Genomic DNA, 72,089 nt, shown 5'->3' on the forward strand with positions numbered 1-72,089 from the left:
TCTGTGATGCAGGTCTGACAGATCTGGGTCAGGTCACACAGTGCCCAGGCAGGATTGGTGGCAGAAACCACTGAGGCACACCCCTCTCTCTCCTCACAGGATGTACAAAGCAGACAACGAGAAACACTGATGAGGTTTGCATTCATGCTGTGCTGTCACAGAGTACTGCAGGCTGCACTTACCCATTCCCAGCTAGCTAGACCTAGCCCCCATACTCTTCCTGTTGCTACAGCACTGGGTATGAGATGCACAGACAGCCCTGCCTCTGAACCCAACCATTCAGGCATTCTTCACTAATGGACTGCCAACCTGTTAGTAATGGCGACTTCATAGTTTTTCCTGCATCCCTGGTATTTCTCCAGCTAACGAGGATGAGATTCCAGGTGAAAAAAGCTGTAACACATTTAGCTGCATTTACAACTGCCTTTTTCAAGTGCAACGCAGATATCTGCCTCTTTGTCCTGTGGCTCATGGGTTGCAAAGACAGGTCTATGGGTAGCAGCGGGGGAGCCACGGGTAGCATCTGCTACCCCTAGCAACCCCAAATGACGTCCGTGTACAGGGCCATACATCAGGGAAGAGCTACCGAGTCTTGGAGACACTCCAGGAATGAGAGGTTTGATTGGAGGCTGCATGTGCTCCTGAACGTCGCTGTTAATTGGAAACTCATAAGTGTGGCACAAGGACAAAGCCCTCAGCTCCAGCCATAAACAAATTGAAATCCTCTGATTAAAGAGGGGAAACCTCTCACGCCCTTAAGTCCTGTAGAAGGACAAAGGTGTGTGGCCCATAGGCACAGGTGGCGGCGTTCTCCTATATATAGGGCAACTGTGCTGGCCTTTGAGACTTGGTGGATGAATAAATAAAAGCGTATTCTGCTCTGTACCGCCTATTTATCTATAGTGGAGCGCAATGTAGAACCTTGCTGGAAGTGTGGGGAGTGCTGAAGGAGGCAACCCATCTCCTGTAAGCGCAGCAGTAGGCGCAGCATGTGTTGAAGGAGAACAGTATAACAGATGGCCTGAATGACTCGCAGTGTCTTACTCTCATTTCAAGGGTTTTTATTAAAGCACACAGTAGAAGTATGGTGCTATTCATCTGAAAAGGGGGTCTGGGAAGTGGAGCTAAGGCTGTCCTTCTCTCTCTCATCCCCATCTGTGAATCCCACACTAGCCCAGGCGGCCGTAACCCCCAGTTAATTTCTAGGGCACGGTAATCCCCACTGTCTGTTCACTACCTTGTTCTAAGTGGGAGCCACTGAGATGCTGAGTGTCTTTCTCCCTCAGGGACTTCCTGCCTGACCTTACACTACCAATGATCTTAGTATTATATGGTTGCATGTGTGTGCCTCCTGAGCTTATCGCACCCTACCTTTTCACTACTCTGCTCCTTCTTCTACCGTCCTCCGCCCAACCAACTACACCAACCTTCTGTCCTCCACACATCTCTCTTTGATCTTAATATCTTTCTCCCTACCACTCTCTCCTCTTCTCTCTTTCTTCTACACACTTTCTGCTCAAATACTCCCTACACTACTACCTACCACTCTCTACTTCTACTGTCTCTACTGCTACTCTCTCTCTACTACTCTCTACTAGTTCTTGGTGCCACCCTTTGATGTCACTACGCTGTCTATCCTACCACTATCACTCCTTCTCTGCTACTACTACTATCACCCTTCCTCTACTACTACTGCTCTCCACAGCCTCAACTACTACTACCGCTCTCCCTGTGGTAGTACTACAACTCCACCAAACTCAGGGATATGGTGCCGCGCTCACCCACGCTCACTACTCTTGCCCCCTGCCGATGTCTTTCTTACACCCCTTCACCACACATCCCACTTCTGCACCCCGACCCCAGGCTCTTGCCTCACACTGATGACTACTATCACACTCTCCTACTCCTACCACACTATCTCTATCTCTCCCCATCACACCTTCAATACAGCTGTTCCCCAATTCCTCCATCACATTATACACCACTGATAACACTCTCTGTCAAGTACCTCACCTTTTTGAAATTTTGCCACCAACTCCCCAGCCCTCTGCTCTGCTGTCCTTCCTCCACCTGGTCTCTCGGCCCCTTCCAGCTCCTCCTGCGACCTCACCCATGCAAACCACATACTGCCTGTCTTTCCGTCACCTTTTATATGATAATGCTGGTGGTTCTGTGTGTCTTCTCAATCCCATTGGCTGCGGCGCTCACCTGACATCTTATATTGTTGCCGAGCCCCCAACCTGCCTTGAGTAAAAAATGTTTTGCCGGATCCCCTCAGATGCCAATCTGCTTATATTGTCTATTAAAAGCAGTCACCATACTCCCTTCTTGGAGAGCCTTGTGCTCCCATGGCATATTTTGGGCTAGCTAGTCCCACAGTTTGAAGACCAGTGCCTTAAACTAACCAGTGCCTGCCTTTCCCCCAGGGTCTGTGCTAAAAGGCTGAGAGGCTTAAAAAACCCCACCAAGCCCTTCCACCATTCCAGCACGGTTTTCGCAACAGGCTCTGCTGGTTTTCCTGTTGTTTTTCTGTCATGCTATGGATCTGAAACTTCGTTTTCCTCAAGTTGGGTTGAGTTGTGTGTGATGCCGAGGTGATGGTTGCTGTTGGAATGTAGTGAAGTCTCATGGTTTACCTGGGTAGGCATTTTTCTCTTTTCACCCTCATTTGGATCCCCTCTGGGTTTTCAAGGCTGCTTACTATTGCCTTGTGGGAGTTTCAGTCCTAAAAAACGAGAATGAGAAACGAGAGCGGTGGCCAGCAGCGGATTTGAAAGGTACTGTGAGAAAACAAGTGGTATCATGGTTTATGTGTTGGGCAAAGGGGAGGATTGTCTGGGGACTGGTGTTATGGAGCAAATAAGGACATGAGCCCTTTAAGAGAAAACGAAAGGCAAAGCGGGAGAGGGGCGCGGCGGGAGGAGGAGGGAAAGCAGGAAAGCTACGGGCGGCAGTTACTGTGAAATAAAGATAGAGTTGAGACGTACAATTGTGGTCCGCGTATCATTTAGGGGTAAGCACCCCATAACTACTGCCGACGAGCCCAGACGGACCCCGTGCCTGAGAGAGCAGCCAGAGTCATGGAGGAACCCAGCGCCAACATCAGCGCATGAGGACCCAGCGACGAGAGCAGGCAGCAGCGCCAATGCCGGAGGCAAGGAGGAGCCCCAGCAGGCCACGGCGGAAAGCACAGAGGACACGCGCCAACGCCGGAGGAAAGGAGGGGCCCCAGCAGACCGCATAGGAAAGGACAGAGGACACGCTCCTACGCCGGAGGCAAGGAGGAGCCCCAGCAGGCCGTGGAGGAAAGGACAGAGGACACGCGCCAATGCCGTAGGCAAGGAGGAGCCCCAGCAGGCCGCGGAGGAAAGCACAGAGGACGTACACCAACACCGGAGGCAAGGAGGACCCCCCAGCGGGGGCCAGGCAACGCTCCCCCTGGAGAACTGGAAGTGCCGTGTGCACACGCAGGTACAGAATGAAGGAAGGGGAAAACAAGCATCCACACCTCATACGCTCCAGGGGAGGGAGATAAAGGCACACCAGAGTCTAATATAAGCCACTTGAAAGTGAGGAACTATAGGCACACGCCAGTGCCAGCCATAAACCACTTGAAAGCAAGGAGCCATAGGCACATGCCAGTGCCAGCCACAAGCCACTTGAAAGCGAGGAGTCACAGGCACAAACCTGTGCCAGGCCACTTGAAAGCGAGGAGTCACAGGCACTCACCAGTGCCAGGCCACTTGAAAGCAAGGAGTCATATGGGCATGCCTGTGCCAAGCCACTTGAAAGCGAGGAATCACACGCACACACTACAACAAAACACAAAATACTTGGAAGTGAACTGTCACAAGCGCTCACCAGTGCCAAACCACTTGAAAGTGAGGAATCACATGCGCACACCAGTGTCATCCCACACGCAAGCGAGGCATCACAGGAACAAGTTAACGCCACCTACAAGCAACGTGAAAATGAGCATCAGTGATCATGTCACAGTCTGGGAGCGCAGCAGTAGACACCACAGCGCCCGCCATTCCTGGTGTTATGCCCACCAACCCAGTCTCCTTCCTACGATGCCCGAACCCGTTCTCACTAGAACCTCAAGAAAACCAGGGACAGAGATGGCAAGAGTGGATGGACGAGTTTGAAGAATTCATGAGGGCGGTAGGAAACCAAGATGCCCCCAACAAACTGGACATATTCACAAATCTGGTGGGGAAAGACATAAAAAGTGTCATCAAGACCATCCCAACAGCAGAAAAAAATACGTACCCAAAACTCATCGAAGCCATCAACAGTTGCCTAGTAGTCGTCCCAAACAGAGACTATGAGCGCTACATCTTCAATCAGTGCACCCAACTTCCCCAGGAAACAGTCAGCCAGTTCATATTACGCCTGCAAAGAAAGATCACATATTGCGATTTCGCTAACTTTAACAACGACGAAGCCATCCGCCTGAGAGTCATAGAAGGATGCCTGTCATCAATATACCGCAAACACTTACTGAAGAAACCATTACGTTTGAAAGAGATAGCTGAACTGGCCAGAGCATACGAAAGAGTGGACGTCCAAGCCGCCCACATAGAAAATCCGAAGAAGATAGACTCCGTTGCGGCCATCACCACCAGCCAAACAAGCCGCCAATACAACAACACATACAGACAAGACCAGTGGAACAACACAAGACGCCTGCCACCTTAAAGACAATGCTACCGGTGCGGGTTTGAGTTCCCACACAAGGGCCAATGCCCTGCAATAGGGCAAATGTGCATGAGGTGTGGCCAAGAGAACCACTTTCAGAGCATGTGCCAGGAGAAGACACCCCTACTACCAGCATACCGACCACCCAACCAACAAGCAACCGCAAGGAGATTCAAAGCGCCGAGACCCTTCAACCCAAGACCATACTCGGAAAGAGAGTACACCAAACCCGCCACCAACCCCAGGCCTGCAAACAATGCCGGGTTCATCAGAGCAGTAGAGAACCTACAGGTGGACAGGGCAGAAAAGACGTACGCCAACCAAGAACAAGTGTACCACATGCAAGCATATCCGGAAGAAGAAACCAAATGGGAGGGCGGCATCAAAGACCCCTACGAAAACCCACCAATCGAAGAAGATCCAACGGAACAGGCACAATATGCAGAATACGACCGATACAGTAGAGAATATGTTCGACTCATCTCAGAAGCCTCGGACGATAGCACGGCACCCAGGGTGACGGTACACCTAGGAGGAAGAGTCACACCATTCCTGCTAGACACGAACACCACAGTCAATGTCATGAGCTACTTGACATATGAACACCTAGCGGAGAAGTTTCCTCTGCAACCGTCACACGCCCAAATATTCCAATGGGGCGCAAAACTACTGTTGATGTCAAAAGGACAATTTACGTGTGACCTCATCCATAGGGGCAAAAGAATGCAGACAACGATACACGTCATCCACAGCCCGGCAACGGGAATATGCCTTCTTAGCCACAAGACCGCTCTCGCCCTAGGTCTCATCGACATCCATTACGATGAGACAGAAGTGATTCAAGGAATACCGCCTGACTCCCAACTCATACAGCCCATCCACCACGAAGCCCTAACCATCAAAGTCCTAAAATCCATCTATCCAACCCTGTTCGAAGGAGTGGGCATGCTAAAGAACAAGGTCATCAATCTACACATTGACCCGAAGATACAGCCAGTACCACAACACCCCAGGCGAGTAGGGTTTCACCTGCAAGCGAAAGTAACCCACGAACTACAGACATTACTGGACAACGATATTATAGAAAGAGCGACTGGACCCACACCATGGGTGTCCCCGCTCGTAGACGGACGCCTCCGCCTCTGCGTGGACATGAGGATCCCTAATACAGCCATCCAACGGGAGAGACACCCTGGCCCTAACATCGAGGACGTGTTGATAAGACTCAACCAAGCCACCAAATTCTCAAAACATTATCTCAACCAGGGATACCACCAACTTGTCATCGACACTGCATCAAGACCCATCACCACATTCACCACCCAGGAGGGTCTATTCTGCTACAAGCGACTTCATTTCGGTATCTCGTCTGCTGCTGAAATCTTCCAGGAGACAATCACAGACTAATCGGCCCAGTCACCAACGTTTTCAATTACAGTGACGACATCCTTATATTCGGAGTCACCCAAGACCAACACGACACAGCCCTACACCAGGTCTGCCGCATCCTCCAAGACGCCGGACTCACACTCAACAGCCAGAAGTGTGAAGTCAACACGCACACCCTATGCTTCTTTGACCACATTTTTTTGGACCAAGGCATCAAGGCTGATCGAGGCAAGATCCGCGCCATAACAAACTTGCCTTGCCCAAAGGACGTATCTGAACTCCGCTCATTCCTGGGCATGGCAGGTTACTGCGCTCACTACCTCTCACAATACGCCTCACTCACATGCCCACTACGACACCTATTGAAAAAAGACCACCCATTCCTGTGGACGGACCAATGCCAACAAGCATTCTCCACCATAAAGCAGGAACTGGTGGCCACTCGACAACTGGCGTACTTCAATCCGCAATGGCAGACCGAAATCACTGTAGACGCCAGTCCTGTGGGGCTGGGTGCAATTCTATCCCAAACCAATCCATAAGACAACGCAAAAACCCACATTGTAGCATATGCCAGCCGTGCGCTCAATACCACTAAACAAGCATACTCGCAGGCAGAGCGTGAGAGCCTGGCTGCCATATGGGCGTGCGAGAAATTCCACCATTTTGTCATTGGACAAACCTTCACCCTCATAACAGCCCACCAGGCCCTGTTGGCCCTCTTTGGCAATCCAATAATCAAAATGCCTCCGCGCATTGAACGATGGGGCATCCGCCTCCAGGAATATGACTATACCATCATCCACAAACCTGGGGGCGATGCGAACCCTGCTGACTATCTGTCACAACACCTGGATGGAGCATCCGACGGCACAATGCAGGGAGAAGCCGACGGATACATTGCATATCTGTCACAGAACGCCCTTCCCCCAGGCAACACAGCTAAACTGTTTGCGGAAAGGAGCAGGGCTGACCCCACTATCAGGGCAGCAGTTCACCTCACCAACACGAACTAGTGGCGACAGGCGGTCGACGAACACTTTGAGCCGGGAGAGGAGTGGGGAAGTCGACAGAAGAGATCTAGCCATAATGGAGAGAATACACAATGAACTGGCCACGACAAGCCAAGGCACGCTACTTAGAGGGAACCGCCTGGTAGCACCCAAAAGCCTAAGGAAGCCACTAGTCATGATTGCACACGAAGGCCATCGAGGCGTGGCCAACACAAAAAAGATATTGCGGAACCAAGTGTGGTTTCCCCATATGGACACCATTGTGGACGACATACTAAGACACTGCAACCCGTGCCAAGTAAATGCAGCCAGCTCACCACCCTGCCCCCTGCACATAGTCCCACTTCCCGATGGACCTGATCAGCGCGTAGCACTCGACTTCTACGGACCACTGGAAGAAGGAGGCCACCTGCTAGTGGCCATAGACGAGTATTCCCGATTCCCATTAGTGAAGCACATACAGTCCACTGCCTTCCACCAGGTGGTAGGCACAATAGACGAGCTATTCAGCGAGTGGGGCATCCCCAATGTAGTGAAAACATACAATGGAACCCCATTTCAAGGACAAGAATTCAAGAAATCTGCAGCACACCTTGGATTTCACCATCAAAAGATCACACCACTATAGCCTCAGGCCAATGGGATGGTGGAACGATTCATGGCGAATATCAAGCACACGCGCCAGAAAGCGGCGACAGACCAAGCCTCAATGCCACAAGCCATCTCACAAATGCTACAAAGTTATCGGCATACCCCACATGAGGCGGCTGGCCAGGCCCCAGCCGACCTCATGATCAAGTACAAGCCACGGTCCCGACTTCCTCGGCTCGAGGACTACACGCCAGAAGAGGACAACGAGATACGGCAGCGAGAAGCAGAGAAAAGACAAAAGGCCAAAGAATGGGCCGACAGGAAGCGGAAAGCCAAGGAACCCCTGATCCCAGTAGGAGAAGCTGTGCTGGTCAGGCAGACCCAACACCACAAAACAGACTCGAGGCATTGTGCCGAGCCTATGATAGTGACGGAAGTAAAAGGACCTATGGTCACGTGTTAGGGGACCAAGGTGAAATAACCCGAAACGCGTCGTACTTCAGGCGAATGTTCCAAGAAGACGAGACCGAGGACATGCCTCTACAGGAAGAAGATCCCATGGACCCAGAGACTCCCCCAGACCCGCCTGAGGCGCCCTTGCCGACAAGCCATGACGACAGGGACGAGCAAGTCGGACGTAACCATAGGTTGGCCAGGAGGCCCACTGTAACGCTCACCTGGTATCCATGGGGACGTCACTCAGCCTGTTCTGACCTCTTACGACCCCGAACCCTTCCCTGGAGGCTATTCGACTGGAGACTGGGCCTGAAACACATGATTGGTAGAGTTTAACTCCCAATTGTCTCTGTGTGCTTTAACTCCTTCTTCCCCGGGGTCCAAACCTTCCCTTTGATCCACAGCTCACCTTGTTTTCTTGGATAGTGTGCATTCTGTCCTGCTTTCAGCGCAGGTGCGCGTTGATTGATGCAGGCTTGTTGCTGCCTAGTTAATTCACTGGCAAGAGTCAGACTGGTAAGTATAATGAGTCTTTTGAACAGTTCTCTAACTTTGTTCCTTTCCTTCCTTAGACGATGGCCGGCGTCCGGGGATGGCGGTGTGCTGCTGACATGAGTAGTGCTGAAGGTGAGTGAGAGCGCGATGCGCGATGCACCCCTTTCGTATTTGCATTGAACTGAGTTCTTTTTCTGTGTCTTTTAGGCGCTGCAACGTTTTCAGCGTGGATGCCAGTTATGAAGAACAAATGCGCTGGGTAAGCGCGGTATGCAGCGCCTCTAGATGTTTCCACACTAACCTGGAGTGTCTTTTCCCTCTTGCAGATGGATGAGAAGTTCCGGAGACAGAGTTCCCCCAGAGCGGCTGGGATTCAGGTAAGCATTTGAAGCTCGTACAGTATTTAAAAATAAACGAAGATTTGCAGAATGCTTACTAATGCCTTTTTTCTGTTCTTTTCCTTTGGCAGTGGTGTGCCGCGATGGGAATGACACCGGCGAAGATGCCCGCAGAACAGAAGGAGCGATGAATGATGGGCAGAAGTGCCGCAAGGTAAGGTGTTCTTGTTCTTGCAAGAGCTGAGCGTAGAAGAAAGATGCAGGCATACTGGAGACCGATCCGAACACGGTGAGTGTCACGCTGCAGGTGCAGAAAACGCAAAACATGTTTCTCAGCCTGGGTGTGGCTTAAATAGTCTCTGGGTATCCCAGGTGTCTCTGGGCTGAACCACACCAAAAAGACTAGACCGCAAATGCAGTTCTGGGAAACGAAATATGTGAGGGCATCCATCTTGTCCCCATCAATGCACTACAAGTCAAATCCCCAATGTTATCCTATGGGAGTGAGTGAGTCTGGTGCCACAAGCGCCAAGTATGACTCCAAGTGGGTCTTTGAAGGGATGGAGAGGCCCTTGAAGGCCATGTAGGTGATTGTGGCCTGGCTCCAGCCTGACATCCTGGAGGGCTGGGGACATGAGGGGCAAGAATCATGACAGCACTCCCCCCCAAGGCCCCTCTCAAGGTGGCTCTTCTGTCTGGTCCTGGTTTGGTTGGATGGTTTTGATGAAATCGTCTAAGCAAGCGAGGTGCATGGATGTACTCACAAGGCTCCCATGTCCTGTCTTGTGGACCATGCCCCTTCCAGTCTACTAAGTAGTATAAATTGGATCTGACGTACTTTGAATCTAGGATGTCCTTGACTTCGAATTCTGGCTCCCCGGCGACTACTACTGGCTGCGGTGGCGTTGCTACCCGGGTCCCAGGTTGAACAGGTTTAAGGAGAGACACGTGGAACACAGGATGAATCTGCATGTTTGGCTGCAAAGCTAGGCTGACCGCCACAGGATTTATCATGGAGGTGACGGTGAATTGACCCAGGTATCTTGGACGTAAAGTTCGGGCTCCTTTAATGGACACGTGTTTAGACGCCAGACAGACTTTGTCTCCCACTTGGTAGTTGGGGGCCTTTGCTCGGTGTTGATCAGCAAACTTCTTTTGGAGATTCTTAGCTTGAAGTAGGTGTTCAGCTGCCCTTTAAAAGGTTTGAGAAATGGTCGTGTGCAAGGTTTTGACTGCTAGCATTTCCAGGGTTTTAGGAACGTCCAACTCAGAAGTACGTGGGTGCCTGCCATACATGGTATGAAAGGGTGTCTGCCCAGTGCTGGTGTATAGGGAATTATTGTAAGCATATTCAGCTATCCATAATAGGTCGAACCAGCTTCCTTCAGCTTGGTGTAACATGCAACGCAGATACTGCTCGAGCGTCTGATTTATCCTATCAGTTTGACCATCCGTTTGGGGATGGTGACTGGTGGATAGCCGGATGTCGATCTGGGCCATAGAGCAGCATTTTCTCCAGAAGTTAGATACGAATTGAGTACCCCGGTCTGAGAACAAAACTGAAGGAAATGCATGGAGCCGCACAATGCCTTCAAGAAATACCTTTGCCAGAGTGGAAGCATTTGGGAGCCCCTTAAGAGGAATGAAATGTGCCATTTTTAAAAATAGGTCCACGACCACAAGAATAGTGTTAAACCCTTGACTGGGTGGTAAGTCAGTAATAAAATCGAGGGACAATGTGTGCCAGGGTGCTGGTGGGAGTTCCAATGGATGTAATAGCCGAGCCGGTTTCTGCTTGGATGACTTGTTTTGAGCACACACTCCACAAGATAGGATGAATTGGATAATGTCTTTATGCCACGTGGGCCACCAATAATTTCGTTTTACATTGGCTAGGGTTTTAGCGATTCCGGGGTGGCCCTCAATCAGGGAATCATGATAACCGGACATGACTTGTTCTCGTAGTTCTTGGTTTGGTAAGAATAAACGATTCCTGAAGTAGGGCAACTGATCTTTTATCATGTAATGTTCTCCTTGTGCACTCCACGCTTGTAATTGCTCCGGACTCTTCAGGTTTTGGATTTCTTCATGTAATTCTTTCTGAGTTATGGTTGCTGTGATTCCTAGGAGCTTGTCACTCGGGATGATTGCTATTGGGTCAGGGGTCTGATACCCTTGCTCTTCCACCCCCATACGGGAAAGTGCATCGGCCTTCCCGTTTTTCACCCCTGGTTGAAATGTAATCACGTAGTCATATTGAGCAAAAAAAGAGCCCAACGTAGTTGTCGTGAGGATTGGGCCTTTGCCGTTTTAAGGTACTGGAGGTTCCGGTGGTCAGTTATTACGGTGATTGTGTGTCTGGCGCCCAAGAGGTAGTGCCGCCATGCCTTAAAGGCTGACTTAATGGCCAAGAGTTCTTTGTCTGTGATAGCGTAATTGAGTTCAGGGAGTGTGAATTTATGCGACCAGAAGGCAACAGGGTGTAACTGGCCCGTTTCGGGGTCCTTTTGTGAGAGGACGGCTCCCGTAGCCATGCTTGAGGCGTCCGTTTCTACCAGGTATGGGAGATCAGGGTGAGGGTGGCGTAAGATTGGGGCAGATGTGAATCTTGCTTTGAGTTCCTGGAAAGCCTCCTCGGCTTCTGTTGTCCAATGGAACTTTTAGTTGCTTTTCCTTAGAAATGACGTGATGGGATGCACTATTTGTGAAAATCCTGGGATGAACCGGTGGTAGAAGTTTGCAAAACCCAGCATACTTTGAACCCCCTTGAATGAATTTGGGGATGGCCAGTTCAGGATAGCATCTACCTTGTGTACATCCATTCGGATTCCATTCGGGCTGAGAATAAAGCCCAGGAATTCCACCTCGGAGACGTGGAATGAGCACTTTTCAAGCTTGGCATAGAGCTGGTGTTGACAGAGTTTCTCCAATACGGATCGGACGTGTTTAACATGGTCCTGCTTTGATGCGGAATATACTAGGATATCGTTGATGAGCACTAGAGCACAGACATCAATCAATTCCCGTAGGACATCGTTCATGAAGTATTGAAATGCAGCAGGCGCGTTGCAAAGGCCAAAGAGCATTACTTGATATTCGTACAAGACAAGCCGTATTTGGTGCGAAAAGCGGTTTCCCATTCGTCCCCTTGTTTTACGCGAACACGGTGATATGCCCCGCTCAGGTCTAGTTTTGTGTAGATTTGGGCATCTTTGACTTGATCAAGCAATTCAGGGATCAGTGGCAGGGTGTAGCGATTTTTTACGGTAATCTGGTTCAGTGCGTGATAGTCGATGCACATTCTCAAGTCCCCCTCCTTTTTCGGTACGAAGAATAGAGGACTGGCTGCTGGAAACTTCGAGGCACGGATGAACCCGTTGGCCAGGTATTGGTCAAGATAGGCCTTCAGGTGCTGGTTTTCTGGTTCCATGAGTGCGTAAATTCGCCCACAAGGGATTTGTGCGCCGGGTATCAGGTCGATTTGGCAATCGTATGGTCTATGCGGTGGCAGGGTATTAGCCTGTTCTTTCTGAAAGACATCGTGAAAGTCCTGGTATTCACTTGGTAGGGTGCCGATTGCCACAGTCGCAAGCGTGGAGGTTCTGGTGTCTATTGGTTGTTTCTCTTGGTGATAACATGTGTGGGCGCAAGTCTCGGGAAAGGCCAATTCTTTTGCTTGCCAATCGATTTGAGGATTGTGAGCTACCAACCATGGCATTCCCAAAATCAACCGGAACTGTGGTGCCTTAATGAGGTCGAAAACAATAGATTCTTGGTGTCCATCCTGGCACAGGAGGGTTAAAGCTGCAGTGCATTGGGATACTGAACCAGAAGCTATTTCCGTGCCGTCGACAGTGGTAACAGTGTCGGTGGTTGATTTAGGGTGTAACGGAAGCCCCATCTTTGCCGCAAGATCCTGGTCGATGTAATTCCCAACGGCTCCACTGTCTATGTATGCTCTAACTTACTGCGTGCATCCGAGATGGTTGTTGGTGATTGATCAAGACCACAGATGGGAGGTCTGTAGTTCACTTTCTTCGTTCTACAAGTGGAGCCCTACATTTGCCGGGCTGGGGAGATTTCCGATTCCTTGATGGTATCTTCCTTGTCCGTGGCTCCTATCGTCCTCCTCGGTGGCTTCGCAGGGCACTCATTAAGGAAATGACCTGACCTTCCACAGTACAGACATAACTACTGCTGTCTCCTTTTATCCCTTTCTGCTTTTGTCAGGGGGGATCTGACCCCCCCGATTTACATTGGTTCTCCTGAACCTTCCGTTGTTCGGGCAGTATTGTCCTTTGAACGCACATACATAGGGCAAGGGTCCAGCAGACAGTAGCGCCAATGCCGCAGGCAAGGAGGAGCCCCAGCAGGCTGCGGAGGAAAGGACAGAGGACACGCGCCAACGCCGGAGGCAAGGAGGAGCCCCAGCAGACCGCGGAGGAAAGGACAGAGGACACGCGCCTACGCCGCAGGGAAGGAGGAGCCCCAGCAGGCCATGGAGGAAAGGACAGAGGATATGCGCCAACGCCGGAGGCAAGGAGGAGCCCCAGCAGGCCGCGGAGGAAAGGACAGAGGATGCGCACCAACACCAGAGGCAAGGAGGAGTGCCCGCTGGGCGCCGAGCAATGCCCCCCCCAGGAGAACTTGAAGTGCCGCGTGCACACGCAGGTACAGAACGAAGGAAGGGGAAAACAATCACCCACACCTCATACGCTCCAGGGGAGGGAGATAAAGGCACGCCAGAGTCTAATATAAGCCACTTGAAAGCGAGGAACTATAGGCACACGCCAGTGCCAGCCATAAGCCACTTGAATGCGAGGAGTCATAGGTACATGCCAGTGCCAGCCACAAGCCACTTAAAAGTGAGGAGTGACAGGCACAAACCAGTGCCAGGCCACTTGAAAGCGAGGAGTCACAGGCACTCACCAGTGCCAGGCCACTTGAAAGCAAGGAGTCATATGTGCACGCCCGTGCCAAGCCACTTGAAAGCGAAGAATTCACATGCACACACTACAACAAAACACAAAATACTTGGAAGTGAACTGTCACAAGCGCTCACCAGTGCCAAACCACTTGAAAGCGAGGAATCACATGTGACACCAGCGCCATCCTACACGCAAGCGAGGCATCACAGGAACAAGTTAACGCCACCTACAAGCAACGTGAAAAAGAGCATCAGTGATCATGTCACAGTCTCGGAGCGCAGCAGTAGACACCACAGCTTCCGCCATTCCTGGTGTGACGCCCACCAACCCAGTCTCCTTCCTACGACGCCCGGACCCGTTCTCACTAGAACCTCAAGAAAACCAGGGACAGAGATGGCAAGAGTGGATGGACGAGTTCGAAGAATTCATGAGGGCGGTAGGAAACCAAGATGCCCCAAACAAACTGGACATATTCACAAATCTGGTGGGGAAAGACATAAAGAGTGTCATCAAGACCATCCCAACAGCAGAAAGAAATACGTACCCAAAACTCATCAAAGCCATCAACAGTTGCCTAGTAGTCGTCCCAAACAGAGACTATGAGCGCTACATCTTAAATCAGTGCACCCAACTTACCCAGGAAACAGTCGGCCAGTTCATATTATGCCTGCAAAGAAAGATCATATATTGCGACTTCGCTAACTTTAATGACGACGAAGCCATCCACCTGAGATTCATAGAAGGATACCTGTTGTCATATTCCGCAAACACTTACTGAAGAAACCATTACCTTTGAAAGAGATAGCTGAACTGGCCAGAGTGTATGAAAGAGTGGACGTCCAAGCCGCACACATAGAAAATCCGAAGAAGATAGACTCCGTTGCGGCCATCACCACCAGCCAAACAAGCCGCCAATACAACAACACATACAGACAAGACCAGTGGAACAACACAAGACGCCCGCCACCTGAAAGACAATGCTACTGGTGTGGGTTTGAATTCCCACACAAGGGCCAATGCCCTGCAATAGGGCAAATGTGCATGAGGTGTGGCCAAGAGAACCACTTTCAGAGCATGTGCCGGGAGAAGACACCCCTACTACCAGCATACCGACCACCCAACCAACAAGCAACCGCAAGGAGATTCAAAGCGCCGAGACCCTTCAACCCAAGACCATACTCGGAAAGAGAGTACACCAAACCCGCCACCAACCCCAGGCCTGCAAACAATGCCGGGTTCATCAGAGCAGTAGAGAACCTACAGGTGGACAGGGCAGAAGAGACGTACGCCAACCAAGAACAAGTGTACCACATGCAAGCATATCCGGAAGAAGAAACCCAATGGGAGGGCGGCAACAGAGACCCCTACGAAAACCCACCAATCGAAGAACATCCAACAGAACAGGAACAATACGCAGAATACGACCGATACAGTATGGAATATGTTTGACTTATCTCAGAAGTCTCAGACAATAGCACAGCACCCAGGGTGACGGTACACCTAGGAGGAAGAGTCACACCATTCCTGCTAGACACATTCGCCACAGTCAATGTCATGAGCCACCTGACATATGAACACCTAGCAGACAAGCTTCCTCTGCAACCGTCACACACCCAAATATTCCAATGGGGTGCAAAATTGCTGTTGATGTCAAAAGAACAATTTGCGTGTGACCTCATCCATAGGGGCAAAAGAATGCAGACAACGATACATGTCATCCACAGCCCGGCAACGGGAAGATGCCTTCTTAGCCACAAGACCGCTCTCGCCCTAGGTCTCATCCACATCCATTACGACAAGACAGAAGTGATTCAAGGAATACCGCCTGACTCCCAACTCATACAGGCCATCCACCACGAAGCCCTAAACATCAAAGTCCTAAAATCCATCTATCCAACCCTGTTTGAAGGAGTGGGCATGCTAAAGAACAACGTCATCAAGCTACATATTGACCCGAAGATACAGCCAGTACACAACACCCCAGGTGAGTAGGGTTTCACCTGCAAGCGAAAGTAACCCACAAACTACAGACATCACTGGACAACGATATCATAGAAAGAGGGACTGGACCCACACCATGGGTGTCCCCGCTCGTAGTTGTCCCCAAAACAAACGGACGCCTCCGCCTCTGCGTGGACATGAGGATCCCTAATATAGCCATCCAACGGGAGAGACACCCAGGCCCTAACATCGAAGACATATTGATAAGACTCAACCAAGCCACCAAATTCTCAAAACTTGATCTCAACCAGGGATCCCACCAACTTGTCATCGACCCCGCATCAAGACCCATTACCACATTCACCACCCACGAGGGTCTATTCCGCTACAAGCGACTTAATTTCGGTATCTCGTCTGCTGCTGAAATCTTCCAGGAGACCATCCACAGACTAATCAGCCCAGTCACCAACACATTCAATTACAGTGACGACATCCTTATATTCAGAGTCACTCAAAACCAACACGACACAGCCCTACACCAGGTCTGCCGCATCCTCCAAGACGCCGGACTCACACTCAACAGCCAGAAGTGTGAAGTCAACACGCACACCCTATGCTTCTTTGGCCACATTTTTTCGGACCAAGGCATCAAGGCTGATCCGGACAAGATCTGCGCCATATCAAACTTGCCTTGCCCAAAGGACGTATCTGAACTCCGCTCATTCCTGGGCATGGCAGGTTACTGCGCTCGCTACCTCCCACAATACGCCTCACTCACATGCCCACTACGTCACCTATTGAAAAAAGACCAACCATTCCTGTGGACCGACCAATGCCAACAAGCATTCTCCACCATGTAGCAGGAACTGGTGGCCAATCGACAACTGGCGTACTTCAATCCGCAATGGCAGACCGAAATCACTGTAGACGCCAGTCCTGTGGGGCTGGGTGCAATTCTATCCCAAACCGATCCATAAGACAACGCCATAACCCACAATGTAGCATACACAAGCCGTGCGCTCAATACCACTGAACAAGCATACTCGCAGGCAGAGCGCGAGAGCCTGGCTGCCGTAGAAATTCCACCATTTTGTCATTGGACAAACCTTCACCCTCATAACAGACCACCAGGCCCTGCTGGCCCTCTTTGGCAATCCAAGAATCAGAATTCCTCTGCGCATTGAACGATGGGGCATCTGCCTCGAGGAATATGACTATAGCATCATCCACAAATCTGGGGGCGATGCGAACCCTGCTGACTATATGTCACGACACCCGGATGGAGCGCCCAACGCCACAATGCAGGGAGAAGCCGACAGATACATTGCATATCTGTCACAGAACGCCCTTCCCCCAGCCATCACGGCTCAACTGTTTGCGGAAAGGAGCAGGGCTGACCCCACCATCAGGGCAGCAGTTCACCTCACCAACATGAACAAGTGGCGACAGGCGGCCGACGAACACTTTGAGCCGGCGAAAGAGGGGGAAGTCGACAGAAGAGATCTAGCCAGAATGGACAGAATACACAATGAACTGGCCACGACAAGCCAAAGCATGCTACGTAGAGGGAACCGCCTGGTAGCACCCAAAAGCCTAAGGAAGCCACTGATTGCACACGAAGGCCATCGAGACGTGGCCAACACAAAAAAGATATTGCGGAACCAAGTGTGGTTTCCCCATATGGACACCATTGTGGACGACATACTAAGACACTGCAACCCGTGCCAAGTAAATGCAGCCAGCTCACCACCCTGCCCCCTGCACATAGTCCCACTTCCCGATGGACCTTGTCAGCGCGTAGCACTCGACTTCTACGGACCACTGGAAGAAGGAGGCCACCTGCTAGTGGCCATAGACGAGTATTCCCGATTCCCATTAGTGAAGCACATACAGTCCACTGCCTTCCACCAGGTGGTAGGCACAATAGACGAGCTATTCAGCGAGTGGGGCATCCCCAATGTAGAGAAAACATACAATGGAACCCCATTTCAAGGACAAGAATTCAAGAAATCCGCAGCACACCTTGGATTTCACCATCGAAAGATCACACCACTATAGCCTCAGGCCAATGGGATGGTGGAACGATTCATGGCGAATATCAAGCACACGCGCCAGAAAGCGGCGACAGACCAAGCCTCAATGCCACAAGCCATCTCACAAATGCTACAAAGTTATCGGCATACCCCACATGAGGCGACTGGCCATGCCCCAACCAACCTCATGATTAAGTACAAGCCACGGTCCCGACTTCCACGGCTTGAGGACTACATGCCAAAAGAGGACAACGAGATACGGTAGCGAGAAGCGGAGAAAAGACAAAAGGCCAAAGAATGGGCCGACAGGAAGCGGAAAGCCAAGGAACCCGTGATCCCAGTAGGAGAAGCCGTGCTGGTCAGGCAGACCCAATGCAGGAAAACAGACTCGAGGCATCGGGCCGAGCCTATGATAGTGACAGAAGTAAAAGGACCCATGGTCACCGTGTTAGGGGACCAAGGTGAAATAACCCGAAACGCGTCGTACTTCAGGCGAATGTTCCAAGAAGACGAGATCGAGGACATGCCTCTACAGGAAGAAGATCCCATGGACCCAGAGACTCCCCCAGACCCGCCTGAGGCGCCCTTGCCGACAGGCCATGACGAAGACAGGGACGAGCAAGTCGGACGTCCCCATATGTTGGCCAGGAGGCCCACTCTAACGCTCACCTGGTATCCACGGGGATGTCACTCAGCCTGTTCTGACCTCTTATGACCTGGAACCCTTCCCTGGAGGCTATTCGACTGGAGACTGAGCTTGAAACACAGGATTGGTAGAGTTTAACTCCCTATTGTCTCTGTGTGTTTGAACCCCTTCTTCCCCGGGGTCCAACCCTTCCCTTTGATCCACAGCTCACCTTGTTTTCTTGGATAGTGTGCTCTCCATCCTGCTTTCAGCGCAGGGGCGCGTTGATTGATGTGGGCTTGTTGCTGCCTAGTTACTTTTGAACAATTCTCTAACTTCGTTCCTTTCCTTCCTTAGACGATGGCCGACGTCCGGGGATGGCGGCGTGTTGCTGAGATGAGTAGCGCTGAAGGTGAGTGAGAGCGCAATGCGCGATCGCGATGCAACCCTTTCGTATTTGCATTGATCTGAGTTCTTTTCTGTGTCTTTAGGCACTGCGTCGTTTTCAGCGTGGATGTCGGTTATGAAGAACAAATGCGGTGAGTAAGCGCGGTATGCGGCGCATCTAGATGTTTGCACGCTAACCTGGAGTGTCTTTTCCCTCTTGCCGATGGATGAGAAGTTCCGGAGACAGAGTTCCCCCAGAGCGGCTGGGATTCAGGTAAGCGTTTGAAGCTTGTACAGTATTTAAAAATAAGCAAAGATTTGCAGAATGCTTACTAATGCCTTTTTTCTGTTCTTTTCCCTTTTCCTTTGGAAGCGGCGTGCCGCAATGGGAATGACACCGCCGAAGATGCCAGCAGAACAGAAGGAGCGATGAATGATGGGCAGAAGCGCCGCAAGGTAAGGCTGTTCCTAACAGTGTTCTTGTTCTTGCAGGAGCTGAGCGCCGAAGAAAGATGCAGGCCTACTGGAGACCGATATGAACATGGTGAGTTTCACGCTGCAGGTGCAGAAAACGCAAAGCATGTTTCTCAGCCTGGCTGTGGCTTAAATAGTCTCTGGGTATCCAAGGTGTCTCTGGGCTGAACCACACCCAAAAGACTAGACCGCAGATGCAGTTCTGGGAACCGAAATATGTGGGGGCATCCATCTTGTCCCCATCAATGCACTACAAGTCCAATCCCCAATGTTATCCTATGGGGGTGAGTGAGTCTGGTGCCACAAGCCCAAGTCTGACTCCAAGTGGGTCTTTAGAGGGATGGAGAGGCCCTTGAGGGCCATGAAGGTGATCGTGGCCTGGCTCCAGCCTGACATCTTGGAGGGCTGGGGACATGAGGGGCAGGAATCATGACAGCACTCCCCCCCAAGGCCCCTCTCAAGGTGGCTCTTCTGTCTGGTCCTGGTTTGGTTGGATGGTTTTGATGAAATCGTCTAAGCAAGCGAGGTGCATGGATGTACTCACAAGGCTCCCATGTCCTGTCTTGTGGACCATGCCCCTTCCAGTCTACTAAGTAGTATATTTTGGATCTGACGTACTTTGAACCTAGGATGTCCTTGACTTCGAATTCTGACTCCTTGGAGACTACTACTGGCTGCGGTGGCGTTGCTACCCAGGTCCCAGGTTGAACAGGTTTAAGGAGAGGCACGTGGAACACAGGATGAATCTGCATGTTTGACGGCAAAGCTAGCCTGACCGCCATAGGATTTATCACAGAGGTGACGTTGAATTGACCCAGGTATCTTGGACGGAAAGTTCGGGCTCCTTTAATGGACACGTGTTTAGACGCCAGCCAGACTTTGTCTCCCACTTGGTAGTTGGGGGCCTTTGCTCGGTGTTGATCAGCAAACTTCTTTTGGCGATTCTTAGCTTGAAGTAGGTGTTCAGCTGCCCTTTTAAAGGTTTGAGAAATGGTCGTGTGCAAGATTTTGACTGCTGGCATTTCCAGGGTTGTAGGAACGTCCAACTCAGAAGTACATGGGTGCCTGCCTACATGGTATAAAAGGGTGTCTACTCAGTGCTGGTCTGTAGGGAATTATTATAAGCATATTCAGCTAACCATAATAGGTCGAACCAGCTTCCTTCAGCTTGGTGTAACATGCAACGCAGATACTGCTCGAGCGTCTGATTTGTCCTCTCAGTTTGACCATCCGTTTGGGGGTAGTGACTGGTGGATAGCCGGATGTCGATCTGGGCCATAGAGCAGCATTTTCTCCAGAAGTTAGATACGAATTGAGTACCTTGGTCTGAGAACAAAACTGAAGGAAACCCATGGAGCCGTACAATGCCTTCAAGAAATACCTTTGCCAGAGTGGAAGCATTTAGGAGCCCCTTAAGAGGAATGAAATGTGCCATTTTTGAAAATAGGTCCACGACCACAAGAATAGCGTTAAACCCTTGACTGGATGGTAAGTCAGTAATAGAATCAAGGGACAATGTGTGCCAGGGTGCTGGTGGGATTTCCAATGGTTGAAATAGCCCAGCCGGTTTCTGCTTAGATGACTTGTTTTGAGCACACACTCCACAAGATAGGATGAACTGGATAATGTCTTTACACCACGTGGGCCACCAATAATTTCGTTTTACCTTGGCTAGGGTTTTAGCAATTCCGGGGTGGCCCTCGATCAAGGAATCATGATAACCGGACATGACTTGTTCTCGTAGTTCTTGGTTTGGTAAGAATAAACGATTCCTGAAGTAGGGCAACTTATCTTTTATCATGTAATGTTCTCCTTGTGCACTCCACGCTTGTAATTGCTCCGGACTCATCAGGTTTTGGATTTCTTCATGTAATTCTTTCTGAGTTATGGTTGCTGTGATTCCTAGGAGCTTGTCACTCGGGATGATTGCTATTGGGTCAGGGGTCTGATACCCTTGCCCTTCCACCCCCATATGGGAAAGGGCATCGGCCTTCCCGTTTTTCACCCCTGGTCGAAATGTAATCACGTAGTCATATTCAGCAAAAAAAGAGCCCAACGTAGTTGTCGTGAGGATTGGGCCTTTGCCGTTTTTAGGTATTGGAGGTTCCGGTGGTCAGTTATTACAGTGATTGTGATTGTGTATCTAGCGCCCAAGAGGTAGTGCCGCCATGCCTTAAAGGCTGACTTAATGGCCAGGAGTTCTTTGTCTGTGTTAGCGTACTTGAGTTCAGGGGGTGTGAATTTACGTGACCAGAAGGCAATAGGGTGTAACTGGCCCCTTTCGGGGTCCTTTTGTGAGAGGGCGGCTTCCATAGCCATGCTTGAGGTGTCCGTTTCCACCAGGTAGGGGAGATCAGGGCGCGGGTGGCGTAAGATTGGGGCAGATGTGAATCTTGCTTTGAGTTCCTGGAAAGCCTCCTCGGCTTCTGTTGTCCACTGGAACTTTTTGTTGCTTTTCCTTAGTAATGACATGATGGGATGCACGATTTGCGAAAATCCTGGGATGAACCGGCGGTAGAAGTTTGCAAAACCCAGCATACTTTGAACCCCCTTGAATGAATTTGGGGATGGCCAGTTCAGGATAGCATCTACCTTGTGTACATCCATTCGGATTCCATTTGGGCTGAGAATAAAGCCCAGGAATTCCACCTTGAAGACGTGGAATGAGCACTTTCTGAGCTTGGCGTAGAGCTGCTGTTGACAGAGTGTCTCCAATACGGATCGTACGTGTTTAACATGCTCCTGCTTTGATGCGGAATATACTAGGATATCGTCGATGTACACTAGAGCACAGACATTAATCAATTCCCGTAGGACATTGTTAATGAAGTATTGAAATGCAGCAGGCGCGTTGCAAAGGCCAAATTGCATTACTTGATATTCATACAAGACAAGCCGTATTTGGTGCGAAAAGCGGTTTTCCATTCGTCCCCTGTTTTACGCAAACAAGGTGATATGCCCCCTTCAGGTCTAGTTTTGTGTAGATTTGGGCATCTTTGACTTGATCAAGCAATTCAGGGATCAGTGGCAAGGGGTAGTGATTTTTTACGGTAATCTGGTTCAGTGCGCGATAGTCGATGCACATTCTCAAGTCCCCCTCCTTTTCGGTACGAAGAATAGAGGACTGGCTGCTGGAGACTTCGAGGGACGGATGAACCCGTTGGCCAGGTATTGGTCAAGATAGGCCTTCAGGTGCTGGTTTTCTGGTCCCGTGAGTGCGTAAATTCGCCTACAAGGGATTTGTGCGCCGGGTATCAGGTCGATTTGGTAATCGTATGGTCTATGCGGTGGCAGGGTATTAGCCTGTTATTTCTGAAAGACATCTTGAAAGTCCTGGTATTCACTTGGTAGGGTGCCGATTGCCACAGTCGCAAGCGTGGAGGTTCTGGTGTCTATTGGTTGTTTCTCTTGGCGATAACATGTGTGGGCGCAAGTCTCGGGAAAGGCCAATTCTTTTGCTAGCCAATCGATTCGAGGATTGTGAGCTACCAACCATGGCTTTCCCAAAATCAACCGGAACTGTGGTGCCTTAATGAGGTCGAAAAAAATAGATTCTTGGCGTCCATCCTGGCACAGAGGGGTTAAAGCTGCAGTGCATTGGGATACTAAACCAGAAGCTATTTCCGTGCCGTCGACAGTGGTAACAGTGTCGTGGTTGATTTAGGGCTTAACGGAAGCCCCATCTTTGCCGCAAGATCCTGGTCGATGTAATTCCCAACGGCTCCACTGTCTATTTACGCTCTTACTGCGTGCATTTGAGATGGTTGTTGATTGATCAAGACCACAGATAGTGCAAAATGGGAGGTCTGTAGTTCATGTTTTTCGCTCGACAAGTGGACCCCTACACTTGCCGGGCTGGGGAGTTTTCCGATTCTTTGATGGTATCTTCCTTGTCCATGGCCCCCACCGTCCTCCTCGGTGGCTTCACAGGGCACTCTTTAAGGAAATGACCTGACCTTCCACAGTACAGACATAACTGCTGCTGTCTCCTTTTATCCCTTTCCGCTTTAGTCAAGGGGGATCTGACGCCCCCGATTTGCATTGGTTCTCCTGAACCTTCCGTTGTTCGGGCAGTATTGTCCTTTGAACGCACATACATAGGGCGAGGGTCCTGTCTGGTTCGATCTGCTCTTCGGTCCTGCAACCTATTATCCAGTTGAACAACAAGGTCAATGAATTCTGAGCAGTCTTTCGGGGGGTTCATTACTTGTGCGAGAACATCCTTGAGCTCCCCCCGCAACCCCTGATGAAATAACGTGGTTCTCTTCTCCACTGACCAGTCTGCTTCAACTACGAGTCTATTGAACGTGGTTATGTATGTTAATAGGTCTTGATTCCCTTGGCGTAGGGACAGAAGTTCGTTGTCTAATGCCTGCCCATGAGTACGACGGGCGAACAGCTTTTCCATCTCCTGCTGAAAGCCCCTGAAGTCATGCAGCAAAGGATCGTCTTGGGTCACAAAGGGTACAAACCAGTCCGCGGTGCTACCACTCAGGTAGGATGGCACAAAAGCGACCCGTGATTGGTCTTTTGGAAAGGCCCCTGGCCTACAAAGGAAGTGCAGGCGGCACTGGTTCATGAATGTTGCAAACCTCTTGGGATCCCTCGTAAATCGTTTGGGCGGGGCCAAAGGAACTGCCCCAGGAAGGGTTATCTGAACGGGATTGGCTGAAGGCACTGGCATCGAGGGCACGCTTCCCGGCAATGGTGCATGCCCTGCTTGTGACTGGAGAAGTTGCCGGCTTAAATCATCGGTGCATTCTTTGGCTACTATCAGCTCTCTCCTTAGGGTGTTGGTCTCCTGCTTGGCTGCATGTACTTCGGAACGTAGCTGGCCCAACATGTGGGCTAACTGGTCGGTTTCTGATGTTTCCATGACGCCCAGGTGGATTTTGATGTGAGGCTTTGCGTTCTGTAACGCTCACCTGGTATCCACGGGGACGTCACTCGGCCTGTTCTGACCTCTTACGACCTCGAACCCTTCCCTGGAGGCTATTCGACTGGAGACTGGGCCTGAAACACAGGATTGGTAGAGTTTAACTCCCTGTTGTCGCTGTGTGGTTGAACCCCTTCTTCCCCGGGGTCCAACCCTTCCCTTTGATCCACAGCTCACCTTGTTTTCTTGGATAGTGTGCTCTTCTTCCTGCTTTCAGCGCAGGGGCGCGTTGATTGATGCGGGCTCGTTGCTGCCTAGTTACTTCACTGGCAAGAGTCCGACAGGTAAGTATAATGAGTCTTTTGAACAGTTCTCTAACTTCGTTCCTTTCCTTCCTTAGACGATGGCCAGTGTCCAGGGATGGCGGCGTGCTGCTGAGATGAGTAGCGCTGAAGGTGAGTGAGAGCGCGATGCGCGATGCACCCCTTTCGTATTTGCATTGAACTGAGTTCTTTTTCTGTGTTTTTTAGGCGCTGCGACGTTTTCAGCGTGGATGCCAGTTATGAAGAACAAATGCGCTGGGTAAGCGCGGTATGCAGCGCCTCTAGATGTTTCCACGCTAACCTGGAGTGTCTTTTCCCTCTTGCAGATGGATTCGAAGTTCCGGAGACAGAGTTCCCCCAGAGCGGCTGGGATTCAGGTAAGCGTCTGAAGCTCGTACAATATTTAAAATTAAGCAAAGATTTGCAGAATGCTTACTAATGCCTTTTTTCTGTTCTTTTCCATTTTCCTTAGGAAGCGGCGTGCCGGGATGGGAATGACACCACCAAAGATGCCCGCAGAACAGAAGGAGCGATGAATAATGGGCAGAAGCACCGCAAGGTAAGGCTGTTCCTAACGGTGTTCTTGTTCTTGCAGGAGCTGAGCGCAGACGAAAGATGCAGGCCTACTGGAGACCGATCCGAACACGGTGAGTGTCACGCTGCAGGTGCAGAAAACGCAAAGCATGTTTCTCAGCCTGGGTGTGGCTTAAATAGTCTCTGGGTATCCCAGGTGTCTCTGGGCTGAACCACACCCAAAAGACTAGACGGCAGATGCAGTTCTGGGAACCGAAATATGTGGGGGCATCCATCTTGTCCCCATCAATGCACTACAAGTCCAATCCCCAATGTTATCATATGGGAGTGAGTGAGTCTGGTGCCACAAGCGCCAAGTCTGACTCCGAGTGGGTCTTTGGAGGGATGGAGAGGCCCTTGAGGGCCATGTAGGTGATCGTGGCCTGCTTCCAGTCTGACATCTTGGAGGGCTGGGGACATGAGGGGCAGGAATCATGACACCCACCTGGCTCATCGAAGAGATGTGACCACGAACTTAGTCGATAAGTAAGGGGGGGATGTTATGGAGCAAATAAGGCCATGGGCCCTTTAAGAGAAAACGAAAGGGAAAGCGAGGTGAGGGGCGGGGGGGAGGAGGAGGGAAAGCGGGAAAGCTACGGGCGACAGTTACTGTGAAACAAAGATAGAGTTGAGACGTACAATTGTGGTCCCTGTATCATTTAGGGGTAAGCACCCCATAACAACTGGTGACCCCCTAAATCCCACTTTGCATACCTGGGGATTGTTGCGTGTGAGATTTGTTTTAGTGAGCCTCCTGCTCCAGGTTGAGAAGGGTCACTCTCCCCCACCCCCTTTGATAGGGTCATTATCTTGACCCTGTCACAACAGTATATTAAAATGTTCCTAGCCAGGGCATCGAAGTATTGTATTTTGTAAGCCTAATGAGATGCTCTCAGTCCATGGCGTGGTAAAATTTGCGGAGACCAATCCAACTACAAGTGGGATAATTAAATGCTGCCATATACGGGGTTCCTTTGGAGACAGAGTAGGCGCGGTGGCCAACAGTATAGCAGTTTAAACCTTAACCTCCGCACTGAGTGTTTTGGAAGCTTTGACAGATTCTGTAAAATGGGAAACAAGAAAAAACAGATGAAAACGTAAGGCTACGCAGTGCAGACACACCAAAGCAGCAATAGAATTCCCGGTAGGAGATAGCCCTATGGGGAGATCCTGGACTTCTGGCACACCGGACATTGCAGAAGTACCTCCTGGGCCAGCACACCAAGACAGAAGGTGGAATTCTCTAGGATGCAACTGGAAAACGATATGCTCTGCTCGAATGGCAGATTTAGAGTAGATCATCGATGGTTTAGAAGATAGTACCACGTAGGAGGGTGACCAGAGGCTAGCACAGGGGCAACCCGCTGGTCTTGGAAGCAAGACCACACATAGCAACAGAGGTTAGGATCCCGGATCCGCACTTAGAAACCGAACGTAGGTTTGGTATTAGGTGCCTTATTAAAAATAAATAAATAAATAGCTTTGGAATGATGTGATCAAACTTCAAGTGAGGAAATGAAAAAGATGACTATGAAGATTGAAGATTGAGAGGGGGTGAGCAAGATGGAACAACCTCTTCTTAATTGCATTAATGGGGTCCACACAAATCACAGGCAAAGAGGAGACCAGACTTTGCTTCTAAAACTCCTATGGATCTCGTCGCTCTCACTGTATTTGATTATAGAGGGTACACACGGTTCACCTGGGCCCCCACCTCGGCAGACCACTCGACTAGAGAGACAGAGATTCTCTACTACCTGTTGCGAGACAAAACAGTGCAAGAATGGCACTCTTTTGTTGTTCCCGAAAGGTAGTACACAATACTTGTACACATTTCCTGCAGGCAAATCAGAAACCTCATGATATGGATTTGGAGTGTGCAATGATACACCTGGTTAAGCTGAGAATCGTGGCAGATGGTCAGTCGCGCCTTTTCACACACGCAGCAGCGGCAGGAGAATTCTTTAGGAAAAGACCACAATTGCTGAACGGACATTCTGACAGGTCGGCCTCTGAAAGAGACATCATAGAAGACAGCGTTTGAAAGATTCTATTGCTGCAGCAAAAAGTGTTTGGCCTAATTTCAAGGTTGGCACCTGTTTGTGTTCACGACCAGGCTACTGCAATGACAGCTATCTGCCTGCCCCAACAGTGTGTAGTTCATGTCTTCTTTCTTTTTCAGCTAATAGGGGGAAACTGACAGGCATGAGTGACCGGCCTGGGTGGTCCGTGGGAGGTTGGGGGAAGGGGGGTTGGAGGGTGCAACGGCCATTGTCTGGGTGGTGGGAGTTACTGGAGAATAGGGGCTATTTTTTAAGATTATACTATGAACTACCATGCATGACAAAGAATGATCATTTCAGTTATTGAACAGTGTATGTTATCTCGAATGTGTGTTTGGGAAAGACAATCTCTGAATAAGAGTCAAGCTGATGATAAGTAATGATACAGAGGTCAAATAATCAACTGTTATGACATGGAGATCAAAGACTCCCGGAACACCCGACAAATTGTGCAATATACCAGGAGACACAGAGTGAATATTCTAATTTTGCAGGAAACGCATGTGCAATTATAACAGTAAGGTAACAAATTGAATGTGATACACGCTGGTGAAAACGTCACTAAACAGATTGCTGGTGAACGCAGAATCAACAGGGAATACGAACAATAGTATTCCGGGGAGACGGTCGGGTACAGCAGGACCCACTCGATGGGCATTGGCTGGAATCTGCTTAAGCTCCGAAAACCTATTCGGCTTAGACTCCACAGCTGCTAACTCAATCAATCGCACTTAGAAGGAAAGAAGACGAGATCGCAATCATATGGAGTGACACGCGGGCTAAGCCATCATTAGTAATAGGAATACGGGTACTCAAGTGAAAAGAACGTGAAATTCTACCTCTTCCCAAATAAGATTTCGCCCAATTGGCTTAGAGAGGCTCCGCGCCCGACACATGTGAGACGGCCCCTTCTTGTATTCAATCACTAATACGCAGCTTCAAAGACTCAAGGACACGAGACAATCAACATACAGTATAAAAAACGGTGGAGATCTTCCTCCGGGTCAACTGACCAACGGTAACACAAACCCATGGATTAAGAATATAACTGCAACTAAAATAAAGGCATTGCAAAAGAATTGCTCGTAGTGGAAACCCTTGGGTTTTAGGTTTTTACTTTCACTGAGATGTGATGCATGCTTTATTAACCCCTTACACAAGCCCCTGAAGAATTTTCGAGTACTAGACACAAGACACCAAGATGGGAAAGAAACATGTCGGGCACAACTTGTGGTTGTTGAGTGAAATGAAGAATGTGAATGAAGAGTAGAGTGAATGAAACTTGAGATTGAGTGAGATATGTTTAATGAGGTATGCCCAGTGTGAACATTAGCACAGCACAAGACACTTTAACGGACAAGTAATTGAACACACTTATCTGTTAGAGGGGTAAAAGCCCATGCTTATACCGCAGTGAATTTGAACCTTTTTGATCTTCAATGTAGGAGATTAATTAGACACAATAACAATACACCTAATGGTGTTCTTAACATTTGTATGTACTTAAAAAATAAAATATGTATATTTTTCTATAAGCTGATTTCGAAGCAATGATCTTTTTCAACACCATAAGTGAATATGGTTTTGGAGTAGAACTCTCCCATTTACGGTAGCAACAACAACCGCAAGCTTTGTGTTTCAAAGTATTAAGGGTTGATCCCTTCAGTTTGAGGGTATGCTTGTGAGTTGTATATCCCGCCACCTCTTCTTGTTGTTTGAATAAGTAACAAATTGCTCCTATTTAGTGTGAGCCTTACTATAACTCTTCTTGTATGTCTGGCCTTAGGTGTGTAGCAACCTTTACACATAAATCAGTGTGTTTTGAAGTTGCATGTAGCAGAGGAAGAGTAGTCGTTATAACTGTGGAGACATTAAACATGAAATTGGAGATTTTTAATATGTATACCTCACAACTGGGTGATCCAGAGTTCTTTTAACCCGCTGCACAACGACCATGCTGATATTAAGATTGTGTCGTCATACAGGCAGGTGATTTCAATATGACCTTGAAGCTCCACCACAATAGATCCAAGGTCACGGCAAGGCCACTTCCACATGTGACCTCGGTATGGTGAGCTGTTGCAAATTTAAACCCTGATACCAGAAAGTAGACGCGGTATCATGCATCAATTATATAATGGTCTCCACTAGATTGATGAATAATATATGTTGTCACAAAATCTGCGCCGGATCTTGTCTGATCGTTCTCCCTTTACATTGCAGTACAAAATCCCCAGGAAGCCTTTGGGACCCATTAGATTATGTTTTTAGCAGGAATCATTATCTGACCCCCATTACAAGAACAGGTCTAGTGGAAGATATAGGATTATAAGCATTCAGGGTCGTTTAAAGATTCTTAAACACCTGAGGAGGTGTTTAAATGCTTTAGAAATGGAGGATGCATTACTTGTGGATGCCGGTATCCATAAGGGTATTGGGCTGAATGAGCAAGTTGGAAGCAGATCTGAAAGACTTGGAGGCACAATTTGCCACGTCTACAAATAGAATAATACTAGGATAAATTAAGGGCAAGTTGGGACAATTTAGAGAAGCATTAGAGTGAGAGGTAAAATACTTGGATTGTAATTGTTATGTTAGACAATATTGGGAAAATGCAGGCCAGGGTGATTGCTTGCATGGTGCTATGTCTTAAAGTGTTGCATGTTAGCTTCTGTAAGTAGCTATGATCATTGGCCTCCTGGAAGGCCATGTTGCTTAGTGATGGGAGAATCATGACAGTCGAATGCCCCTGCTCACAGGACATGGAATATTGATGAGGGAAAGGCTTGAGGCGGTTGGGAGACCTGCTGGAGTGAAAGTCTGTGAGCAGGAGGATGCAGCTGCTTTGTATGGAAACTAAATAATGATATACAAGCAAATCATCATAGATGCCAGGAAATATTATGACCTAAAGCGTACTGAACAAGTTGCGATGAAGTAGCGAACCGGCGTGAGCACAGCTGCAGCTCTTCTGTGAGTGTGGCATCTGGTGGACCTGGTGGCAATTGAAGAGAACACTAAATAACTGGAATAAAAGATAAACACAGTAATAGGAGAGGTCAAATTCACAAAGGTTTGTCCTGAAAGCAGTAGTGCTTACCTCACTGTGGCATAGACATGGTGAATGTGCCGGGTCCAGCGTTATTTCTTAAAGTCCCAGGTGAGCTCACTGTACGATGGAGAGACTGGCAAGATGGTCTCTTGAAGTAGGCAAAGGCAGTCTATGGACCCAATTATTCCGTAGAGAGAAAGGATGTGTTATTTTCTGACTGTTTGGGTCACCTTGGCCAAGAAATATATAAAAGAATACCAGAACTTCAACTAGGCATGGATGAGGTAATGAATACCTTTGATCATAGCATAATGAAGCTTGACAAGCACTGTGAGTTTCAGGGGAACAACATACTTGCACAATATCATTTTGGGACCAGATAGCAAAGGAATGAGGAAACAATAGATCAGTTTGTGACAGCCTTAAGAGGTCTTGCAATAATATGCAATTTGGATCACTGCCCCAAGGAGCACTTACATGATCTGCTCATAATAAAGTCTACTAATGATAGTCCCCTCCCTTGAGAGAGCTGTAGAGATAGCAAAGAACATGGAAAACACTGCTTTATGTATAAAGGAACAGAATCGTGGTGACTCGAAGGAGCAAGGCAGGAAAGGTGAGACCAACGCCATCATGAGGTCAGGGAGTAGTCATGCCCCAGTGGAGAAGGGCAACGGACAAAGACGGGATGAGAATCGATGGCTGCATGGATCGCAGCTAAGGTGCCACTAGGACGCACGCTCTCAACTGTGGAGGATGAGGAGTGTTGGGAGAGGGTGGGTCCAGTTTTAAAAGATGTTAGAGATATGGGAGTGATCAACACTTGGCCCTGGATAAAGAATGTCTTGCAGTGCACCTAGAATTCAGAGCGTGTGGGGAGAATGTGCAACACTCCCGATGTTGCAGAGTTGGAAATGTTTACAGGAACATGATTAGTGAAGTAGAAGGTGATGACTCCGAATGTATTGTGGGGTAAAGGGGAAGAGGAAGTTCATTTGGTTAATGCAATAAATGGGGCAAGGAGAAAAGCCACATGGATGTGTTTCATCTCCATAACTTTGGGGGCAGAATGGAGGAGGGATGTGTTATGGGCTGCTCCTGAGATACTGGTTGCACCGATCAAGGTCAATCGAGTAGCGGTAGACATGCTAATAGATAGTGGAGCGTATATATGCTGGAAAGTTGTGAAACATGGAAGAGGCATTTGAGCTGTTGTACGTTGAAAGAGTCTAAGAGAAGTGCTAATGCCGATGGAGATGCGCCGATATTTATTATTGGGGAATTAGAAACTGAATTGGAATTTAGTGGTTGAAGCATTAGAAGTACAGTATTTGTGACCAGTTATGGGGGACATCTGTTACCCTGGGATCGTCTGGCAGGTTTAAACCAAATAGGGCTCAGTAAGTGTATGTAGGTTGTACATGTTTTAATCGTAGCTATTTTCACCACTGCTAGTTTAACTGTGGTGTTTTCACCACAACCGTTTTGGGTGATTTCATTTTTTAAAAGGGCGTTTTCCCCCTGCGCCCCCCATCTAACCCACTCCGACTGCCTCACCCTGCCACCCACCAACCCCAATTCCCCTACTCAAACACGCAACACATGTGTTTGTGTGTATATATATATATTTATATTTTAAATCGCTCAAAACGATTAAAACATGTTAACCAGTGTATGTAGTGGAAGAAATCAAGAAATAAAGCAGTGTGTGGAAGAAGATATAATACATTGTGTACTGGTGGTATTCAGTGGCATAGTAGATTGCTTAAAATTATTTGTCCATCAAATCAAATTGAAGAGAACTCCGGTGCCGGTGATGTCCATTGTGAGGACTGTGTTATTGGTGGTGAGAAAAGAAGTAGAAGAGGAACTCTCCAAATTACAAAGAGAAGGCATTAATTAGGTGGCAGGGGCTTCCGACTGGGTGAGCCCCATACTGATAGTTAGGAAGGTGATTGGCCTAATTAGGTTATGCATAGACCTTAAAGAAGTTAATAGGAACATAAAAGCTGAAACATTTCCTTTACTGAATGTCATGAATTTGTGTCAGAAATATATGGAGCAAAGATATTTGCGTTGTTAGATTTAAGATCTGCCTATCATCTGATAAAATTACACCCCGAATCTTCAGAAATCACCACGTTAATAACACCAGTAGGTTTCTTTAAGTGTGTTCACATGTCATTTGGACTGGTGTCCCCTGCCTTTGCATGGTTTGCGTGGAGTGAAATGCTACGAAGAAGACATCTTGGATTAGGGGATTGACACAGAGGAACATGATGTCAGACTTAAGGAGGTGCTGAAAAGATTGGGGGAAGCAGGTCTCACCCTCACATTAGAGAAATGTAAATTTAGACAAGAGGAAGTAAATTGTTTGGGTCATGAGTTGTTAGTTGAAGGTGTTCGATCTATGTTGGACATGGTGAAAGCCATAATTGATTTCCTCACGGGCCGCGAGACATCAGTGGTAGTGGTAGACTGGTACCTTGTAGCTTAACGAGTTGGCACCCGGGAAATTCGCCCTGATGAAGGACCAAGTATAGGTCCGAAATGCATTGGCACATCATTTCTGCTTCTTCTTAACAAATGAAGTAAAGAATCAATTTACTAAAAGTTTTGTTTTGGATACATTTTTTACAAGAGCATTTTTGTGCCTTCAGGCACAATTTTCTACAACGTATCTATTTACTTAATACGAATGAATTTAATTTCCTTCAGTAGTCTTCACTACAATTGGCGACCCAAGGTCTGATGGCAATTCTTTCCCATCAGACATTTATGCAACTCTTCGGTACACCCAGTATAGTGTATACTGGTTTACTTGGTGACGCCATTAATCGCCTGTTCTAATTAACTAGTAGCCATACGAATGCAAAAAGAAACTCAGCGGTGCCCGCCCTAACCACTTTTTCTTAGCCATAATTGAAATACCCAGTCTGAAGAATAAGTCAGAATTAACGTCCTTCTTAGGTTTAATTGAGTACTATTAAAATTTTGGGGATACTTTGTGAAATAAGAATTAAGAGAGAACAAACCAAGAAGAGTGTGATGCATGAATGGTCTACTGAGTGTGAAAATGAATTCAATCAAATCAAACAAGAATTCGTAATGGCACCAGTACTAAAGGAATTTTAGGAGGAATTGGTAACAATAGTGTACACAGATGTGTGTGAGACCGGTCTGGGGCAGTTTTAGTGCAGAGTGATGGGGCAAGAGAATACACAGTGGCATTTGCTTCTAGGGCTCTGAGCAAAGCAGGTACACAATACTCAGTCTTTGAATAAGAACGCTAGCATGTGTATGGGCAATTGACAAATTCAATACATATTTATGGTGTGGGTAGTTTACCATGTGATCTGATCATCAACCTTTAGCAGCCATTTTTAACAGTAACGATATAGAAGGATCACTAAATAGATTACTACGGTACAAGGTTTAAGATTTGTAATGGAGTATGGAGAAGGGAGGAGGAATGTTGTTGCGGATGGGCTTTTGAGGAATGCTGTACATGCTGAAGAAGAATTAGATATGGAAAGTTTAGGAGATGACACATGGGAGATTTTGCAGTTGAAGGAGAATTAGATGAGGATGGTTGGGATAAAGCAAATCATGAAGGTGTTGAAGAAAGGAGTTGAAGATGGTTTGTACGTGATTGATGATGTTAAGGTGAACAAGGACTATAGAGGAGTGCACAATGAGTTAGGCATGCAAGATGAGTATGTCCCTCATGGTCAAATGTTGGTAGTACCAAAAGGGATGCAGGACAAGCTTGTAGACATGGGACATCAAGTTCATTTCGGTGTTGGTCGAACTAAAGCGATAATTCACACTGTTTTTTGTTGGCCTCATAAGGATGAGTTTACATGGAACAAAGCGCAAGAATGTGATAAATGTTATTGATTTGTTTTCTAAATGGCCAGAGTTATGTGTTGTAAGAGATACCATGTCAGGAGGCTTGGTCAAGTTTTTGAGGGAAGGGTCCCCTAAGATTGTGCTAATGGATAGTGGGCAAGAAATGGTTTCATGAGAGTTTCAAGATTTTTTGCTCAAAAATGGTATCAACGAAACACTGCTGCGACTTACGATGTGAAGAGCAGAGGGTGTGTGGAAAGATTTAAGATGACAATTATGGATAGTATTAGGATGTGGGTTATAAATGGAAAGGACTGGGTGCAAGAAATGACGAAGAGAGTGTTTCAGTACAGGATTACACCACATGGTTCAACAGTAATGTCTTTGCTGGATGGAGAAGTCTAAAAGTGTAAACGTTGATTGAATGAGAGTTAAAGAAAGAAGGAGTGAGATTGGAACAGAAGCCAAAGAGAGGTTTGATGCCAGTATTTGTGTACATGACATTCAGTATGAATCAGGTTCATTAGCGAGGATTAGGTTTCCCAGGCATGTGAGGAAAGGAGAATCTAGGTTTTCTGGTGAGAGAATAGTTGCTGAAGTCTATGGAAGCGCAGTTACTCTGCAAGGAGGTGGTGTGTGGAACAAAAGCACGGTAGCTCGAATAAAGAATTACATTGATGTACCTGCCAACTTGTCAAGGCAATGCAAACAAGTATTCATGTGCACAAGGTGAAAGAAAAGGAGGTGTGTTGTAAGTTAACTTCTATAAATAGTCATGATCAATCGCCTCAAACAGGCCATGTTGCTTAGTGATGATATAATGTTTACAGTGGAGTGCCCATGATCACAGAACATGGAATGTTGATGAGAGAAAGGGTGGAGATTATATGGAGACCTGCTGGAGGAAAGGTATTTGAGCTGATTTACGATCCTGAACCCATGGGCAATTAAACAAGAGCGGGGCACCATTAAAATACAGGCCCTGGGAAAAGCAGAGGCCAATAGAAATGCGAAAAACAAAACCATAAATGCTTCATTTACTTCCTATTATAAGCAGTTATACACCTCAAAATAAGCTAGTGCAGAAAATAATAAGAAGCGATTTCTGGGTGCGGTTATATTGGGGTGGGTGGAGCAAGAATTGGGGGCACTGTAACAGTGGAAGAGCTTAAGGCAGTGGTGAATCTTTTACCCAATAATAAAGCTTCCGGGACAGATGGGCTCAAGTCTAAATTTTAAAATGAGTGTATTGAAGAACTTGCCGCAAACCACCAGATCAGCATTAATCACAGTATTGCTCAAGCCCAATAAACCTCCAGATGATTACTCTACCTGCGGCTCAATAGCTCTAATTAATACGTAAAATTAGATATTTGCAAAAAATTTGCAGTTTGCTATATCATATGGTATGCCTCAAAATGCCAGATCAATGCATTTTCTTTATGAGGTAGGGTTGCACAAAATAATGTATAGATGATGTTTGTACTGCTGCATAATATAGGCCGGGATATCCTGGCTGTAGTCACAACGTTGGAGGCAGGAATGGCCCTTTCTATCTGATGTCCTCCAGGGATCAGATTTAGGTGCATAATTTATTACGATTGTCAACTTCTTCTGCAGATCTCCAATAGTGATGGTCATAACCAATGGCGGGACCTGTTCCCTTTTCCTGATGACCAGGGGTACTAGGCAGCGGGGCCCCTTTTTCCAGTTATTGTTCGTCCTAACTATCAAACAGTTTTGTTGTCTTCTTATACAGAAGCGTGCAGACAAAATAATTCAGGCATACTCCAAAGAACTTAGTGTATCCCTCTATGCAGACGACATGTTGTTATATGGCAACATTCCTAAAATGAACTAGCAGTGGTGGACATAAAAGGTATGGCACATCGGCTGGTTTTTAGATTAATTGCAGCAAATCAGAACTGTCACAGCTTACTACTGATCGAACAGACAAGTGGAGTTTAGGTGCAAACCAGACAATATCAAGTATTTGGGGGATGAAGGATGCTATGACAATTGACAGGTTATTTATTTATTTTTTATTTATGTAAATTTATAAAGCGTGCATACGGCCCTGGGGCATCGTGGCGCTGTTACAGGTGACTTGCTTGGGACATATGGTACAGTGATATGGTACATTTAGGCATTAGTACAGACAAGCAGTAGTAATAACAGTCACAAGGTACTAACAGTGTACAAAGTTAACACATCACATTGGTCTTGAGGTCAAACAGTTATTAGGGTGGCTGACTGTGCTTTGGGCCAGGTTAGTTAAAGAGCTTTGTTTTGAGCGCTCTGCGGAAGGCAGTGAAGTAGGTCTCTTTCCTGAGAGAAGGCGTTAGTGTATTCCAGTTCTTGTGTGCTAGGACGGGGAAGTTAGTGCCTCTTGCTTTGGATCTTTTGAAGTTGGGTCAACCAGCTGATTGCAGTGCTGGGCCCTCTTGGTCTGTTAGATGTGGCACAGTGAATAGTTTCTGATGGGTAGGGAGGAGCTGTGCGTGAGAGGCATGTGTGTGTGATGGAGAGGGTTTTAAAGAGAATGCAATCTTTAACTGGGAGCCAGTGGGCGTCCTGTCTGGCCTCAGAGATGTGCTCTCTTTTGGGGATGCTTAAGGCTGCTCTGAGAGTGTTGTTTTGGGTGGTTTGCAGTTTAGGTTTTTGGCAGAGGTGCCTAGAAGAAGGACGTTACAATAGTCCAACTTGGCTCCAATGGTGGCTCTGGCTATAGAGAGGCAGTTTTTGGAGGAGAGGTAGGCTTTGACGGCATTTATGATCTTGGTCGTAAGAGCAGCTGAAGAGGAGATGGCGTTGACTTGCTGTGTCATAGATAGGGTGGAATCTAGGTATGCCTCAGATATTTTGGCCACCACCGAGACAGTGATTATGGTGTTGTCAATGATTTGGTAAGAGTTTGTTTGGAGCCTACCAGTAGGATTTTGATTTTGTCTCCATTGAAACACAGACCATTGGCTGCCATCCAGGCCTGGATAATGGCATAGGTTTTGTTGAGTATGGCAGCGTCCTGTTCAAAGGCCCCGGTAAGGGGGAGTAGAACTTGAGTATCATCAGCGTAGTTGGTATATGCTATGCCGTGATTGTGGAGGTCATGCATCAATAATGTTATTAAAACAGTGGAGAACTTGGAAAAGAAAGTTGAAAGATGGATTTGGCTGCCAATCATGATGTTGGCAAAAATATTGCAGATTATGATGGTGCCTGTGCCTCAATGACTAAGTGTGTTTCACAATGCTCGTATAATTCCGGCAAGCATCTATTTTAAATGCCTCAAACAATTGCTTGTTTAACTGGTTTGAGCAGCTAAGCAACCACATGCCACAATGGATACTTTAATGGAAGCCTATATTTTGGGAGGGTTGGCTGTACCTTATTTAACGATATGTCATGGCACTGGCACAACTGGCAGTGTAGTGGCATGCAGAGAATCAGAATCTAAATCTTGGTGCGCACCGAGCCAAGTACCGGCGAAGTACGGCTTCACCACACTCTTTGTGTCCTGCTACATGGAAATGCTATTCATTCAGCCCTACGTTATATATTACAAGTTCATTGGACTTTGGGAAAGGACATTAAGTATTTGACAACAACTTACACTTTTTTCCTTTTTGTAGATCGCTTTTGGGTTTAAATTACGAAAATTTGGTGATTTGCAGCTTTAGTTCACCAAACCACGCCCATTTGGGCGGATTCCTACAAATTTGGCCAGCCCGCGCACCAGCGCGCGCGCACCGAGCCAAGTACCGGCGAAGTACCGCTTGACCGCACTCTTTGTGTCCTGCTATGTGGAACTGCTATTCATTCAACCCTACGGTATATATTACTACAAGTTCATTGGACTTTGGGAAAGGACATTAAGTATTTGACAACAACTTACACGTTTTTCCTTTTTGTGGATCGCTTTTGGGTTGAAATTACGAACATTTGGTGATTTACAGCTTTAATTCACCAAACTACGCCCATTTGGCCGGATTCCTACAAATTTGGCCAGCGCGCGCACCGAGCCAAGTACCGCTTGACCGCACTCTTTGTGTCCTGCTACGTGGAACTGCTATTCATTCAACCCTACGGTATATATTACTACAAGTTCATTGGACTTTGGGAAAGGACATTAAGTATTTGACAACAACTTACACTTTTTTCCTTTTTATAGATCGCTTTTGGGTTTAAATTACGAAAATTTGGTGATTTGCAGCTTTAATTCACCAAACCACGCCCATTTGGGCGGATTCCTACAAATTTGGCCAGCGCGTGCACCGCGCCAAGTACCGGCGAAGTACCGCTTGACCACACTCTTTGTGTCCTGCTACGTGGAAATGCTATTCATTCAGCCCTACGGTATATATTACTACAAGTTCATTGGACTTTGGGAAAGGACATTAAGTATTTGACAACAACTTACACTTTTTTCCTTTTTGTAGATCGCTTTTGGGTTTAAATTACGAAAATTTGGTGATTTGCAGCTTTAGTTCACCAAACCACGCCCATTTGGGCGGATTCCTACAAATTTGGCCAGCGCGCGCACCGAGCCAAGTACCGGCGAAGTACCGCTTGACAGCTTTGCCGTGTTGCAGCGGCGCTGCGGCCAAGCGACGTCTCATTTCTGTCCCTCTGATATTGCTGAATTGCTCTGCATCTAATGTTCTGAACTGCTTGCCATCACTCACATTGTAGCCTCACGGCAATTGTAGCACACCCACATCCCAATTGCTAAAAATAACTAACCTTGCGGTTGGTGGGCGAACGCAGGGTGATGCAGTGCGTTCTAATGACTGTAAAATCCGGCATGCGCAATCTAAGCTCGCTTTCACTGCACAGAAAGCCCCATGGCCAACAAATGTCCAATACAGCTCAACAACCTGCTAGAAACGGCGTATGCATAGCGCTCAACCATTTGTGTTGCAAAGGCGGGTGAAATCACCCGATTTTGTTTTTGGCGGGTGAGACGCCCATTGAAATGAATGGGAGTGCTAGAGGCTTGGCGGGTGAGTCAGCCTTTTACAAGGCGGGTGACACCCGCCAAAAGCGTGTGAGTTGAGAGCTGTGGCGTATGCTTGTCAACCCTGCTTGCTCAGAAATTCATCCCTCACGGAAACGTTCGATGCAAGCGACAGGAAATGCTGACATGCGCCTGTTTTGTAATGACTCCAGCGAGAGTATCAAAAAGGTAAAGGAACTTATGGTGGCAAAAACACAACCTTCGTTTATGTCTAAACCTATGTTACCTGTTAATGATATTGTAAATGAGGGTAATATTGTAGAACCAGATGTTTCTATGATAACAGTTGAAGGTGAATCACCCGACCCAGCACTAAATACTACTGATAGATCACTGTCTGACAGTGTTATGTTGGGCAATGCATTCACAGCTCCTGTATTAAATAACACTATTCAAACACAGGATACAATCTCCGATGAGGCTGTAATAGAATTGGGGAACAACACTTCTTGTCAATCTTTGCATTCGACAATACAAAATCTATCAGCTGCCCCTGACCTATTTACGAATATTAGTCATCCATGCTCCTCCACGTAACCCGGGATCTAATATGACAGGATTGGAGAAATCTAGTGCCCTCAGTCCAGCAAATAACCTACTGGAAATCACATTGAATTCAATGAATTTAGCCATCCAATCTATGGCCAAACTATTTGAGACTCTTGATGCGAAATTATTATCTCAAAATGTACAACTTGAGAAAGTACTGGATTGGCAGCACGCGATCATGAAAACATCCACCTTCAAAAAGAACATCTTCCTTCAAAAAGAACATCTTCGTTAATACAGACAAAGTGACTATCACTGCTATCTCGGTTGGTACCCAAACTGATTGTTGTGCAGATTCCATACCCAACTCATACAACATTCCAACAACACTTGAATCACAATGTCCCCTGTGCCACTTTTTCCTAATTTTATCTATGCAAAAGAACAGACAGGTACAAAGTCTAGCTCTGAGAAACACCTCGATAACACTCAAAATAGCATTAATGCACCGACTAAGGGACCTGTTTACACACTATTCGAGTTAAAACAAAATAAAAAACAAAAGAAAATCACAGCTGTCCTAACCAAGAAAACGAAAAATATGAGCACAACAAAGAATAACTGCACTTCTAAAACCAAACAATTTATTAAAACAATTACAAACTTGCAAAAATGTGCATTATTAGCATCTAGTGCAATTACAAAAAAATATCATTTGCTGGCTCAAGCTCGAAAAGATGCAACAAAGATTAGTAACACAATCAATGCATCTTATAAGCCACTTGATGATTTATTGGAAATAGTAGCAACCTTGGATGGAAAGAAATCTATTCCCATCCCACCCTCAACTGCAACGAATCACACAAGAAATGAGTCCCAATTGACTGGTGTCACCCAACAGGTACTGGAAGATCATAGGAGCGAAACTAGACATGCTGTAGATGCATACATGAGCACCGCAGAAAAACCTGATTCGCTGTGCACTAAGAACAGAAAATCATTCACAACTCACACCATCCATGAGTGAATTGGCTAAGACTATAGGTCTTCACTCGACTGACAAAAACTCTTATCAGTGCCAAGGTAATCCATCTCCTCAATTAAGTACTGTGCATGATTCTATCGCAACCCAACAGCAGATTAACATTCCCCAACTGGTCCCTTCACCATCACAAGAAGGTGGGAATCAACATGATTCTTGCAGATGCCAAAATAATTTATCAGTTCAAGCAAACATTGCACACAGACCCTCATCAACCCAATCTCAGGTTGATGCTCCACGTCTAATCTTACTACCAGTACAAGGTGCTGGAGAAACCAACACGAAAATAGAAAGTGTGAATGATATAGCTCAATGGCACCTGAAATCTATCGTTTAATACAGACAGCACTTTGTAAAGCAACGGAGGCAAAACCCTCGGTGGCACTATCTAATAGTAAGGTTAGGCCGCAATCTCGAACATGAAAAAACAATTGAAAACGAATGTTAAAATATGCTCTCAAAGGTCATAGTGTAACTGGAATCCGTAAATCATTTTGTGAAAAAGTTATAGAAGTAGATTCTTTGGAATTTGAAAATGATCAAAAACTGAATTATCTTCTTTCTTCGACTATTTCAATTATATTCACCGTAAGTAACTTACCGTAAGTAACTGTCTTTATTATGATTTCATCAACATACCACACATATAAAACCAAACACATGAAAAACAACACTGAACATTCCCCAATACAGAGCACCCAAACCCCTACCCTTTTGCCCCTCCCCCTAGGCCTACAATCGTCACAAACTTACAACAATATGACCATTACGACTCTTACGCAAGTCTGATACCATAGAAGTACAACAATAAAATGTATGAGGCATCAATAGTATGTTCAATCCTCTGCAGTGGCACTGTCTCATAATTTCCATGTGGGACCAGCCCAGTATGGCCGAGCCCCAATCACATCTCGCCGCAAGAGTCCAGCATTCACACAGGCTCAACTCCTGCATTCCTAGCGCTGCAAGGATCTCCAGGTGGGTCGTCCACGCCCCGTAGCGGGGACCGAGTGTTTCCCTCTTCGGACCTGTAAGCTCTAAAGGAGGTCCAATAGTCTTTCGGCCTGCAATGCAGAGGTGTTATTGAATTAAATTGCGTCTCTCTATGTTCACAATTAGACATGACGGAGAACCACTGCTGATAGGTGGGGGGGCCTGCAGTGCACCAGTGCCGGGCTATTAATGATCTAGCCACCACAGAGGCCATACCGACCAGCCGCTTCACAGTGCCGAAGCCCTCCTCCATCAAGGCGAGTAACCAAATCTCAGGGGTTAGTGGTATGTGAGTGTCTACCATTTTGGACATAGTCTCGGCTATCCTTATCCAGAAGGGTTGAATCCGGGGGCATATCCATGCCACGTGGTAGAAATCTGTCTGAACCAAATCACACCTCCTACAGTTTGAAGGTCTCTGTGGGTAAATCTTATGTAATCGAATCAGGGAGTAGTACACCTGATGAATGTACTTGAAGTGTATAAGGTGGTATCTATTACATACAGAGATTTGGACTGCACATGTATCTGAGTCCACTGCCCATCCGTCAAGTACCCCAAGTCGGTCTCCCACCTATCCCTATAAGGAGCTACACAGTTGGGGCCATCGGGCCTAGCGAGCCCGTACAAAGTAGATACCAATTTCCCCCTGGAAGTAGGCGAGGTAATGTATGTCATTATCGGGGATGTAGCAGGTGCATCCGGGAAGTCTGGCCACCAAGTGTGCAATGTCTCCCGGAGTTGGAAGTACAAGAACTGCGTTACCGCAAACCACTCTCCCTTAACCTTCAATTTTTCCCTTGGAATGAACATATCCTGAGGAGCTATATCCCCTAGTGTCCCAGCCTGCAAGTGGGTGAAATGTTGAATGAAAATTGCCTCATGTGTACGGGGAATACCGCTCACGCGGTAGAGGGCCATAAATGGAGAAAACCACTGACCCTGTCCCATCAGACCCGCCAGCCGGTCCCATGCCCTCAGAGTGATCGCCATCGGTTGTACTTCCGCTCTGTCCTGCCATTCCCGAGTACCCCAGAGAATCCCCCTCAGGTCGTTCGGGCAGGCAAGAGCCCTCTCGAGGGACACATGTGGTAGATCCGCTGTGGGGGCCTACCACCAGACTGCATACTGGGCCTGTGCTGCCAGGAAGTATAAGAAAAGGTTGGGTACATCAAAACCCCCCCGAGATCTCGGCCAGCAGAGAACAGCCAAAGTGAGGCGAGGGCGCTTTCCAGCCCACAATTTATTCATCATGGTCTTCAATCTGCTCCAAAAGCTCACAGGGGGCCATATCGGGACATTGTTAAAGACATATAAAAGTTTAGGTAAAATGACCATAACATAAGTATTCACTTAATATTACAAAACCTACTTTTTGGGGTATTGAAACCAATATTGAGAATGAGAAGTCTGCCACAAAATAGTATACAAATTGGACATACCAAAGTAATCTACTTGCATTGCAGAGCTTTCATCTCCCACTATTAGATAATAATGTATTAATCAGTCAATTTCTGAGCACTAAGAGACCAGTATCAGATGCTTAGAATCTTCGAAATCAGCAACAGATGAAACCTTGGTGCAGGATATCAAATCAGACAGCTTTTTACAAATTAAATTACTGACCCCCAAATCAATGAAACATTCTCCCCATTCTCTCGATTTGCCTTTTATTGCAACATATTTTTCTTTTTTTAAATGTTTTTAAGCAATTTGGTTTAAAATAGAACGTGTGCTTCAGTAATAAAAAGTGCAATGCATAAATATTAAATATAATCACAGATCGCTCACACAAACCAGTTCATAAAAATTTACAAGAAAGCAAACTTACGCAGGTTGTGCAAAGTATACAAAAATGCAAAGTATGCCAGACAAAGAGCAGCATATTCGGAATACCTACCAACAGGTAAAATATCTACATTACCAAGTCTTCCAAAATTGAAAAATGGAAGTTACAGCAGATATTTTTAGCTATTAAGCAATCATAAAAAGAAAAAAAACATCCCCAAAGGAGTGTCAAAATCCTTAGGTTCACTGGTAGGTCTCACCTGTGTTTCCCGAGATGTTTTTAAATAGACCTTTTCTTGTCGCTTCTTTTGTTTTGACTACCTGCCTGGAAGGTGTGCACAGGCCGCATGATCTCTGGAGGCAGAAGAAGGGAGAATTACCCTGGTAAGTAGCCCTAATGAGGGAGGAGAGTTTCAGGGAAGCAGCAGCATGAAGGAAGCACGAGCAAACGGGGTGAAGGAATCAAGGCCAGGAAGGGAAGGAAGAATATGAGTAATGTTGAGCAAGGTACGGGCTTGGCAAGTGCTGAGACGCGGTTCCTTCGCGACTGTGGTCTCAATAAGTAAATGTTGTTCGCCAACTGAAGCCAGAGCATTTCCGATTGGAAAACTAGAACGTTCATGTCAGTCTTGAACGGAAAAACAACACACCATGTTGGAAGGAAAAATGGCACCGCAACCTGGGGCGACAGCCTCCAAGAAGACCACAAAGACCAAGGCCTGCATTTCATGACAGCATGCCTCCCTGGAAACCCAGCCCCACCAGGTTTGCCTGGGTGCAAACAATGACATCTCAAAGGGATAACGGGGCATGAATGTTGGAGGCTGGTTCCCAGGATCGTTCACTAGGAGGAAAGTAAAACCTTTCCACTCCACCATATATTGAAGATGTCCCCTTCGGTACCAGGAATCAACAGCCTGGCAACCTTGTATTCAACCGGTTGATCAGTAGACATTATAGAAGGGGGAACAACAGCTTTCCTTGAAGTCAAAATATAGGTTTTCAACAATGACATATGAAATACCGGATGGATCCTCTTCCCGGACAAGGTTAAGCAAAGGTGGTAGGCAACCAGATTTATTGCCTTGTCAAAAAGAAAAGGCCCATAGTAACGGGGTGAGAGCTTGTTTGGATGTAGGTGTCTGGAAAGGTATTTGGAAGATAGCCAGACTGATTCACCTACAGAAAAATTAGGACTGTCCAGGTATTTTTTGTCAGCATATACAGTTTAGTCGATTCCCTGCCCCATAACTGGTGGTGTTTAGCTTGTTTATGAACCGTGGTCATATTGGAAATCCAGGTGTCACCAGGAGCAGAAGGAAAAACAGTTGGATGTTAACCATAGGTGTAATGAAAAGGACTGGTCTTCAGAGAGGAGTGGTCAGTGTTATTGTAGGCGAACTCAGCAATGGGAATAAGAGTAACGCAATCGTCACTCACTCACTTGTGTTGAAAAACAGCGAAGAAACTGTTCGAGTGATGCCATTACTTTGGGTATGGTAGCCTGAAGATATTGCTCTCCTAATACCCAACAGTTGACACAACGTGGCCCAAAATCAAGAAATATATTGGTTCCCTTGGTCAGAGATGATGGTGGAAGGTAAACCATGCAAGCAAAATACTTCAGTTAGAAAGACATTGGTCATCTCGGAGGCTGAGGGGAGCTTAGCCAGTGGAACAAAGTGCGCCATTCGAGAAAACAAGTGAATGGTTACCATAATTGTAGTACAGCCTTTGGGAGGTGGTAAACCACAATACAATCTGTGGCAGTAGTCTGCCAAGGTCTTGAAGGTACCAAAGGTTGATGCAGCAAGCCAAGGGGTTTGTCACTGGAGTAATTGTTCTGGGCACAGACCAGGCAAGTTTGTAAGTGATGTGAGACTGTTTGAGACATGTTCGGCCACCAGAATTGTCTTTGCAGAGTGTATAAAGTGGCTGATACTCCCCAATGTCCAGCCGGTGGGGAGTCATGGCATAACTGAAGAGTGTCTTCTTGAATGGATGAGGAGGGTAGATATGGGCAATGTCGTTTTAAGAGGAACCCGTCTTTCTTGCAAAGCCCCCAGGGATTGAATTGAGGAAATGCCTTTCATTCCGGTGAGTTAACAGTATCATGACTGACTTGTTCCAGAAACTTGTTGACATGGCAAAGAAATACCTTCTATGGGAAAATCATGGGATATTCGATAGAGGAGCCTCTCAGCAAATCTGGTCTTCAAGAAAGAACCTCTGCTACCAGATTTTGCCTTCCTGATATATAGGTGATGTTGAAATGAAATTGAGCGGAAAAAATAGGCCCACCGGGCTTATCTGTAATTCCGGCTTCTAAGGACTGAAGCACCTGAAGATTCCAGTGATCAGTTCTGATCTGAACAGGATGCCTGGCTCCCAGCAAAAGGTGTCACCACTCCAGAAAAGCCTGTCTGATGGCCAATAGCTCTTTTTCCAAGACTGAATAATGTTTTTCACAGTGAGACAGGGTTTTAGACAGGTACGCCAGCGGATGTTCTTTTGTGTCTTCTTGGACTTCTTTCAGAACCGCCCCAATTGCAGCCTCAGAGGCATCTATCTCTACCAAAAAGGGTTTGGTGCTATCAGGTTGACAGAGGATGGGGGCTTCTGCAAACTTGCATTTTCTTGCTCGGAAGACCAAACATATGGTGTGTTTTTCTTTAGGAGACGAGTGATGGGTTGAACAATTGCAGAGAAAGTTTGAATTAATTTTCTGAAAAAGTTGGCTTGTTCCAAAATTGACTGGACTTGTTTTATAGATGAAGTTTGTGGCCAAGAGATGATGGCTTTGCATGGGTCCATAAAGATAAAAGATAAAGATACTTGTAATGCCCAAAGGGCATCGTAAGGAAGTCTTCTACTCATCACCAGATCTTATTTGGATGAGGTGGTATGCCCCTCGAAGATCCAGCTTGGAAATCAAAATGGCTCCCTGCAAGTCTTCTTGTGTATCGGAAATCAAGGGTAGTGGATATCTGTCCTTCTGAGTGATTTGATTAAGACCACGGTAGTCTAGACAAGGGTGAAATTTGGGGGTATCCTTCTTGCGAACAAAAAAAGAGAGGGCCAGCCAGAGATTTAAAAGACTGAATCAAGCCATTCTTTAAATCGGTGCCCAAATACTGCTTTAAGGCAACCTTTTCCGGGGATGAAAGTATAAACATCCTAATGAAAGGAACAATGTCGTCTTCTTGAGTCTCAATAGCACAGTCCACAGGGCAGTGAGGAGGAAGAGACTTTTCAAGTGAATCCGAGAATACGTATACTACCCCATGGTATTCGTTTGGCACATGGTTGATATCAGAGAGGGAGACAGCCTTCTTCTCTGATAAGTTCACGGTGGTGTTCTTGATCAATTCCGAATTGTCCTGTAAACAATGGTTAAGACAAAACTCGGACCCAAGGAACAGAGTTCCCGCAGCCCAGTTGATATATGGGTTATGCCTTTGTAAGCAGGGCATTCACAGAATAACAGGGTAATGAGCAGCCTTTATGATATCAAATCTTAGGCATTCTCAGTGATTATTGATCTTCAATTCTACCGGTGTAGACCATTGAGTAACGGACCCAGAGGATAGTGGTCTTCCATGAATCCCTTCCACTGTTTGAATGTGATCTTTTTTTCACGAGGGATGTGATGACGTTCTGCCTACTGGTCATCCAGGAACAGGCTCATGGTGCTGCAATCCACTAGGGCATGGACTGCCAGGATTTCTCCATCATCTGGCTGCAGAGTAACTTGTAGAACAACTAAAGAGGTTCATAAAGAAGCATCCAAGGTTATAGAAAAAAAGGAGCTGTATTTGTCTCCCTGTTTCTTGACTCCACTCAAGAACGTGGACTGGCATTTCCCGAGCATCGAAGGGGTGCAATCGGGCAATTGCGCACCATTTATTTTGGCGAGGCACAATATAGACAGAGACCCATATCGATCCCACGGTTTCTCTCCTCAGAAGTGAATGGACCCCGGAGTGATCCCACATGCATAGGTTCAGGCTCATTAGAAGAAGCTGTGGAAGACCCCCGAGGAACAGGAAAGGACAGAGTTGACCTTGCCATTGGCAGTCGGTGACTCCTCTTCTCTGCCTTCCTCTCTTGAATTCGAAAGTCGCTTTGAAGAGCTAAATCAAGGAGAGCTTGATAACTGTCGGGTATTGCCACCCTGGATAACTCGTGCTTTATCTCTTTATTTAAGCCCCTCCTAAAGAGGTAAAACAGGCAATAGGTGACCAATCCGTTTTTTTGGCTAGTTGTTTGAATCTCGTCACGTAAGTTAACATATCCTGGTTTCCTTGGTGATAGTCAAGCAATTTCTCCTGGGCAGTATAGACAACGTCTGGTCGATCAAACATAGTCTTCAAGGCAGCTAGAAAGGAGGTGTAATCATCTAATTGCATGTCCCCACCAGAGACTATCACAGTTTCCCAGGTAAGGGCATTACCGATAGGTGAGAGATGCTGACACCCACTTTGGACCTGTCGGTAGCATAGAAATGAGGATTGAATGCCATACTTCTCTAGGACCGTCCCTAAAGCGGGGCCTTCCCGGGCAAGGATATCTCTGGACAAAACCATCCGTTTTAAGGCAGCGTTCTCTGCCTTTAGGTTTTGCATCTCCGTTGAAAGTTTTGAGGGTAGTTGGTCGTCTCAAACTCTCAAAATCTGCAGGTTCACTGGTAGGGCTCGCCTGTGTTTCATGAGATGATTTTCTGGAGGCCTTTTCTCGTTGCTTCTTTTGTTTTGACCGAGTGTCATGAAGAAAAGGGTGAGACGCCCCAGACTCCACCATGCCTGGAAGGTGTGCTCAGGCCGGGTGACCTCCGGAGAGACTGCCAATGTGCACAGGACAAAAACCTTCCCGAAGGAAGTAAAAACCTGTGATCGGTTTGATGTATTTCAGCAGTACAGCAAAGTAGGCACAGGGACTCAGCTCCAGAATGCTCGACACAGAAGGAACGAGAACAGCTTGAAGTACTTCAGTAGAACAGCAGAATAGACACAGGAACTTGACTCGAGCAATGCGGAGGCAGAAGGATCTAGAATTACCCTGGTAATTAGATCTAATGAGGGAGGAGAGTGTCAGTGAAGCGGCAGCAGGAAGGAAGTATGAGCAAAAGGGGTGAAGGAATCAAGGCCAGGTAGGTAAGGAAGAACATGAGTAGCTCTGAGCAAGTTACAGGCTTAGCAAGCGTTGAGGCACAGATCGTTCGCATCTGCGGTACAAATAAGTCAACGTTGTTCGCAGACTGCAGCCAGAGCATTTCCGATCAGAAAACTAGAACGTTTGTGTCGGTCCTGTACGAAAAGACAACACGCCATGCTCGAAGGAAAAATGGCACCCGCAACCCGGGGTGACAGCCTCCAAGAGGACCACAAAGACCAAGGCCTGTATTTCATGACAAAGGTGAACAATTATCCAGTCACATCAAAGAGTGAAGTTCTCTGGTAGTTCTCTGTCTCCTTTTATGTAGACAGACAACTGAATAGCGTGTTGCCAGGTCACAGGTACTTCTCTGTCTCTACAGATTTTATCAAACAGTATTTGTAAGATCTTTGTCCAGGATCCTGGGTCAGCCTTCAATACTGTATTAGAAAGTCTGTTAGGACCTGGCATACTGGAGCTCTGAAGATGTATAATAGCAGAATGAATGATGTCCATATATATTGATATATAGTGGCCAGGAGTTTCCCTTCCTCACCACTCCTTACACAACAATTTTTTTCTGTCTTGGACTTAATGTGTTCTTTTTATCTATGCTCACAGATGGGGTTTACAGTTTGCTTATGTTTATCCCCTTTAGCCATAGTTAGCATCTGCCAGATGGATCGGGGTGCTTTACTTCGTAGTGCAGCAATCATTTGTTGCCATTGAGCATTTTTAACTGAAAACCTCCATCTTTTGAGCCACTATTTAAATTCCTGCTTTATCCTCTTTATCTTCATCTCCACTTCACACCCGTAACCCCCGACCCCTCTGGCTTTCCTGATGTTCCTTCTCATTTCGGGTTTAGCCTCACAGATTTCAGTGTCAAAAGCATTCTGGTGCTTTATATTAGTGATAGTCAAAAATCTCTCTGTTCAAGAGCCCCGGATTTGAATGCTAGCTGTTTGAGGTGCTCTTCTATTTTATTTACATTAGAACGTGAGAATACCGCTAACTCAGAGGTGGATAGTTGGGTTGCCAACAAGGAAGCCTTTTTGATGTTCCTGTAGGTCCACCGCATCTGGTTCCCTGCATGATTCACTTCCACCCCCCCCCCCCCCCGCTCCAATCCCCCCACCACCTGTTAGCCTTTTCTGGGTCTCCGGCATTCTTAATGTCAGCTCTATGATAGAGTGATCACTATGATCAGTATAGCACACTTCTAGGGCCTCCACTTTCTCCACACAAGAGAAGTAATCCAGAGTGGCCAGCCTTTTTTCCCAGATGCCAAGTACACTGACCTGGACAATCCCCCATTGTTCTTCCATTGAGCATAATCAGTTCCCACTAATTCAGGAAGTCCACCCATAGCCCGCCATTTCTATTTGCTCTCTTCTGGACCATCACAATATCAGATTTTACATTCCTACAGCCAGTGTTGATGTCACCCTTTTGTACAATAAATTCATGACCAGAGGTAGACATCCACGATGTGCATACAAAATCTATACAGTCATGTATTTCATCCAAGTTTAAAACATCAGGGGGGAACATACACATTCAGCAACAAAATGGCGGTAAGCTCACCATCCCCTTTGATAATAACCTCAATGGGCAATATGTTTCTACAGTTGGTAATCAGTCTCGTACTGTACATTGATATTTTTTGTTTTATTACAATAATTAAGCCGCCAAAAGGCTGCCCTCTCAGGCCCTTTTTGATAAATTCTTGGAATAAAAGATAGCCATCGATATATATTGGAGAGGTGAGCCATGTCTCTTGTAAAATAATTATATCATATTCACGTAAAAGAAGCACAGAGCCTTTATCTTACAAAAAGTGTTTATGGCCCCTGGTGTTCCAACTCGAAATCTTCCAAGTTCACTTACTTTTCACGAATTGCTTCAATAAAAACCGTTTAAACTATTCCCACCTTAATGCATTTTCAGACAATTCTGCCGAGGACAGTGCAGTCCCGGGATTACCGGGCACTGCTCTGATCACATTTATGGACTGCACAGATTTAGTTGTACTAACTTTGACTGGTGGACAAATAACAGATGGACAGTCTACCACATAGCCTGCGCTAAATATGGAGGCCTGATGAGCGCGTGTAAGTTGTGGTACCTCTAATGTAACACAGTGGACTCTCACAAAGTTTCTGCTGTTAATGTCCATGGGTTCCACAAAACTGAAGTCACTTGATGACAAGACTCTCAAAGCGGTAAACCTTTTTGCATAGGCTCAGTAAATCAGATCTATTAGTTCGTTTCTCAGAGAAAGTCAAGGGACCACAGCCAATCAAGAAGATTTGACGATCCACTTGAGGTACCTTTCATTCTCGGTTAATTCTAGCATCACTATTTAGATGTGAATCCGGGTCTATTTCTTCAAGTACCTTATTTGGGGATTGTACGAGCTGTGGCCCTCTGGATAGTTGATGGGGTTCATAGTGATAATATCGAATACAAAAATGTCGAAAGTCATTTTTTTGAAAAAATGATGTTGAAAAAAAAAATCAAATTTCTTTTTCACTATGTTTTTTATTCGAATTGGGGGGTTTCCCCCTAACCCCGTTTTTATATAAATAAAAAAATAAAGAATTCAATTTTTTTTTTTACATTATTTTTTCGAAATTATTGTCTTTCGACATTTTTTTTTCTCGATATTATGGCTGACCACTAGTTGATGGCACTCGCTGCCCCACATCTTCCGCTAGGGGGCCAAAATGATTTTCCACTTCTTCCGATGCCATCAGGCCCGTCCCCAACTAGCCAACTAGTTAAGTTACTGACAGTCCTGAGCAGCCTCTTCCTCCTACGGGCGGCTTTTTTCTTGACCTTATGTGGCTTTTTTTGCTCAGTTGCTATGGACGTTGAATTTAATGGCTCCACTGAGGGTTGATTGGACGAGGGAGGACTTTTATTACTAGCAACTATCCCTCGTTGTTTTGCACATTTCGCCAGGCGCCTTTCCTTGTTAGTCATGTAGATGGAAAGGTCTGCATTAGATTATTCGATAACATGACAGTCCTGCAGGGCACTGGCTTCGTTCTGGTTAATTTGAACGTTACTAGAAGCACAGTTCACCTCAGTTACTTGTTTGGTAGCACACAAACCATTTGTCCCCATTCCTTGTGGCCGGAGATCAATTGATGAAATAACCCTGCCCTGTATCTGTACCTCTTCCAAGATGACCCCGCAGAGTTTCAGGAGAATTTTAACCGTGAAATGAACCACTCCTGTGGACGTTTTAGTAGAGTCTGCGGTGTCCATTTTCCCACTATTAGTGGTTCAATTTTGCCAGCTGTCCTCACTGATAACAGCCCCTGCACTTGAGTCAGGGTATAAATTAGGGGAAGCTGAAAGTCGCTGCCTCGATCCCTGAGTAGATATGGGACCAGGGCGTACTATAGGTAATATTTCCTCATTAAGGGAATTATGGCTCATGTAAGGGAGGCAGGTGATCACACGTATGACACTGACACAATAGGTACAATTTGTAAACCTTTATTCAATTGTTGGGGTTGGGAAAACTCCCACTTTGCCCTATAGCTAGGATGGGAGTAGTCTTGACCATCAAATAATAAATTAAATAGCCCTAGTTGAGTCTGTCAATTTAAAGAGGCCTATACTAACAAAACCTAATGCCTGCCCTACCTCTTGTACAAAAAGTGTGTAGGAGAATATGTATGCAAAGAAAGGTCAGTGTTCAAATATAAAGAATAAATGTGTCTGAATCAGCTTTCCTCCCTGCGTTAGACAGCACGGGGTAAGGCGGTCACAATAGGCAGGATGACACACTCTGGCTCAGGTTTTTTAACACAAAAGTAGTTCAAAACGTGGATCCAGGCACGCCTGTCCATCCACGTTAAAGTCCCTCTTTCCAGCTTTCAAAACACAGTTCAACAAAATGTTCACACCAGTCCCCCACTGTCAGGCTCAGACCTCTTAAAGCAAAGGTTCAAGTCGGTCTCCCTCAGTCAGGCTCAGACATTTCAAAGCAAAAGTTCACGTCAATCTCCCTCCGTCGGGCTCAGACCTTTCAAAGCAAAAGTTCAAAACACTTGCAGAGGCTCCCTTCCCCAAGCTTAATTCACATCCTTTAGTGGTTCCCTTCCCCTCACTTATTAGACTCTCGGTCTCCCTCAGTCGGGCTCCGACTGTTTCCTGTTGTCAAAGACTTTCAAATGTGTGTGGCTTTTACTTACAGATCTTCGCAGGACCACTTCGACTTTCTCTTCAGATCAAGTTCAACGTTCATCTTTTTACTTTCCCCTTTCCTCTGGGTTGATTTTGACCACTTTGCTTTTACAATTCATTCATGTTATCGCTACAAACATTTCACCTTTCACTGAGACCTTCGAGTGGGCTACTTCCTTTCGCCAGACCACTCAGTTACTCACTATCGCTGGTTTCACAGCTATTGTTGTTTCAAAGTTCATTCACAGGTCTGCCTTTCTTTGCGTCTCATCCACACGCATTCAGCCTTCGATTTTGTGATATAATGTTGCAATTTCAATCTTTCTTTAGCAAACACTGGTATTTCATGTCGCTTCCCAACTCACCGGCTGCATGCGTTTCCTTCTTGTCTTTGTAGTTTTTCCAGTCAAGGTCAGTGCCACAGGCTTGGCTTTGCCTCCCCAACTCTGCCGTTAACCCGGGAGTTTTGCTGGCGTCCTTGAAACACAATGCAGCTTCTTGTTTGGGACTGGCTGTCTCCACTTATTTTTCTCAGCCTTTTGGAGGCAACAACCTCCTGCAGGGAACTTCTGGGGTCCTTCACCATCTGCTCCATTAGGTCCACCTTCCCCCCGAAAGTTCTGTTCTTACTCGGTTTCCATCTTGCTCAGAGTGTGTCTCTATGTTCCGCCTTTTATCCATGTGAGGAGAGCTAATTGGTATGAGATGTATGCACTTAGGGTCAAGTGCCTGACTTTGCCTGACCCGATTAGCGGGACATGGCCTCTGCGATATGTAAGGTTTAGCCTCTTTAGTCTCAGTTGCCCTCTTCCTCAGCCCAGTGTTTGTGTGAAAAAGGGTGGGGAATTTGGGACATCAGAGAATCCTAAAAATTACGATGGGTTAGGTGTACGGGAAAGGGGGGAATACCGCGTCTCACAATTGGTCGTCTCACCTACAATCCCCGAAGACCCCTCACCCAGGTGATCCTCCTGCACTGGTCCACCCCCAGGGTCTGGTCCACCCCCAGGGTCTGGATCCAAAGGCGATGGCCGTACCCAGTCACCTGAGAGAGAGATCCCCGGGGACTAGTGGGTGACACACCCTTCGGTTTCTCACACTCGCCATACTTCCAACCGGAAGAGATTTATCCACACTTGTCGCAGCAGCACCCTGTAGTGTGTAACAAAGTGCTATGAGATAGTTATTATCAATATCTCCAAAGTCACCCTCCTCACAAACATTGTCAATATTGGTTCCATCAAGCTCTGAATGAAAAAAGGCTGTTATTTTCCCTAAAACTGGAACCTTTGATTGTTTACATGAAGCTACTCATGTATCAGGCATTGAAAGATTATTTACATTGTCCGTCTGCTCTTTTTGCGATTTCTCTGCAGTGAACACCTGCTTTACCGTACAGCTTGCCTTTTCTCAGTTTGTGGTTTCTGGTCTTGTTTATTACTTTTCCTGACATGATTCCAATGGGGGTATGCTGCCTTATTTCCCACTGTTACGACCGTTCTGGCCCAGAAAGGGCCCGGCGCAACCACCCTCTGTCACCCCTTCGGATCCACAGGTTCAGGACATACCCCTGGATGCAACACGCTGTATTCAGTTGTGTATAATGTGGTACTGGTGGCGACAGTTACTAAAATAATGGAGCAGGGTTAACGTTCAATAATAATCTCTGCTCGATTTTGTGCAATAGTTAAGTGAAAAAACGGTAATCGTTTGCAGTAAAGCTCAAGACTCAGGCCGTACGAGTCGTCTCTACTCGGCACCTGAATTCAAGCAGATACAAATTAGAAAAGCACAAAACAGTTCAGGTAACCTTGTAAAGGCGTTAACACAATTCCAGTCCCTACTATTCCAGTCTCCGCGGCACTGCTGGTTCAAGCCTCCAGACACCAAAACACATAATGCCCACACTTTGCACCTGCGCTTTGTGCCGGCTCCTCGTTATATAGAACTTCCAAAAGTTTAAAAGGCCAGCTGCATTAACGTTAGATGAGGCAATCCAAGAGGAAAATGAATGCGGTTTTATTATCTATTATTGATATGTACACCCCTTGTATTGTGTTTTTGGGATAATTGTCTGGTAAACATTTGTAAACATGTTTGGAAATCAATTGGTTTGTACATATCTGATAGTTACATGAATTGAGTTAGAAATTATGGTAAAATGAAAGATTCATTAGCCGTGACAGTATCATGGATTTGAAGCTAAGATGGCATGTAGTTTTATACACTGACTTGTGCTATTGTATATGATTGAGGTCATGAATTTGCCTCTGATAGACTAGGGAGTGAATGTGTTAATCAGCAATCATTACTATTTGTTGGGTTTACTACTTTGGGTAAGGAGTACGATTTTGTTCTATTTCTATTTTTCTATTTTACCATTATGTTCAATTGGATGTGCAATGTTTAACACGTTGATTCAAATTTTTGTTTACAGTATTTCTTTCGAAATTATATTATCGCATAGTTTAATTTTAGATGAGAGAGAGTTTGGATTTATTTTATGGGATACAGTTAACATTTGTTGGTGTACTTTTTCTTTTCTTTGCTTCTAGAAGAATTATAATTGGGCAATACAAAAGCACATGGAAAGTCAGGTATTAAAGAGAAACTATCTTTTACTGATAATTTTTTATTTATTATTTACTCTTCTCAAATATAACACAAATAGACAGAAGAAAAAGCAAATAAGGGTCTTAAATATATGTATATTTATTTTTGTATACTTTTTTTATATATGTATTTTTTAGAATTTTCATTAGCTGCACTTATTTTTCTTTTTTTACTAACATTTTATGGGATGATTAATGGATATGCTATATTTTATGTATTTTGAAACAATGCTTTCCCTGATGAAGGACCTTGGAGGACCGAAATGCCCTGCATCATTTCTTCTGTCTCTATCAAAATTTGCCTTTTGAATCTGACTACCAATTAAATAACTTTTCATGACATGGGACACTGAGAAAAAGATTGATTACTTGCAACATTATTGTTGATGCCTCATTGCAGAGGATTCCCGTAAGGACACACTCAGCACTGGGGACGTTTTCCTTGGTCGTTTTCGGATCGGTTAAGCCTGCAAGATGCAAATACAGATTACTGATGTGGGCCAAATACTATTAATTAATAACATATAGCAAAACTTGTGGAACTCATTGAGGGTGATGGCCACCTCTATTAATGTTTGCTATTCATTGTATTCGCAGAATCAAGTGGTGGCAGAGCCGTTATGTCTTTAGAAGGTATTGAACAAATTACTGATAAGAGAGCTGAAATGTTTGGGTTTAGTACCCAAGAGGCAGAAACTATATTGGGTTTATTCAGGGACACAGATCAAACTACCCCCTCCAATGACCACACCAGAAGGATTACAAAATTGGAATCCCTTATAAGAAAGGAAACAAAAAGAAAATTGCATTCTGTCGCATTAGGAAGGTACTGTAGAGTTCAGCACATACCAATAGGTCTTTGTATCACCGTAAATCCAACGCTATGCAAGGGAAGACAGTTTGTTCAGGAATGGGAACAGATTTTGAATAAGTGTTTTCTTGATTTTATTTCATTTTATTTTTATCATGACAAAGCGTACACGTGGATGGACAAATATAAGCAATCTACAAGTCCAGAATGTGAGAATTCTGGGAGATAGAGAGGTTGCTCTTGGCTGAAAGGTAAGGATACAGAGGCTGACCACCCTAGTAGATCACAAAAGAAAGTGTTCAATTCGACTATTTCTTTTTTTAGACAAAAATACAAAAGAACATGGCTTGGGTGGGGAAAACATTTGGAACCCCTGGATGCAAAAGCAATTACAGCTAAGGACGACTTAGATATTCATATATCTAGTTGAATCCTTGGTGGAAAAGAGATCAAAACGTTTGAGAAAAGATGTAAACTTTGTTCTAACATATAGCACACATAGATTTGAAACTAGGGTTGACCTACTTAAATTCTTAAGGAAACTTAAACTGAAAGCTTTTTTGCCTAAATGGAGAATGAGGATATTCTAGCCAATGATAAAAATGAGAGTCGGTATGCAAAAATTAAACAGAAAAAAAGCCCTTTTTTTACAAACAGTTCAAAATGCTACTATAGATGTTTTTTTTTAATTAAAAAAAGTGTTGGAGAATATTAACAAGATATTTTACAAAAAAATCTGCACATGGTAATTTCATTTTAATAGAGGTGAATTGGCTTTAGTTACATCTCTGTACTCTCACAAAGACATTATGATTCATCCAGCTAATAAATGGGGTGCACTGGTGCTATAGAATACAGTGGATTATGAAACTTAGGGGGTCATTACGAGTTGGGCGGGAAGAGTTTACCAGCACCGTTAAAGATGCCGGTGCTGTTAACCCTTTACCGCCCTATTCCGAGGTCCCTTAGCGGGTCCCAGCAGGAACGGCTGTTCTGACCAGCCGTTTTTTGTGGGACCCGTTAAGGGCCCTTGGAGCTAATAACGGGCCCGCAATTTGCGGGCCCGTTATTAGCGCCTTCCCCATTCCGATTGAGCCCTATTGGGGCTCAAATGGGAATGGGGAATGGTTTACTAAATGGGGACTTACGGGGTCCGCATAGGTCGGAATGCCCGGTAAGTCCCCATTCAGTGAGACCGGACCTGGACCCGGACCCGGATTTCAAGGCAGCCACGGTGCTAATATCGCCGTGGCTGCCTCCAAACTCGTAATGAACCCCTTAATGTTGTATACAGCAGGGAAATATAAATACTTTTTGAATTAAGAGTTTATAGCTGAAAACAGCCTTTATATTGACAATCAAATCAAAATTACAATTAATAAAAAAAAATCCAACATATAACAATCCTGTTTACGATTAAGAAAATAAAATCATGTCGGATAAATTCATTTCCCTTCACAGAACATCAAAAATCCTTCTCCACACATGACAGGCTGATGCAGTGACTAGAAATAAGTTTCCAGAATACACAGTGGCCCAACATTGGTCTGTTGATCAATGTTAGTAACGTAATTTCCAAAACTCTTTACATACAGATGTTCAACAGCTCTACAATTAGTCAGCATGTGTCTAGGTGTTTCAGACTCCATGTCACAATATCTACATTTCTGGTTTTCTTTATTAATGCCTTGCCAAAGACCTGCATATTGCAAGATAGGAAGTATGTTAAACCTGACGTATAGAGTGAAGCGCCTAAGATCTACCGCAAATATCATTGTTAAATAACTGTGCAGTTTCCCATCTCAAAATATTGATTGACATAAGATACTTAGCGCTTCTTCTTAGTTAGGATTCAATGTTCTTTATGATTCCCATTCCTCTGCTTTTTTCTTTAAACAAGAGAAAAAGTGACCTCGAGTTGTCTCTTCCAGAAATTCCATATCTATACCTTCCGGAAATCTTTTTCCATCTTCTAAATACTTCTTCTAAATTCAATAGTGTTCTACACAAGAGATTCAGCATGTCCAACGCACTATGCTTGCCCAAGCAGAAAAACCTGGCTGGATTAATTTAAAAAACATAATATTTCTCTACACTACATATCCCACAGTTCCAATATTCTACCTTCTACCAAAGATTCATAAGGATATTGAGAATTTGGCAGGAAGACCTGCAGTTTCTGCTATTGACAGCATTATACATATGTGGTTATATGTGGATTATGTTCAGCAGTCACTGGTTCAAAGAACACCAGCACATTAAAGATGCCACCTTGTTTTAAAGAAAATTGGAAACGATCATCTGGAAATCGTGAAAATGAGGACATTTAGTTTTCCGTTGATTTAATAAACCTATGCACCTCAATTCGCACAGTCTAAGTTTAGACACTGTTGAAGGGTTATTTTCACAAGAGAACGGTATTGGAGCTTCTAAGTAGTTCCTTCTGATACTTTTAACATTTATTACACAGAATTCATATTTCAGAAACAAAGAACAGTTTTATGTACATATTTCAGATACTTTAATACGGACAACCCTGGACCATGAATAAGCACATTTCTGAATGCATACATTCGAGATAGATCATAGATTTACTCACCTTGTTTGGCACAGGTAAATCATATTTGGGGGGGGGGTACACTGATGACATTTCTGGAGTATGGAAAAAGCCTCTAGAAACATTACAATTTGTTTTTAATATATGAATCACATTGATGACCATATTAAGTTCACCATTAACTTAGGGTCTTCTGAGTTATGGATTCTGGATGTTAATGTAATTCGTGAAGTTGAGAAATATCTCAATAATTTCTACAGAAAACCAACAAATAAGAATAATTGTTCTCACCCTCCAGCTACAATTGTGAGCCTTCCTTATTGTCAACTGTTGGGAGTAAAATTAATAGTAAGTGATAAACATGAACGTACTAAATGATTGGAAGAGGTTCTTAGCCAATTTCAAGCTATGGGTGCAGTGAGGAAGAATTAAAAGAAGATAGAGACAAAGTATCTATGAAGACCAGACAAATATTATCAATTAATATAATGGCATCAAATCCATCATGAGGCACTGGCACATTTTGCAATAATCCCAGAGGTTTAATGGTGAAAACGGGTTATTCAAGGGTTGTGCAAGGGTTATGCAAGGGTTTACGAAGTGGGATTAGTCAAGCAGTAACAGTTCCCTGCTTAAATTGTATCAATTGGAATTGTGTAGTAAAGGGGAATATATTGTTCCCTCTTAGAATTGAAGAAAAGTTCTTCCTTATGCATTTTGCCACATGTGATACTAATGCTGTTGTGTGTTCTATAAGATGTCCATGGGCCATCTATTATGTTGAACAGGCAAGAAGAAAACAACATACAATGGAATGGGCACTGCTCTAACATAAGGACCAACAACACTAGGGCACCGGTCGCAAGACATTTCAAAGACATGAAACAAAATGTTACACAAATTAGATTTTAAATACTGGAAGTTATAAAAAACAAATTCACATTGTGTGAACATTGAATGCATTTTGAATCAAAAGGAAGCTTTATGGATTAATATTTTGGATGAGGTTGTCCTGAGAGGGATGAACAAAGAATACGATCTTAAATGTTTTTTTGTAAAATTGACGGATATACAGTTGAAAACATGTATGGACACTTGATTGAATTTATTGATATATGCATCTCTTGTATTACATGTTTTTTGTAAAATGTACAGAATTGTTTGGAAAACATTTGTAAATATGTGTTGGAAATGTATTGACATCTATATACCTAGTACGTAAATGAATTGAGTCTGATATTGTGTAAAATAAAAGTTTTTTAGGCCTGCCAATGTCTTGAATTTGAAGCTATAATGGCATGTAATATTATGTACTGACTTGTGCTTTTGTATGATTGAGGTAATGAATTTTCTAATAGCGAATGTGTTAATCAACTTTCATTAATATTTGTAGGTATCATTAATATTTGTAGGTTTTATTACTGTATTTGGGGAGTAGAATTCTGTTCTATTTCTATATTTATACTTCATATTTTGTTCAATTAGATTTGAAAGGGTTAACACATGATTCAGATTTGGATTTCCGCTATTCCTTACAGAATGACATCATTGTGTAACGTTGCATCATGACGTCATGCACATACATGCACCTTTAAATTTTACAAGCAGAACACTGGTATTTCCATGCTCTCGTTATTCGTGCACAGCCCAGACAATATCAGAGTGGAGAACATTTTCTCTGATGAGAAGTAAGTAATTTTAGATGAGAGGGAGCTTGGATTTGTTTTATGTTTTACATTTGACATGTTATGGTGTAATTATTATTTTATTTGCTCCTAGAAGAATTGTAATTAAGCATGGTAAAAGCAACTGGAAAGTCAGGTATTTAAGAGAAACTATTTTGCATTTACCATTTTTGATTTATTATTTACTCTTGTCAAATATAACACAAATGGAAGGCAGAGGCAAATAAGAGACTCAAAATATACTCATACATATTTTTTTGATGTATAATATTTTGAGATACATGAAGGATACACATAGTATAATTCTCATTAGCTGCAATTATTTTATTCTTTCTAAAATACAATTATTTTGTGGGGCCATGAATAGATATGTTAAGAATTTTTTACTAATGCTTTCCCTAACGAAGGACCTTGGATGTCCGGAATTCATTGGATTATTTATTCTGTCTGTATCAAAATATGTGTTTTGAATAAATAACTTTTTATCAGGGGTCACTGAGAAAAGATTGATTACTTGTAATATTACTGTTGATGCCTCATTGCAGCGGATTCCCAGAAGGGCAGACTCAGCACTTTGGTCTTTTTCAGTGTAAATCTGTTAATGCCCAAAAAATTGCAGTAAAGGAATTAGCACTGTTTTTTTACTGCACTGGCAGACTGAAAATGAAGCCCACAGTAATGTATGTTTTCTATCACACAATAATAAACATGAAAGTTTTTTATGGCAGTAAATTGGTGTGTCCTCATTATAGAAATGATAGTCATTCACATGGAGGGTGAATAGTAATGAAATACCCCACTGTGGGCCCCACCTAATCCATAATGGGATTTAACAACATAGTAAACCTGGCTGCGTGTCGGCCTATCATGGATAGAGTAAAGCCAATTGAATTTGAGCAAAGTGAGTTCGAACCCGTGCTATCTTGTTAAATAGATAGATTTTGTCAAAATTGATGGAAACAATTCCTTTCCAAAAAAGGACAGTACATTTTGGAAAATAAATGTACAAATGTTATGCAAGGTACCACGTTCTTCTAGACCTCAGTTTGCAGATGAATGCTTTTGACTCATTCACCTGCTCGGACACGCCTTTGAAGCCAACACCTTAACCCAGACACGATTTTGACATTAAAAATAAAAGTAGGTCACTTGTCCTGCTTTGCAGGAATCCCTGGCATGGCTGCATTAGCAATGACAGACTGGTGACTCACAGTGCAAACAGAATCCCGTAATCCCGTGCCAGAATTGAGTCATTGTTAAGCATTCCTGAGGACAGTCAACACTGCCAGGGTTATATAATCCTGCATAACTCTTCACCTATACTGTCACCACGTTTCCTATTTATTTACCTCTGAACCCTGTGGCAGAACATTGGTGGCCAACATCTAGTCTACCACTACTGCTCCTATACTGATGACAAACAAGCCTAACTAGTACCAAGTCCTGTTAGGTTGTGTGAGTATCATTGACTCCTGGATGTAAAGGAGGTTCATAAAACTGAACAGAAGTAAAACAAATCTTCGATTCTTTATCACCAAATACACCACCAATCTACCCACAAGAAGAACAAATCCATCCCTAATCATGAGTTAGCCTACTGCCAATCACATAAGAAAATGGCATTGAAGATATCGTAACTCTAAAATGGCCCTTCGTGCCAAAATCGGTTCTGTAGTCATCACATCCTACCACAACCTCCTCCAGGTCAGAGGAATACTACTTTCATCTTCCACAAGGGATCACCCAGTGATAAGAATGCTACCATAAACTCCAGACTCCACTCCACAAACACCCCCTACCTAAGCCTATCGAAATATCGAATTTCCCATTGACAAGTGGCTGAGAACATAGCTTCAGGACTAGGCAATGGGAGATTGCCTAAAAACAAAATTAATATGTCTGCTACATTTCTACACTGGCTTCATATCAACACCAGCATCACTTTCAAGACATTGCTGTTCATTGGGTAGATGCAGACTAGCGTTCAACCTTTTTATTCAATAAAAGGAAAGGACCTCAAACCTCAACAAGAAACTACAGTGCCACATCCCTGACCACTCTCTGTGCTCTTCTAACAAAACATTTCTCCAGAATCCCACCAAATCTCCTTAACGCAAATGGAGGCAGACAAGTTCCAGAACAGGGGTTTTTAAACATACACCCTGAACCCGGAGGTGTTGTGAGGTGATTCCGTTCACAGAGCTGTGCTTTTAAAGTATTTCCATTCATTCATTTGATCCTTGGCCAGTGCAGGCAGGCCTTCAGTTCGGTCAATTGTGTATATTGTGATGAATTGAGGGAATTCATCCTTTCTCCGCATGGGCCTCACCCCCAACCGTGAGGCTAGGGAGGTGAGCCAGCTCTGTAACTCCCTCCCTAGGGGTCGAAGCAAGTGGGAACACACCGGGAGAGACATACCATTTGGGGACAAGCACTCCCGTTGCAATGAGGAACTCACTAACCCGTTTCACATGATGGCATATATGGGACCATCTAATAACCAAAGTACTCTCAAGTCCCCAGAAAAGAGGAAATATCTCTTTAAATAAAAGTCTCCAATCAACTGGGATGAGGACCTTGAATAAAGAGTGCAGGACGGACGAAGGAGGGAGAGAGGAGAGAGAGGAAGACCTACGCACACAGGGGAAGCCCCCTGGTAGTGTAATAGCTGAAGGAGGCGGAGTGAGAAAGCACCACAAGTTCGGAAGTGTTCTGAAGATGGGAAGCAGACACTGGAGGATCAGCGTACAAAGAAGGCTAGAAGCAGAGACAAGCGTAGCCCAGAGCGTGGGCATGACCCTAAATTACCCAGGGTAATCCACGTGTGCACCCCTTGCTCATTGTTCTTAGAGAGACACAGCTTTGCCTCACTCATGAGGTCCGACTAAGCTGAAACACGTGTGTGGGGATGCTGTTGGTACTCTTGTTCAGCGTAGTATTGCCGAGCATTTCGGTGCTGGACTGCCCAAGTGGGTGGGACCAGCTTGATATGCAAATGGCTGTTTCTCCTCTGTGAAAGGTACAATGAGCTAAAACGTGGTTGTAGACCCTACTGAGTGGGAACCTTCCCATGGAACAGGTTATTTGGCCGTGTTCGTCCTTGGTAGAGTGGCTCCCAGAGCTTTTGCATATCCCTTTATACTAGAGTTTAGGCTAGGGTTGGAATTTGGCCCTCGGATCATTTACACTACGTTTTAGACTAGGGATGGACTTTAGGCTGTCAGTCCTTTGGACCGGAGCTTAGACTAGGGATGAACTTTGGACCTCTTGGCCTTTAGGCTAGGCTTCAGACTAGAGATGGACTTCGAACTTCCAGTACTCTGGACTATAGTTTAGAATAGGGATAGACATGAACCTCGGACCCTTTATACTAGAGTTTAGACTAGGGATGGACTTTGGACCTCAGGTTGTTTACAATAGGATTTAGACTAGGGATGAACTTTGGACCTCAGGTCATTTACACTAGGATTTTGACTAGGGATGAACTTTAAATCTGTTGTCGTTTACACTAGGCTTTAGACCAGGGATGGACTTTGTACCTTCGATCCTTTAGAGTAGGGTTTATACTCTGGATGGATTTAAACTAGGGTTTAGATTAGAGGGTAGACTAAAAATGGACTTTGAACGTCCGGCCCTTTAGACGAGGGTTTTGAGTAGGGGCAGACTTTGCACGTATGATCCTTTGCACTAGGGTTTAGACTTGGGGTGGGCTTTGGTCCTCCAGTCCTGTATACTAGGAATCTTGGCACAGATTTTATGTTGGGCCTTTTCCTTTGGGTTCTTTGAATTGAACCATTCCCCCCAGAGTTCCCCATATCCTGTAGGTCACCCACAACTCTTGCTTCTAAAAACCAAATAGGTTTTTGCCAATTTTTAAGCTTTCTGACCGAAGAGAAAACCACCTATATCCTGAATGGGGAGGGATGTTGTTGTTTGATATACTCTGGCTGGGTCTTCACAAAAGTGTAGGAAGCCCTGCTCCCGGAAGGGCTCGTTTTCATTGTAACATCTTTTTTGCTTTGCTCCTCATCTTTGACTTTGATCCTGATTTCAAGTTGTATGTGTGATTTGCTCCTTATTGCCCATGACAGACCCAAAAGTCAAATGTATTTGTATTTGTATTTATTAGGTTTATATAGCGCTTTACTCCAAAGCGCTGCACATTTTAACAACAGGATACATTTAACAATAACAAAAATAACAGTAACAGTATAAGCAAATACAATTTTGAATCAGACCAACAAAACAGTATGTAGAGCAATTAGACAGAAGGGAAGGGAGTGGTGGAGTAGAACTGGGAGGAAGAGGGAGGGAGGGATGGGAAGGAAGAGGAGGAGGGAGACGGATGGGGTAAAGGGAAGAGGATAGAGAGAAGGGGGAAGTGGAGGGGGCTGATTATGGGCAGAAGAGGGAAGGGTGGGAGAGTGGGAGGGGAAGAGGAGGGGAATCATGGCGGGGAATGGAGAAGGAGAGATTTAAGGGACAGGCGGAATGAGGAAAAGGTAGGAATAGAGCGAAATGAGAGAGGTAAGGAGTTCTAGTGCAGGGGAGCTAGGAGTTGGAAAGAGCAGAAACGGGAGGAGGCACAAGGGGAAGGAGGAACAGTGAGGAGGAAGTGGTCAGCAGAGCGAAGAGAGACAGAGTGTAGAAAGAGAGAAGGGAAGAGAGATAAGGGGCAGTAAGATCATGGAGAGATTTGAAGACTAAGCAGAGAAAATGAAATTTAAGTTGGGAGTGAAAGGGAAGCCAGCCACGGGAGGATAGGGAGGCAGAGATGGAATCTCGGAAGGTGAGGAGACAGAGAGTGCGGATGGCAGAATGGTAGATAGATTTGAGGGGGTGAGATGTGAAGTAGGTAGACCAAAGAGTAAGGAGGAGCAGTAGAAGAGGCGAGAGAAGATTAGGGAGGAGATTAAAAGTTTAGTGGCATGGAAAGTAAGAGAGGGGAAGACTTTGCGAATATTATAGAGGTGGTAGCAACAGGCACGAGAGGTGAGAGAGATATGATGGGAAAAAGTGAGAGAGGAGGACGAAGTAAATGCCAGAGTTGCGAGCATGAGGGGAGAAAGTAAGGTTAGAGGGAGGAAAATGAATGAAAGCAGGAGGAGAGGGAGGGGGAAGGGAGTTGGAGGGTAAGAAAAATACATCAGTTTTGTCAGAGTTAAGGGAAAGAAAGCGAGAAGACATCCAGTCTTTAATGGCAGTAAGACAGGAAGAGAGTTTAAGGTGGAGGTCAGGAGAGAAGGAAGAGAAGGAAAGAAAGAGCTGCATGTCGTCCACATCGAAGTGGTGAGAGATGCCAAATGAGGAGATGACAGGGGCAAGGAGGGAGGTTTAGAGTGAGAATAGGAAAGGGCCAAGCACCGAGCCTTGGGGTACTCCGTATTCCAGAGGCTGGAGCAGCCTCCCCAGGAAACAGTAAAAGAGTGGGAGGAGAGGTAAGAGGATAGCCAGTTGAGTACAGAGCCTTTGAATCCGAAGGAAGAGAGAGTGTTGAGAAGAAGGGGGTGATCAACAGTGTCGAAGGCAGCTGAGTGATCAAGAAGAATAAGGACAGAGGATTGCTTAGAGTGTCGAGCGGAGAGGACGGAGTTAAGGATGTAAGTGAGGACTGTTTCAGGAGAGTGTTTAGGGCAGAAGCCAGATTGAGAAAGGGGAAGGAGAGAGAGGTTAGAGACAAAGATTGAGAGTAGGCGAGGCGCTCAAGAAGTTTGGAGAGGAATGGGAGAAGTGAGATATGACGGAAATTAGAGGTGAGCAGGGGATCAGCAGAAGGTTTCTTCAGAATGAGAATGTCTGACTTTTGAAGGTGGGCTTGGACATGCTTAGATCATGATGCACTAGAAACACCATGATGGTTTGTAAGGGACGTAAAAATGACACTGTGGGTTCTGATTAACTGCTTAATATGGACGTATGCCTCTCACAATACTGGGGCTATTTTAACACTGGATAGTCAGAGTATCATGAATTGAAGGACTTCAATAGGGGAGTACTGCTGGCCAATGATCTTATGAATTGTACACCAAAGTGGCACTGAGAGATAGGATAAACCCAAAGTGGCTTGACCAAATATTTAGACAGCCTTTTCAATATCTGAGGCACCAAGAGTAACTTCATGAAGGGAAAATAACTTCTCACAACCAAACGTACCAAGATCATTGTCCTTTTCTAATGTACATAGAGAAAAATCCATGGGATGATTAATGTCCCAGAAGAGGGGAAAAAGGGATATCCTAAGACTGGAAAGAATAGGAAGTGGGGATTCTTACCTAAAGTCCTCATCCAATGTCAGCGCATGCTTGACTAGACCCTAAATACAGTTTCTGCAACAATAAAAAGGGAGGCTGGGATGTAGCAGCAAAATCGATGAAATTGAGGCTGAGAAGTATTCTGGGGTGGAAGATGAACACACACATGAGCAAATGTGAATGCGTTCCTCCCAATTGACTGGTGTATTTCAGAGAGTAAGACAAATAGCAGGTGGCTTTTAAAGGGTCGTTTTTTTCAAAATATTAAGTCTGTTCTGCATAAGATGCGCTTGTTATGTGTTAGTTGGCCCTTGTTGTGGAAGGATTATCCTCCAGAGTCGGAGGAGGAATGGCGTTTTCCATGGATCTTGGTGCCTTTTTTTTTTATAGCAATTCGTTCGACATATTTACTTATTTATTTAATTTTCTATTTATTTGTAGGTGATGTACAAGGTGTGGCTTGTGAGCATGCTGCTTCATGGTTCCCCAGAAACAAAAGATGGGGGCCCTGGTGAGGATCATTCCAGGAGGGCGTGAGCCGGAGAGAGCAAGTGCATCCTTCCACCATGGGAGGACTGAGGAAAGAATTCCACAGTGATGGCTGCACACTATAGGCGCTTTATTTTGTTGGAATGAGCTTAAAATTGCACATAGAACTTGCTATCAAATTGTGCTATTAAATAGCAGTAGTACTGTCTACTTATCGTGTGAAGCCATCACTGTGAAATCCATCCCGAGTCCTCTCGTGTTTGACATTTGGTTCCATTGATGTGTGTGGAGGGTTTGTTGCCTTGGACCTGAAGATCTGTGAATTGTATTTAACATTCTTTTATCTGTGTAATCTAAAACCCCTCATACGTTGGTTGTTTCACTGTTCCCAATGGAGGACTTATTGGAATGCTGACATGACAGGCCAGTTCCATGTAATTTTGCCGACCCCCTTTTTTTTCCCAACGGGTGTTTTGTCGCAGGAGTTTTGCCAGTTGTCGGCAAAAGGACGCAATACCGACAGGCCAATCAACTGCTAATATACGAGGGCCTCGCGGGCAGTAGAGGCCGCCCATTACGTTGTGAGGCTGTTACGTATCCAAGGCTTGCTCGAGCAGCTCCAGTGTCCGTCTGAATTCTAGGTGGTTTTGCTACTGTTTTGGTCCCATTCGTGGTGAATGCCAGAGTTTCGGGCCCGGGAGACGTGGGGTTCTGCATCCCCGGTTCTTGAAAGTAATTTGGAATTATTAATAGCAGTTCTGGAGTGACATCCGACTTAATCAGAGGTTTAGTGCCTTACTGTCCCTATGTTCTGGGGCTGACACAAGTTGAAGGCATGCTCCTTCAGATCCAGCCTGATCTTCCCTGCAGGTGTGATTCCTATGAATTCCAAGAGTGCTCTGATGCCAATCTGTGTGCAGTGGGAGATCCCAGACAATCCCCGGCCACAGGATGCCCACAAACGCTGGCACTAACATACATGGTATGCTGGTTTCACAACCCTGCCAAACATGTTACCTTTGATGGGTTGAAACCCCTTCTCCCCAAGAGAACTGACCGTGTGCAGTTCTCCTGCGTGTGGGTGTGAAAGTTGTTGGGGTTCATGGTGTGCAGAACAAGATGGCGGGCTTACAGACTATATAGATCACGGTGTCCAGGCTGTGGCTGGTGTGTCTATGTGATTATATCACAAACATTTACAGAGAGGGATTTCTTAACAAACCCAAAATAGCGAAAAAACACTGATTTTTGTTCTATTTGGGGCCGGAGGATCCCCCAAGTCCTCCCATTTTCCTGTCAGTTTAAGCCCACCCCAACACCCTCTCCACCCGTTTTATCCCCTTACCACACCACCCATGTACACTTTTTAAAAAATGCAGTGTTTTTTCGCTGTTTTGGATTCATTAAAAAAATCCCTCTGTCTTTTTCGTTATAATCACTATAATCACTGGATACCGTGGCTGAAACAATAAGGGCACAGCCGAGGGTGTGCTGGACATATCATTTGCAGAGCGTGAACATGGCAACGGGGTGAAAACCCACCAATAGGTTGACAAAAAGAAAAGTTACACTTGAAATTCTACATGCAGCAAAGACACGCCCTTTTTTGAGAAATGTTGCAAAATCATACGCTTGGGACCTTATTTTTGAAGTTGTTGCAAAGTGCATGGAGGGGACTGCAAATGCGTGCACGTCCATGCACCGCAGTTCCCTCCATGCACTTTTGATTGTTTGCATTAGGAAGTGCGGACAGTGCATGGACAGCCAGGTGGACCTGGGTTTCTGTCCATAATTGCACTTCGTAGTGCCAACAATCAACAATCATGAAAGGCTCCTGCATGTCAGGAGGCTTTTGCATGGATTCCTCTGGTATCCGCCAGATTTTAGCAGGTGCAAAGAGAAGGCGGATTCAACAAGAATTCAGAGAATCTACACCTGTGTCAAAATCAGATGCTGGCAGAGATGTCCGTGCAATTGTCAGGCGCTGCGTATAAGGGGGGAACGTTGTATTGCATTCTATGTAAGTACTTTAAAAGCTTCATCTTTTGCCAATGGGTTCATTGATATTGGGCCATTTGCTGTGGAAAATTGTTTTGAAATCATCCTGAAATAACTGAAGTATTTCATTCCTCATTGGTCAAAATAGGCCACACAGTGATACTGACGCAAAATGCAGAGTATGAAAATAGGTTGTTTCACTGTTGATGTACAACATTTCAATAAACTCAAATGAAATAGCTTTGTTAATAATATTGACACTTATATTAGAGGCCAGCAGTAAAGCTGTGTCATCATTTGTGATTGCAGGTACTCATTTTGTCTCAAGGATTTAGATAGCCTTGATCAGTACCCAGTCATTTCACTGAAAACAAAACAGAGTGTATATGGGGTTGTGGGTTAGAGTGTTAAAATAAGTCGGGATGTGGTTGGGGTGGTGTTATAAGTGTACGACGTCCTTTCATCGCCTGCATTTTCATCCCTTGGAATGTTAACGTGCACATTCCATCGAAAATGCTCATCGGATTTTTTAGGGGGGGTGTGAAAGGGCAAATAAGGGTTTGGGCGGGTAGGCAATAGCCAAAAATAAGTGTGGGAGAGGGGATTGGGGTGGGGGAACCCCCCCAAAAAAAGAAAACAATGAGCATTTTCGATGTAATGTGCATGTTAAAATACCAGGGGATGAAATTGCAGGCGATGAAATAACATGGAACCGTTATCAGGGTGGAAAAACGGGTGGGGGTTAGGGGCAGGATCCCCCAATTAAAAAATAAATAAAAAATGTCAGTGTTTTTCGGTATTATGGCCCCAATGAAATGTAGCACTCTGTAATTGTGGTCGCTAAAATCACATATAACCGCCTGATCTTAGTGTGATGAATCCAGACGCCCATCACGCCACTTTCCAATATGGTGTCTGGGGCGCAGGGATGGGTACTGTTTTCTTTTCAGTTTGAGCTGCACTGTTCCTCCAGGAGTAGCCAAGTCTCCACAGTGTTTGTGGCTGAGTTGGAATTCCCCAGTGCAGTAATGAGATCACTGGGATAAGAATGTCAAAGTCTGAGCTTACTGGGAATGGGAAAATGGGAGCTTACTCGGAATATAAAACTAGGATCTTTCTGGGAATGTGTAAGTGGGCGCTTACATGGCATATCAAACTGGAACCTTCACAGGAATAGGAATATGGGGGCTTCCCGAGAATGTAAAACTGGGAGGTTACTGGGATTTCCCAAGTGGCAGTTTACTGAGAATGTCACGTTTACTGTGAATTCATTGTAAAAGCACGTTTACTGGGAATGTCAATCGTACTACAAATGTGTTGTATAATAGTTGTAAGGATGACAGGAGGCGTCTTAGTAATAGTGATGTCCTTTATTCAGCATATGACATCAGTAATCACACATAGATGTATATGTGGTAAATCCACTTGGGCAGCTTGCCTCTTAAGTAAAGGGTTGCAGCTGGGAGGCTGTCTTGTCTCCTGTTAGGTCCAAGGCCTAATTCTCTGAGGAGCTGGGAGGGCACGTCTTCCCGTGTCCTCTGCTGCTCCCGTAATGCGCGCCGAGCGCCCAGGGGCGGCCCTAGTGGCCGCGGCCGAGATCTCGCGAGAGTTGCGGCTCTCGCGATATCTCTACACACCTCCCCCTGATAATACAAAGGCAGTTCATTGCAATACATAGTCATTGTATCTCACCGGTCTTCTGTGTTCTCTTCTTGGCCGGTCACTTTTCTCGCTGTGGGCATCCTGATGTTCCAGTTCTCGTTCTGCTGTGGGTGCATCCGGTTCCATCTCTGTTTCCTCCCTTTCTCTGTCATCATTCTCTGGCTCACATTCTTCTTCTCGCTCGTAGTCCATTCCTCCTTCCGCTTCTGATCTCTCCGGGGTCCTTGCTCTCTCTTGTCTCATCTGGAATAGGGCTACTCTTTCCAGGTTCCAAGTGCGTCTGTCTTCGGTGCGGACGTGGTTGGTTCCTCTGTGGATCACTTTTATGGGTCTGCTGAACCGAGAGCCCGTGATTTGATCCTTTGTCGGTAGTCGTATTTTGATCCAATCTCCCTCTCTAACGTCTGACGCTTGTTTGGTCCTTCTTCTTCTGTCACTCCATGTTTTCATGCGTGTTTTGCTGTTTTCAATTCTACACACCACCTCTGACATGTCTACTTCTTCATCTTCTCTTACTTTGGTCAACCATGGTGGTATAAGCGTTGAAGCTGCTCTCCTCCCTCTCAACATTCGAAACGGGGATACTTGAGTGATCCCGTTGGGAGTAAGCCTGTGGGCCGCTATGGCCTCTTTGGTTGTTTTGAGCGGGTCCATTCCGGAAGCGGTTGCTAGCTGGATAGCACCTTTTATAAACCTGTTGGCTCTCTCTACCAGTCCATTGGCTTGGGGATGATACAAAGCTGCTTTCTTCTGGTGTATGTGGTGCTTCCTCAGGAATTGTTCCATGTCCCTTGAAATTAGTTGTACCCCATTGTCCGTTACTACTTCGTTGGGGAGTCCTTCCCTTTGAAAAATTTCAGTGAGGACTTCGATTACTGTCGCGGTGGTGATGTTTGGGACAAACTCAGCCTCAACCCACTTTGATAAGTAGTCCAGTAGCACTATGCCATAGCGATGTTCGGGCGCCATCGCCTCCAAGGGTCCTATAAAGTCTATACCTACTTTTGACCACACCGCTTCTGGTACTTCTGTGGGAATCAGAGGCGCCTGTCTGACCTTTAAGCACTTGTCGCTGTTGAGGCATTCATGACATCTCTCTATCATGGTGCGAATCTCTTGATCCATGGACGGCCACCAGTAGGCCTCTCTCACTCTGCGACGGGTCATAGTGTTCCCTAGGTGGCCCGCATGGGCTCTGCAGAGAATGGTCTTTCTCATACCTAAGGGT

The sequence above is a fragment of the Ambystoma mexicanum genome, chromosome 4p (genome assembly GCF_040938575.1).
Source record: "Ambystoma mexicanum isolate Mex_15411 chromosome 4p, UKY_AmexF1_1, whole genome shotgun sequence".
In the NCBI taxonomy this organism is placed as follows: Eukaryota; Metazoa; Chordata; class Amphibia; order Caudata; family Ambystomatidae; genus Ambystoma; species Ambystoma mexicanum.